We start from the raw sequence: 72089 nt of genomic DNA, 5'->3' as shown, positions 1-72089 counted from the left end.
TCTGGGTGGATAATTTTCCCTTACCCAGAATAGAAGATTTGATCACAAAAATTGGACATTCTAGTTGGTTTACCAAATTAGATCTTAGATCTGCATATCATCAAGTTGTTTTGGATAAGAACGCCAGTCACTTGACAGCCTTTCAATTCTACAGGATGCCATTTGGTATTGCCTCTGCAGCAGCTGTCATTCAAAGACTAATGTCAACAATGTTTCAAGATTTCTTACAAGTGGCTGTTTTCCAAGATGACATTTTAGTAGTTACAAAAACTGAATCAGAGCATGACACAGTACTGTCTAATGTTCTTAATGTTATTGAATCCAGAGGGGTGACGTTACAGAATGATAAATGCATCTTCAAAACCAGAGAAATTGAGTCATGTCTTTTCTGATCAAAGTGTGAAACCAAAACCATGTCTTGTGGAAATGCATAGTAGATGCATCTCCCCTATAAAACAAAGAACAATTGCTCTCATTTCTCGGTTTATGGAAATGTTATGCTAAATTTTTAAAGACCTTCGCTAACTTGACAGAATGTTTAAAAACACTTTTTTTTAAAAAAAATTGATTTAATTTGGTCTGACACTTTTGAACAGTACTTTTACAATCATCAAGAATAAGATTGTAAACGCTCCTGCCTTGAAACGATTTGTTGAGGGCAGAACCACTATTGGGACAGTTGACGCATGTGAATATGGCCTTGGTGCAGTTCTTTCTCAATATGAAAAAGGCCATGATTGTACTGTAGGATTTGCCTCCAGAACTCTAAGACCTTCAGAACATTAATATTCTGTGATCAAAAAAGAACTTTTGGCATGGAGTGTTGAAACATTCAAAGCATATTTCTGGGGTACATCTTTTGTACTAAACACTGATCATTGTACCCTAGTGAATATTCTTTCTGGGAAAAAAAATGTAATGCACCACAGCTAGAATTTCCAGATTAGCTGCAAAACTACTGGAATATGCATTTACAATTGAGTGCATACCAGGTAGGAAGAATTCCCGAGCTGACTGCATGTCCAGACTTCCCATTGAAGAATCTGACAATTTTAAATGGGAATCTGAAATTGAAGAATGTTTTATTACCTATATAGGTGATTTCAGTGTTTGTGATAATAATGAGGGCTGGATTAGTGCAACTGAAAAAGATCCCATTTTCAGTCAAGGTTTTTGCATTAGTGAAGTCAGGCTGGCCCAAAGAAAAACAATTGTCTTATGATCTACAAATGTTTTGGAAAATTTCAGAAGAATTGTCTATCAAAAATAACACTTTAGTACGTGGTGACAAACTCGTTACACCCTTGTGTTTTGATCAGCGCATAATGAAATCAGCACACTGTGGTCACCCATGTTCCAGGTTTACCAAAAGAAAGGTAAGAGAAAGATTATGGTGGCCACAAATGGGCAGTAAATTGAGGAATTTGTATCTATGCATAAAATGTAGATCTAGAGATAAAGAATTGGTTACAGAACAGCAAATTAAACTGACGATTTGGTGTTCACAAAAAGCTTGTCAATGTGTTGGAGTAGATTTTTTGGGTCCGTACCAAATTTTACCTTATAGCATGAGATACTTTATAGTGATGGTAGATCATCTCTCTAGATGGGATAAGGTGGAACCAGTGTCTGAACCAACCACCAAAAAAGTAATTGAGTGCTTTCAAAAAGTGTTTGCTAGAGAAGGACTACCAAGAGAAATCTGAAAAAGATAATGGAGTCCAGTTTGTATCAACAGAAATGAACTCATTTAAAACAAATGGCATTTAAGAACACCACTCTACCTTCCATAGAGTAAGGGAAAAGTGCAGTGTTTATCAAAGTTTTAGTAGAGTGCATACAGGCTTCCTTAAGAAGCAATATGAATGTAACCAAATCTATACAAGAGTTGATCTGGTCTTTTTGCACCACACCCCACTCAGTACCAGGAAAGTCTCCTTTTGAATTGATGAGAGGAAGGGTAGCAGCTACAGAATTGTGTCGGTACTGGGTCACCCAATTGGTTCCTAAGCAAGGGGACATTATAGAGTGGTGGAAATCGGCTGAGAATAATTCCAGGTTCGCTAACTTAAAAAGGGTGAACAAAATGAGCTCTAGTCCAAAGAAAGAGCGCAGATTAAAAGTAGGAGACTGGGTGCATATCAAGAATCCTGTTCTAGTTGGTAAAGGATTATCCAAATTTAAAGATCCCGTTCAAGTGTGTGAGTTGAGGTGTCAGCTACGGCGTTTTAGATCTCTCTTTCTGTAATCCTGACTTTGAAGCCTCTACAGGGGCAAGATGGCCGCTGCAACGTTGTGCTGAGAGGTCGCATTTTCTCCCTCTCCCGCAACGAATGAATGAATTGCTGAGGAAAATGCTGTGCTACCCTTGAAATTACCCCTGATGGAGATCGGACGATGGTGGCATAAAGGGATACCTAAAGCTCAGCATATCAAGAAGCAAGCGCTTCGGATCGGACAGGCTTGAATCCGAGTTAAGAAAGCAATTTCGAGATTCCTAGAGGGACATCCCATGGCTCCTAAAATACCCGCCCGCGCTGTAAATCAAGAGCAGGCGAGCGAGAGGGGAAAAAAGATATCGGACCCTCCAGCAGCAGTGAAGACAGGAACAGCTGCTATTTTAAAAATAGACACTCCCGCAGGGAAGAACACCGGCGCGATCAGGAAAGTATTTCCTCCCCCTCCGCCGGAAAAAGTGAAGAAAGGAGACACGCGGAAACCGCCATGGTTTCTAAAAATAACAGTGGAAGTACAGTGGAGGTCCGCAACGCGAACAAGGTCAACCCCGGGAAAGGAGACGAATACAGGAATCGGGATACGGGAATGCGGCAACCTACTATGACGGAGATCCTGTAAGCGAAGATCCCCGAGACATCAGAGATTCCGGGTCCCCTCCGTGAAACAGACGACGCTGTCATTCTGGCCTCGGGAAACGTCCTCGAGGACGTAATTGACGGCGAAGGCTCAGAGAGTCTGGCTGCTAGGCAACGAGCTGAGCCGGCGCTGAAAGTGAAACAGAACACTGCAGAAGCGCAGACACATGCGGCAGGCGGATTAAACGCTGGAGGTGTGCAACAAACTGAGAATAAAAGTGGAGGTAAAGGGGAATCCGGAGGGGGTCTGGCTACTGGTATGGGGAATAAGGGAGGCACGACTGATGACATGCTTGGAGCTCTTATGCTTGTGGAAGAAGAGATGAATGCCTCCAAGAAAATGATTGGCACCTGGGGCAGCAGGGACAGCTTAGCAAACCAGAACCTCTTAGGGGAATCAAACACTGGCAAGCACCCCCAGGGGGGAGGGGACTGTACCTCTCTGGAAGGGGAAGGAGAATTCTATTCGGTAAATGAAGACTCGGGGTCAGCACTCTCATCAGAGTCCAACACAGAGGAGAATGACCAGGATGATCAGGAAGGTACTGAGTCAGGCATCAGTACATCGGGGAAAGAATCCACAATGAAGAAAAGACATGCAAAATTAAGGAGACAGAACCCTGACTCACCAAGACACTTAGAGAAACGGCTCCTATGGGATTATTCTGCGACCTCGCAAGTATACCAGGAGGATGATAATCCCGGCAATATTGCTGAGGGAGCGGCAGCTGGCTCTACCCCTCCCCAACGGGATCCCTTTCACACTCTGTTTACCACCCTTAAGCAGATGCAAAGTGAAGCAAGGGCAGAAAGCCGCAGAGCGAGACAGGCACAAAAGAAAATTCAGAGTAGCTTAAGGAAGGTTAATAAACTATATGATGAACTTGTGGATCGTGTAACAGAGGTTGAGGAGCGCACAGGCAAACTTGAAGACGATGTTGGGAGCTGGCAATCATTTAAGACAGAGCAGGAAAAAATGGCTGAGGATATGCGCTGGAAGATGGAGGATTTTGAAAATAGACAGAGGAGGAACAACGTCAGATTGCTGGGTGTGGCGGAAGGGTCAGAAGGGCAGTACGTTAGGCAATTTGTGATAAATCTCTTGAAGGGGGCCTTTCCAGAATCCCAGTGGCAGTGGGAAACAGAAATACAGAGGGCGCACAGGTTCCCATTCACAATGAAGAAAGCTCGGGCTACAGGAGGAGCAGGGAGGGACGGCCAGCAAAACCACCCGAGGGCAATATTAGTGTACGTTGGGAACTTCTTGCTCAGGGAGGAGATTATGAGCAAGGCAAGGCCAGACAGCAGGAGGACTTTTGAAGGCAACACTTTTTTTGCCAGGCCTGACTTCTGTCATTTTACCGTAAAGAGGAGATGGAAGTTAAGGCAGATGATCGCTCCCTTTCAAGCCTTAGGCTTGGAAGCATATTTACTGTACCCTGCCAGGCTCAAAGTGGTTGTGAGGGGGAAAATCTGGATGTTCGCTTCTGAGATCAAAGCCGAGCTTTTCTTGGAGGAAATGAGGAAGCAGAAGGGGGGTTAGGAGATATGGGTATCTGCACACATAAAAGTGTCACTTGAATACAGATAAAAGGGATAGGGGTAAAAGGGTAACACAGCACAGTCAATGCACTTAGCGGGAGAGGGATGCGGCTTGCACAACCTAAGGCGGGCACACATAGGTCTGCTGACCTATTTGCCTGTAAAGGGGAGGGGGGTGGGGGGCAGAGCAGGGGAGGAGAGGGAGGGGGTGGCTGCAGGGGGGGGAACAGCAACATTTTGTTAAGATTTGGCACATTGTTACTTATTTAGGAAACACTGGATCTACACAAACTGGTTTGATGATGGTAAATAATGTTCATCTTTGGTCGCATTTACCAATACTAGCGTTATGGCGTGCAGGATAGCATCAATTAATGTATGCGGTCTCAATGAGTTGAGTAAGAGGATGAGAGTTGCAGCGTACCTAAAAACTATGCGATTGGACTTGATATGCCTACAAGAGACTCATATAGAATCGAGTAAGGCATATCTTTTGGAGCAACTAGGGTTTAAGGTGTTGGCAAGTACTAAACAGGGGACTAGGACCAGAGGGGTAGCAGTTTTGGGTAGGCAAAGGGATGTGGTTGTAGGGAAGAAGAAGGAAGATCAATGGGGTAGATGGGTTATTCTGGAAGTATGTTTTAGGGGTCAGAAACTAACTCTTGTTACAATTTATTGATTTACGGAAGACAATCCAGATGTATTTCAGTTCCTTGATACAGAGTTAGCCCAGTGGCCTGAACCCATTGTATGTTGTGGAGATTTTACCATTCATGATTTAGAGAGCTCATTTACACGTCCAGATGCGACATACCGGGGTAGGAAGAGGAAAGTATTTAGGGCATTAGCTGCTATGGTCACACACAATGCCCTGGTGGATCCATGGGTAAAGTTACATCCCCATTTAGATGGAAGTACCTTCTTCTCCGCCCCACATAAAGTAATGGTTAGGCTTGACTACTTTTTGATAACTAATTGTCTACTCCCTGGGTCACAAGTGGAGAAGCTACCTAGGGTGATCTCAGACCACAGTCCGGTGATTCTCACTATTAAAATTAGCCAAACACCAAGAACACCCTCACAGTGGACCTTCGAGAGAGGCCTGTTAAAGGATCCTGTATATAGGGAGCACATGACAGTCTGGATCAAATGTTTCTGGGATATTAATAGGGGGACAGCAGCTCCAGGAGTGGTCTGGGACACTTTCAAGGCAGGAGTACGGGGAGAAACAATTAGTTTCGTTTTGGGAAGACAAAAGAGAGAAAGAGATAAGAGAGAGCAGGTTGGGCAGAGGCTACTAAGAGAGGAAGGAAATCTAAGTAGGGCCATAACAAAAAATTTACCTTTAGAAGAATACCTGCTTAAAATCATAGCTCTAAAAGCTGAAGCGGTGGAAGGGTTGGCTAGACAAGCTGCAGATAATTTCCTGACAAAGAAGGAAAAGACGTATGAACTTAGCGAGAAGGTGGGGCGAGTTTTGGCAATTAGAACTAGGCAGAGAGCGGCTGAAGCGGGAATAAAAGAAATTAGGGATGCACAGGGGAACATGGTTATGGATCCTAATCTAATAAGGGAAGTGTTTAGAAAGTTGTATGCAGATTTGTACACCCCAGAGGACCCAGCGAACTTACTAGAGGTTGAAAAATATCTGAGAAATATTTCTCCACCGATAATGTCCGAAGAAGATAGGGAAATATTAGATGGACCCCTACAGTTGGAAGAATTTAATGAGGCCCTCGGTAGTTTACCACCAGGTAAAGCGGCAGGGCCAGACCAAATTCCGCTTGAATTTTACCAAATATTTAAAAATGTGCTTTTGGCAGATATGTTCCTAATAATGCAACAAGCGCAACTAGGGGAATCCAGTCTGGAATCATGGGGAGGGGCTGATATAATTGTAATTTTGAAAAAGGGGAAGCCACCAGAAGTACCAGGGTCATACAGACCAATTACATTAATGAACTCTGATATTAAAATATATTCTAAAATTTTAGCAAAAGAGGCTGGCAGGGATCATCGAGCAGCTGGTAACCCCCATACAGCATGGATTTATTCCTGGAAAAGGGACAACGCAGCACGTCAGGACCATTGTTACTATGTTCGACTCGGCAGATATCCTAGGGGACCCTGTCGCAGCACTTTTCCTAGATGCTGAGAAGGCATTCGACAGGGTCTCCTGGGATTACCTTTGGCAGGTCATGAGGTGGTGTGGGATGGGGGAACCTTTTATAAAAGCTATACGGGTACTCTACAGCATCCCAACAGCGAGAATTAGAGTGAATGGAGGGCTGTCCGATACAGTAAAAATTGCTAGGGGGACCAGGCAGGGATGTCCCTCCTCTCCCCTCCTTTTTGCGCTATATCTCGAACCGCTACTGCAACGACTCGAAGCTAATCAAGAGATACCACCAATAAGGGTAAACAGCTGTACGGTGAAGACCTTAGCCTACGCAGACGATGTAGCAATCTTAACCCCGAACCCCACTCTAGCTATAAAGGAGGTGGAGACAGAGGCCCAGGTGTTTGGACAGATATCGGGGTATAGCCTAAACAGACTAAAAACGCAGATTATAAAAAATAGGTACACTATATGCAATGATGACAGGGTGGTTAATTCAGCAGTATATTTAGGGGTGTCATTAATGGCGGACCTGGATAAGATTGTAGAAATGAATTTGACCCCTCTGATCGATAAGGTTAAGAGAGACCTGGAGAGGATGAACAATTTACACCTTTCTCTTATGGGGTGTACTAACGTGATTAAAATGTTGATTTTGCCCAAATTTTTATATTTATTTCGCTCTATCCCTTTAGTTTTTGAGGTTAAGTGGTTTAATTTGCTAGAGAGAGTACTGAACAGGTTTATCTGGGCGCATGGGAAAACCGGGCGGGCCTACAGGTATATGACTCTCCCAAGAGAAAGAGGGGGATGGGGGGCCCCTGATTTTAGGCTATATAAAATGGCTGCAGCACTACAGTACATGCAGGGGCTAATTGGGGGTGGGGGACTCGACACGGGGGTTACGACCATGTCCACGGAAGTCTACTCTATAGTGTTGGGGGCAGAGGCAGAAAATAACTTCTTAAACAGAGTCGAGTTTGGATACCATAAAAGGACCAGATTCAAGACTGTAGTGGCAGCATATAGCATTTGGAATGCCTTCCTAAAAAAAATGGGACTTGGAAGATATAATAGATATGTCAGGCTTTATAGGAATAAATCCTTCCCTGCAGAAGTATTCGCTGATTCGACAATGGCGAGATGGACTGCCAGGCCCCTCCTTGTCAAACTCCACTGGCTCCCTGTCGTCTCCAGGGCAGCCTTCAAGACCGGCTGCCTTGTCTTTAAGTCACTACTCGGCCCCTGCCCTGCTTTTGTCAAATCCCTCATCAGTCCCTACTGCCCATCCCGTACCCTGAGATCTTCTCACCTTCACCTTCTGACTGTTCCTCCCTTCAAGCTCTGTAGATCTGGAGGCCGGAGATTTGCTCACCTGGCCCCCAAGCTTTGGAACTCTTTCCCTGTCCCCCTCAAAATTTCCAACTCCCTAACCCTCTTTCGCAAGTCTTTAAAAACCTGGCTCTTTCCCCAATCTGTCTAGTCTCTCTGCTTTCTGTACTCTTTACCAGCGCCAGGAAACCCATGGTGTCAGCGCGCTTTATAAGTTCCCCCTACGATACGATACGATACGATACGAAAAAGGGATAGCACAGATTGGAGATTTAATGGACGAGGAGGGGATAGTCCAATTTGTAGACCTCACCCTCAAGTATGGTATTGAGAGAAAGGACTTCTTTAAATACCTACAGGTAAGGAGCTTTCTTTGTCGTAAGCAGGGTGGCAGCGTGGGGTTTAACAGTAATGAAGTATTGGAGAAAATAAAAATAGGAGGGGACTGTACAATCAGATCCTTCTATGCATGTTTAGCAAAAGGGAAGATAGATGATATGGAAAAAGTTAGTAATAAGTGGGTTGAAAAATTGGGTGGGGAGCCTGGAAGCTTTAAAGAATCCTTGGACATGGGCTGTAATATTTTGTGTTCGGGTCCCCTGCAATCGCAGCACTACAAGACTCTATTCTCATTGTATCACACCCCCGCTAGAATAGCTAAGTAGGGAGGCTCCACTGGCACCACCTGCCCCCGATGTAATGCAGGGGACGCAGATATAATTCATATGTTTGCTACCTGCCCCCCAGCTGTATACCTTGATTAAAAAGAAGATTTTCTTGGTAATACACTTGGTATACGAATAAAATTGTCACCTATGAGGATACTGTTCGGGAGAGACAATCAGGACGGACCTGACCACAAGGAATTTATGTTTATGGCCACCGCAGTTCTGAGACTGACCTCCCGCCCTCCCAGGTTATTTAGAGCTGCTCCTCAGCACTCTCGCTGCCTTCTCTGAGCTCTCCCTAGCGAGAGACACTAGGGCTGCGAGCACTTTTAGCTGGACTCTCTTGCTGGCACATTTATGGACAAAAACTGCATTTTTAAAATTGGAAATATAGCGTTTTTTATCTTCTGTACCTGGGGGCTCTAAATAGTATGTTTTAATTGGGGAATTCGTTAGGCACACTGACACCTGTTTACACGCTGTACTGTACCCTCCCTGCCTCGCCCAGTCGTTTTCTTTGAATAGTTGCTAGCGCCGGCGGGCGCCATCTTAGGTAGGGCTGGGGGTGCGCTCTAGTCGCGCCGCCCTCCCATCCTCCTAACACTCTATAAAATGTGTATCCCGGCCAGACGGCGCAGCGGGCTGGCGCAGCGGGCGCGCCGGATGCGCGCCGAAGCCGCGCCTAAGCCAAGCCCGTCTGCGCCCGTCCGCGACCGGACACGGCCCAGGGCCTGAGCCCCTGCCCCGACCAGCAGAATCTCTTGGAGCAGAAATGAACTTGTAAGTTACTCGCTCAATGTGTGCATTCCAGGACTCCACAGTATGAAAGCTGGGTTGAATGAAGGGTGCCGTCACTGCCAATTTCGTTTCCACACAGGGAAAGCAGATAGCAAGAATAGTAATTCTTCCTTGTCCTGCGGCCTCATCAACGTGAGATCGTTGAGTTGTCATAAATATGATGTTCATGAACTCCTTACTGATAAAAATCTTGACCTACTGTTCATGACAGAAACATGGCTTGATCCCAACTGTGACCCTGATATTATACAGGCCTTACCAGAGAACTATCAGATGGTCCGCTTGGACAGACCGAAAGGTAGAGGAGGTGGAATTGCGATCGCCTTTAAACAACATTGGGCCTGTAAACTTGAATCAATCTGTTTGGCAAGTTGCGAGGCGGGCTTTTTCACCATAACGATTGACGGTAATATAACTTTAAAAGGCTTGTTAGTCTACCGCCAACCAGGTCCTTTGTCCAGATTTAAAGGCAATCTGCTAGAGTGTATCACTGAAACAGCGCTAAGAAGTGACAAGTTTTTGCTGTTAGGTGACTTAAATACACATCTAGATGATCCACTAGACAAAGGAGCGATGGAGCTCTGTGAGGAATTGAACACCCTACAGCTAGAACTCAAGGGTCAGCTTCCCACACACAACCGTGGGCATCTGTTAGATCCCATATTTGCTAATTGGGAGGATGTCCGGGCTGCACCCCCAGAGCCCCTGCCCTGGACAGATCATTTCCTTGTCCCGTTTGTCATTCACCTGCCTAAATACAAAGCTCATGCCTCCGCCCCTCTCAATTACCCTCGTCGAAGGTGGGCAACATTCTCCTTGCCAGAGTTTAATAGGGCTCTCATGGCGGAAGGGCCCCCAGGAGGCCAGGATGTGACAACAGCAAACAAATTGCTTAATGACCGCATCACAGCCGCCCTGGACTGTACAGCCCCATTGGGTCGGCCAAAAAAAGGTGCCCACAGACAGACAACTGCTCCCTGGTTTGGGGAGGCACTGCGTCTCGCCAAAAGGGACTGTAAGCGGGCAGAGAGACAATGGAGAGTGGCATATGATGACTCGATGAAAGAGGTCTATCATATCAAGAGACGGATCTATCATAATAGAATCCGTATTGAGAAAGCTACATACTATGCAGACAGAATCCAGAGAGCAGAGAATTCCGCCAAGGAACTGTTTCGTATATATAAGTCTCTAGCCACCCCTAAAACTGCGAGTCTAGATAAAGATCTCTCAGTAGCAGCATGCAACCGCATCGCTACTTATTTTGGAGATAAAGTATCTAAAATCTATGCTGCCTTCCCCGAAATGCCTCATGCAGCGGAAGAACCAATAGACCTAGCAGCAGAGGAAGACGATCGTAACCAGTTACTTAACTTTATCACCCCTTCACCGGAAGAGCTAATTAAAATCTGTAGGTCTGTTAAATCTGGTTCCCCTCGAGATCCCGCACCCCCTAAAAGATTGAGTGACAGCTTGGAGACCTTGGAACCCTACATCAGGCATGTGCTAGATGTTTCCTTCCGATCCAGTTCAATACCTGAGGATTGGAAACAGGCTGTGGTGCTTCCCCTCCGCAAGAAGCCCAACATTAGCTTCGAGAATTTGGACAATTTGCGCCCCATCTCCTTGCTGCCTTATCTCTCCAAGGTAGCGGAGAAGGTGGCAAATAAACAGCTAATGACATATGTGGAGGAAGGCAACCATCTTCATCCTACCCAATTTGGGTTTCGGCCCCATCACTCGACGGAGTCCGCCCTTCTGAGGGCTACTGAAGCCCTCAGGCAGGGTGCTGACGAGGGACAAACAATGGCGCTAATTTTATTAGACCTTAGCGCCGCGTTCGACACTGTGGCACATTCCATCTTGCTACAGTGTCTGGACAAGGTCGGGTGAAAGGGGCGGCGTTGAAATGGATTTATTCATTTCTCACTGGCCGGGGTTTCCAAGTGAGGCAGGGTGAACACTACTCGGAGCGAATTCCTTTGGACCAGGGGGTGCCGCAGGGCTCGTCCCTGAGTCCAACACTCTTTAATCTTTATGTCGCTCCGATTGCCACCTTAGTAGAGAGTCACGGCCTCAGCTTGGTGTCGTATGCCGACGACACGCAGTTGGTCATCTCCCTATCGCGCGCACCCGGTCTTTCGGCGGACATCTTCAGAGCATGCATGCAAGACCTGGCTGCCTGGATGTCCGCCAATTGCCTCAAGCTTAATGGGGGCAAGACCGAGGTGCTGGTCGTGGGGGGCTGCCAGTCTGCGTGGACGTCGGCATGGTGGCCATCTTCCCTGGGCCCAACACCAATTCCTTGCCAAAAAGCGAGGAATCTGGGCATTTGGTTTGATGCCGCCCTCACCTTTGGCCCTCAGATCAATCAGGTGGTAGGACAATGCTTTGGGACCCTCAAAAGCCTCAGGAAGACGCTGAAGTTCTTGCCTGTGAGAGCCCGACAGACCTTGGTACATGCACTAGTCACATCGAGGATGGACTACGGCAACCTTCTCTATTTAGGAACCCTGGAGAAGAATCTCAGCCGCTTACAGGTCCTACAGAACGCTGCTGCACGATTGGTGCTTAGATTACCCAGAAGAGCTGCTTCTGCAGCGGCTCTCCGGTCCTTGCACTGGCTCCCGGTCAGAAGCAGGGTAGAATTTAAAGCACTTTGCACGTGCCATCGGATCATTCATGGGAAATCCCCTCTTCCTCTACAAGGACTCTTGACACCTTATGAGCCTCCCCGCTCTCTAAGATCTTCTGGCTCTGGACTCTTGGCTGTTCCTAAGGTATCCAGAGCTCGGATGGGGGGTAGATCTTTCAGATACCTTGAAGCCGCCAGATGGAACAAGCTGCCCATGGCGCTACGACTAGAGCCATCTGAGTCAATTTTAAGAGCTAAGCTCAAAACTGCTCTATTCGCCTAGTAGGTGTGCCGTTTTGCATGGTCCAGGAATAAAGTAGCTCCTCAGCGCGGGGACACGCCGTTGTTGCGTCACCATGCGCTTTACAAAACCCCCAAATAGAAATAGCAAGAGCATGGTTAGATACGATACCCCCGGGAATGCAAATATGGCTGGCAAATTTATTAGCTAGCTATAACCTTGAGAAAGCAATATATGCACGTAAGGGGAAAAGGGGAAGAAGGCTTGGGTTAAAAATCTGGGAACCAATAGCGAAATGGAAAGAGAGTATGGCACTACAGGATAATGTAATATAATATGAAATATAGGTTCTTAATTTGTGCTTTATGTTATTTTGTATTGTTTAAATCTCAAACCAGATAATGTAAAATTATGGATGTTAAAAATTGATTGGAAAATGTACAAATGTACAAATGTATGATATGTAATACAATGTGTATATTGAGAAAAAGGGGGGGGGAAATAAAATATATTTAAAAAAAAAAATCAAGTGTGTGAGTTGAGGAAAAATGCTGTGAAACTTTCTGATGGAAACTGGTGGAACATTTCTCATGTAGCTTTGACTTCACTCAATGATTTTTATACAGAATTTGAAGAGAAATGTGAATTTTTGCAAAACTGTTGAAGTTGTAAGAAAACGTATTCGAGAAAAAATGGTGCCAAAGAAATTGAATGATTATGTTACTCACTAGTTGTTGTTTCTTCCTTTTTCTTTTCCTCTTTCTTTCTTATATCTTTTTCTCTTTCTATTCTTCTTATTTGTTTGGAGGGGTATAGGGGTATTGTTACTGTTATTTTTTGCTACTGGGTAGAATTACTGTTATTTATCGTTACTGTTATTTCCACATTCCTGTATTATTTGAACTCCTTTAAAAAAGAGAAGTGTGGTGATGTAAGCATTAGAAGGTTAGCCTGAGAATCTTGGGGCATATTATCAAGGGGGTTTATCTCCGCTTTTTTGGCTTTAAAAGCCAAGAAAGCGGAGATAAAATTATCTCCCTATTACCTAGCTGCCGCTAACACCAGTTAGCGACAGCTAGTAGGAGATAACGACCATTTTGGGCCCCACTTTGCATGTCAGTGATATTTATCACTAATGAGATGCAAAGTGGGCGTGCCAAGATGTTAGCGACTGAAAACAGTCGCTAACATCGCTATCTCCTATTACCAACTTTTGGAGATATTCGCGCTAAGCGGGAATATCTCCAAAAGCTAACACCTGCCCTGAGCAGTTCTTAGCCATGTTATCCAATGGGAGGTGGATAACATGGCTAAGAGCATTAGCTCGCTAATGCATGAATATCGCTGACTTTTCAGCGATATTCATGCTTTGCGGCGATTTTTACCGCATTTGCGTTAAACCTTGGTGATACCAAGGTTTATTTGCGGTAAAAATCGCCGCAGCGCTGCGGTAAATTTTTGTCTCTAACCAAGCAATAGCGATAATTATCGCTATTGCTTGGTAATATGCCCCCTTGAGAGGTCACTGGAGGACTCGAGTTCTACGAGTCAGTTTCTCCGGGGCCCCTTTTGTACTGGACGTGGGAAGCTGGATTAAAGGCTGCAGTTTTTACTACAACCTGTGTGGACTTCTTTACTACACCTGTCCTATAGGCTTTTAAGGCCTACATTAGGGGTGATTTATAAGTAATTAAAGGGAAGGTTTAAGCCTGGTAAAAGATGTATTTAGCCAGATCAAAATGGCAGTTTAAAACTGTACAGCCAGGCTGCAGTCACAGGGTTTAAGACATCTATTACAGTGCTACTGTGGCACAATACGTGCTGCAACCCACTGGTAGCATATAATGTGCAGGCCCTGAGTACAGATAGTCTCATATACTAGGGACTTTCAAGTGAATTAAATGTGGCAATTAGGTGCATATCAATGTTGACATGTTTAATAAGGAGAGCACAAACACTTTCCCACTGGTTTGCAGAGAGAAAGTGCCCAGAGTTCTACAGGCAACAAAAACAGGGTGAAATAAAAAGGCAAAAAATATCTGGTGACCTTGCAAAAAGGGAAAATTTGCAACACTCAACATACTGCTGAGTGGGGTTTCACAACACTACCTCATAAATGTCATTTGAATTGACATGCAATGTACACTATGACTATCAATGAGTAGCCTACAAGTTTCATCATGTCACCTACCACTGACATACATGTGCAAGAAGATACATGACAGACACAAGTACAAAGGACAACACCGGGCAGGAAAGGCTTGATATTGCTATCTTTATAAAAAGGGATGCGTATTCCAAATCAATAAATTAGATATTCATGTTGAATAATTGCACACCAAATTATATTTCAAGAAAACGAGTTCCTAAAATAGTTTGAGCATACTTTCATTGCATATGTATGATCATCTGTTTCTTCGATTTCCAAACACCTTCGGTGATATATAAAACAAATGACTTAAACATACCTCTTTTGAAAGCTGACAATAACAGCAGTCAGTAGCGGAATGTTCACAAAGAATTCTGATTAGGAATTCGTAAGATGTTAACTTTTTCATTTCCTTGGTGTACTACACCGTGCCCTGCCATGTTCACAAGACTTCCCATTGGTCGTAAGTTTAGCAAGAGGTCTGAAGCATGCAAAGTACAGTTACAAGCCCTGTAATTTGAATACATCACGTTTTTATCGGTCTGCAAGTGCTTCTATGCATAATTTATTGTGCTAATTTGGCTGCTAAAAATCATTACCCAGCAGTGGCAGCAGGTGAACTTTTACAACGATTTAGTTTAAATATTAGCATCAAATATGGCTATGCAAGTCTGACTTTTATAGGAAAGGCCTGGGGGAAAAGGGGTCTTCGGGTCAATTGTGGGGCTGCCAATAAAGGAAAAAAAAGTCAAATGAGAAGTTCGACATCCCAAATGCTTACATACATTCCAAAGCAAAGGACCAAAAAGAGTAGCAGTGAGATTTTCTAATAATTTGGTGGTGTGCCAGGTAAGCCGTGGGAGTTAATTGTGGTTTATGAGACCCAAGAAATCATTGATATAACAGGGGTAAAATAGTGGATTTTTCAACAAAATGTCCCTATCAGTTGCAGAGAGAGCTGTATGTACTGCAGGCAGGTAAGCAAAATTTGATTTTGCAAGGCCTACCATTTAGCAAAATATACAGAACATCTTTGTTCACTTATTGCCCTATTTATCAAGTGACTTGGTGCACTTGATAAATTGGGCCAGTGCCTATGTGCATTGCACTTGCACTACGCAACGGGGTGCATGCATGATGCAATGTAATTAATCAAGCCAAGCAAGGCCACCACGCATGGCTCTGAGTGGCTTGATAAATCTGGACTAATGCAATCCAGTGCAAATCGCTGCATTGGTTTTGGAAGTGCTCATGGCATCATATATTTGGTTATAGCAATTTATACAATACAGTTATATTAGCACTGTGGGAATAAATTGCGAAGGCAACCCAAAAGCAATAGGTGCACATTGTGCTTGTGACATAAAAAGTGACGGCGCAAGTGACACGTAGGTGAAGAACAGCAACAAACGCAGAGTGACAAATGTGAAGAAGGATATATACAAAGTCATGGTTCAGCTTTAAAAGTTTTCAGGTGTTTGAATGGTATTATTCAAAATCTTTTGGTGAACCATAGAGACAAATGCGCTGTGAGTTGCGCTGAAAATTGACGATGGCGTTTTGATCCTATCGAGCAAGGATCATCATCAGAACCGGGTTGCAGATTAACAGGTGTTAACTGTGGGTCGGAGTGGGTCAGCGATGGCAAGGCGGATTCCAGGGCCGCAGGGCAACCCAGAATGGTTGTGGGGTTGCCAGGAAAGGAAGGGCTGCGTGGAGTGCAGTCAGCCGAGGTGTAGGTGACGATCAGTGCCACGCGTGGTGCCAGGCAATGCTGGAATCATGAGGGGGATGGAAGTCAATGTCCAAAGTCCAAGGGAAGTCCAGGCATCTGTCCCGGGCTGCCACGAGCGCGTGGGGTGTAGTTGAAGCACTTCCAAAACCAAATAACCTGAGTCTCCCTTCTTCCTTTGTGTAATGCTTTGTACATACATATAGAATTGCCTTTTCATTCAATAGTACCAGTTGAGACGTTGTTGCTAATTTTCACATATGTCCCCAGATCTCAACGTGGTTTATGGGTTTCAGCTCCTGTTGCTTTCCACTAGCACAGGGGAAAGGCAGGAATGTGCTGTATTCTGATAAATACAGCACATTCCAGACCTTTCCCTTTAACGCAGCACAGCAAGGTGACTTGCTGTGCTGCGTTACTATTTGATAGATATGGCCCTTAGTTTTGAAACCTGTCCCTTTCAAGTGGAGGCTGAGTCATCCCTTATGACTGAGAATGCCCTTGGAATTGCAAGGGTAGAAACACTGAATGTTATACATATCTCAGAATCACATCCCAAGAACCAAAATTGCTAGACAAATCCTAAAGGGTCATGCAGCTTGCAGTATCGGAAAACGTAAATGTTACACCATTCTTACATACTCAGGCTACTGACAACAGTGCTGATATTACAGAATATTTCAAAATAGATGATGAAATGCATAAACACAAGTCATGAAACAGGCATAGGAAGTGCCTTTTGCACCAAGCAGACAACATCAGCAATAATCCTCCTGAACAGTTCATGAATAACCCCTCAAATGTCAGCTTTAATTTGGTTATTGAAACATTTAATATTTATGTCAGTTTCTAAAATACAGGTACGTTGTAAATAAAACAGCGATAATTTTAAGCATTAGTTGAAGACATGGTATCGTGATCTATTTATCTGTTTTCCCGCTCCTATTCCAACTTCGGCCAGACTCCATTTTGTTTTCTGACCTCCATCTTGTCTGTTACATATTGCCATGTGCCCGGCATGTGGCGAGTCCTACCTCTCCGCTAGTCACCCTTGAAGTTTGCCCAGCAACACGCTATAAATAGTCCGTTTAGCGCATGCCCAGCAGGAGTCACATCTCTCTTTGATTAGCGTAGATAGGATTGTGCATTTCCGCGGGTCTCAAGAACCGTTAACCCCACCCATGTATTGATCATGTTCAAGAAATGTCCATATATGGTTGTAAATCATGTCTTCAGTTGTATCCGCCTACTTATGAGCCCCTTCATTGTGTATAAAAGGGGACTGTGTGCTCGAGTTATTTGTGCTACCTTGTACAATACTGTAGAGTGTTGTGTGGGTTGTAGTACCACCTTTAAAGGTTTATTAAACTATATCTTTGTATTTTCAGTTTCCGTGCCAAATTCTTTGTGTAGTCTGAGGACTCCGTGCACAGAAGGGCGAACCCTTTGCACTCGCAGGCCTTGTTGAGGCCTGTACTCATCAGGTATTTCATCATGAAACACAGTTGTGTTATGGATAAAGGAGCTCAAATCCCCATTCCTTAATACAGCATTGCTGTCCTGAAATGGTAGATTTTCCTTTTCTTAAAAACATATATTTGGCCCCCGATCTGTTGCTTATCGTTGTTAAGAAGTATTCACACCAACTACTGTCACAGATGGGTAGATTCTGCATTACCATATATCACTCTTATCAAATACCAGGAAGTCTTTCTCACTAAACCTTACAAAAGGAATTTTCCCTACTACTGTACTGAAGAATGTCAGATTAAAGCCAGTAAGGTTCATGGTGTCAAAAATGGGCCACACTTATATAATGGGTAGCCTCAATGCTGTGCATGCAAGTTGTGGCTAGTAGCTCCATGCTACATTTGTGGATCCTTTTGAATGGACACCCCATCACTGTGGTGGTGATGTATAATTAGCCTACCCTGGATCCCCCTCAGACCCATGCCCTCACCACATCTTCAACAAAGCAGATTCCATCATCGCACCCCACCTCCGAGATGTCATCAACTGCTCCCTCACCTCCGCCACCTTCCCAGATAGCTGGAAACACGCCGAACTCAGCGCCCTTCTGAAAAAACCCACAGCTGACCCCACCGAACTCAAAAACTACCGCCCCATATCACTCCCATTCCCGGCCAAAGTCATCGAGAAAGCTGTCAACAACCAGCTCGCCGCCTTCCTCGAAACCAACAAATCCCTCGACTCCTCACAGTCCGGCTTCCGAGCCAAACACAGCACTGAGACCGCACTCATCGCAGCAACAGACGACATTCGAACTCTACTGGACAATGGTGACACCGTCGCCCTCATCCTCCTCGACCTCTCCGCAGCCTTCGACACAGTCTGTCATAGCACCCTGTTACAACGCCTCAGTAACATCGGAATTCAAGGAAAAGCACTGGAGTGGATCACCTCGTTCCTTGCCGGAAGAACTCAGAGAGTCCGCCTCCCACCATTCAAATCAGAAGCCACTGAAGTCATTTGCGGCGTGCCACAAGGATCTTCCCTCAGCCCCACCCTCTTCAACGTATACATGAGCCCCCTCGCGGCCATCGCACGTCAACACAACCTCAACATCATCTCCTACGCTGATGACACTCAACTGATCCTCTCACTCACCAAAGACCCTAACACCTCCAAAACCAACCTTCATAAAGGAATGAGAGAAGTAGCCGAATGGATGAAGCACAGCCGTCTGAAAACTGAATTCCGACAAAACAGAAGTCCTTATCTTAGGTACCTCCCCCTCCGCCTGGGACGACTCGTGGTGGCCAGAATCCCTTGGAAAAGCACCCATCCCAACGGACCATGCACGGAACCTGGGCGTCATTCTGGACTCCTCACTCTCGATGACCAGACAAATCAACACAGTTTCATCATCCTGCTTCAACATTCTTCGCATGCTCAAAAAAACATTTCGCTGGATCCCCACTGAAACCAGAAAAACGGTCACCCACGCACTGGTTACAAGCCGCCTGGACTACGGAAACACCCTATACGCCGGTACCACCGCAAAACTTCAGAAAAAACTCCAACGCATCCAGAACGCATCAGCCAGACTCATTCTAGACATTCCGCGTAAAGATCACATTTCTGGTCACCTGAAAAACCTCCACTGGCTCCCCATCAATAAGAGGATAACATTTCGCCTTCTAACCCACGCACACAAAGCACTTTACGAACTTGGACCCGAATGCCTCAACACACGACTTTCCTTCTACACCCCCTCCCGCCAGCTACGCTCCTCCCACCAAGCCCTTGCTGCTGTACCTCGCATCAACAAAACCACCATGGGAGGAAGATCCTTCTCCTACCTGGCGGCTAAAACCTGGAACTCACTTCCCACTCACCTCCGCCTCACTCAGAACCACCTAACATTCAGAAAGCAACTTAAAACCTGGATATTCGACAAGTAACTCCCCACCCTTCTCCAAGCGCCTTGAGACCCTCTGGGTATGTAGCGCGCTATATAAATCACTGAATTGAATTGAATTGAATTTCAGTTTTAAACCTATAATAACTGATAAAAATTCACTGAAACAGCTCTTATCAGTGCAAACATAAATACTAACAAACGTCTGCACAACCACAACTAAAATGGACAAAAAAGAAAGGAAAATTACATAACAACATAACATGTGTATTTGTAAAGTACAGTTCACGAGAAGGGTATATTGGCATTGAATAACAAATGTTTATTGTTTCCCAACTCAATGGAACCCATTTTATCTACCTCAGGAGAATGAAAGGCTGAGTGGACATGCTGGGATTTTAACCTGTGACCATAAAGTGAAACACAGGCCCCTACAATGGAGGAATTAGTCCATTAAGCCACTAGACCCGGCTTATAGGAGAGTCATTTTTATTTCATAATGATAGGGTCAACACAATGAAACTTTGTTATATTAGGTAGTAGCATGAAAGACTGGTCTAAGATTATTTTGCTTGAGTTTTATTGTTTTGTATTTCACAGAAATATTGTTTCTTCTTCCTTTTGTTTCACGCAGTTTTATGTACATTGTTTAAAAACATGATTTAGATGTGATACAATTATTGTATGCTCTGTAGGGAATATGGAAATATTCATCATATTTGAACTTTTGACTGTGTTTAATTCTCTCAATGATTGCTGGAATGGCTAGCTGATAGGAGCCTTGGCCAATATGCACTAATATGTTTATCCACAGGCACGAAATGGGTAAAACCCTTTGACACATCATCCCTCTTTTTTCATTTATTATGCACATGCGCCAGTCGTAAAAACATGACAAGACTTTATACATATCAACAAAACGAAGGTATAGCTGCAAGGTGTCCCATTGTCAGGTCTGATACCTTGATCTAAGCCTGGCTTTTTACCCAACTGCACTTTACTTCTTTGGATTTTGTGTCCATAGTTACAATGTTAACAGCAACATTTCAGACCACAAAATACAAAGTGATGCAATTTAAAAATGGGCAATACTGATTAAAGTAGGAAATTTGCCTTGGGGACACTTGGCATTTATGAATGTCCACACATTTGCAGCACCACCTTAATGTAGTCAGGCAAACAATGCACACAATCAGTGGTGATCATGCTTAAAGGGTCATGTTCCAGGGGCCTTTGAATACAGGGCTACAAATTAAAACTGTGTAATTAAGAATGCTACAAACAGTTAGAATGGGTATTGATGGAATTTTTATCACAATTTTCTCGTAGTGTGCTACTGTGTCAGTAATCAGAACTGTAGATTGACATTCTTTCAAAGTGGTGCTATATGGTACAAATGCATCACACTACCCTTAATGCATAACACACTTTATCCAAAGACCTCTGTGTTAACATGAAGCACAGGTACTATACCACTCATTACAACAATCAACATGAAGTGCTTCCACTTCTCTTAGTCATTTGTAGATTCAACAATTCAAAGACAAGAGCCAAGCATTGATTCTCATTGGAGCTTGTATATTCAGTCAGGAAAAACAGCCAGTCAGGAAAAAACAGCTGACACATGTTTCGTCACACCAGTGACCTTTTCATGGCTAAAATCAGTGGTTCAGTACGGCTGGTCCTGTATGGCGGTCAAGTAGAATTGCCACGATGTAATAAAGGCTAGTATAGAGGAAAGACATATAAGGGGATATGGACGTCCTAAAGAAGCCAGGAGGGAAGGCTAGACATATATCACAAATGTAAGGACCTACATGAAGTCATATATTCCGAAGAGACCCTTGCGCTGCATATGATTTAACCCACTGTTTCTGAGGAATGTCCCAAGTATGTGGAAGTGGCTTAAAGAGTGGCGTTGTGTATGACACATGAATAGTCCCTATATTTGGTGGATGTAATAACGTCCCACTGTTGTAAGTCTTTTAAAAAACTGATATAGAAGAGAAGAGCCATGATAAGCCCCCTATATGTGCTGTCACGTCCCTGCTAAAAGTCCTAAAGTTGGACTGGACTGAACCGCTGATTTTAGCCTTAAAAAAGTCACCGGTGTGACGAAACACGTGTCGTGCCTGACTGGCTGTATTTCCTGACTGAAAATACAAGCTCCAATGAGAAACAATACTTGGCTCATTTGTTTGAATTGTTGACTCTACAAATTACTAAGAGAAGTGGAATGAGTGCTAATTAAGAATGCTAAAGCTTTGACAGCATAGTTGCTGTTTAAAGGGTTATAGGGTTGACCACCTTTTCAGTGTCATAATGTCCAATAAGAAGTAGGTGGATGATCCCCAACTGTGTCCAGGAATTTGGATGTTACAACATTTGTACATAGCACTCTTACTTTTGTAATCCATTAATAGTCTGCTAAATCAGACAGTGTGTGAGTGGTAATGAGATGTGAGAGGGTAAGGAGATTTAAGTGTGAATAAGAGTACATTATAAATAATCTCTTCTTAGAAAAGGCTATCAGAAGTCCCCTACCAATGGAAGGACAAACGAAATCACGCATTACTTCTCCTTTAAATTAAATATTTCCTTTATAGGGGCGTGGACAATATGACAGCAGAGATGGACACACTTTAAGTGCACTCCATGTTGCACCCATACATTATCTTTAGAAATCCTAGCAGACCTATGAGTGCCACTTTTGAAAGAGACCCCAGGGTCACCTAGGAGTGGGAACAGCTGTGCAGTGGAGCGGTGGTCCTAGATTGCAGACTGAATTGGTCTGTGGTCTAGCTGGGAACTCCCTGGCACTGAAGCCTTGGTATGGCAGTCTGACTGGTTGTCCGAGATCCAGAAGGTACCGCCCGAACCAAATCAGCAGAGCAGGCTGAAGGAACTGCATTTGTGGGGTGCTGGCCCCAGTGAAAAACTGCAGGGACTGCAAGCCCAGAATGACCGGCAATAGAGTGCCAGAGGAGGGGTCCTGCTCCTGGGTTGTATGAGGGGAGTCTCCTACAGGCCTGATCTCATTGCTGGGACAATGGCATTCCCTCAGGGAGCAGAGGATACAGCTGCGACTGGCACAGCCCCATTGCATTGGCACCCTTCCTTCTCCCCCTGACCACAAGAAGACTGTGAGTATCACTGAGCCGAAGCTGCGGGCCTTGCAGCACCTCCCCGCTGGTGAGGGTCTGAGCTGAACGTGACTGGGAGGGATGTGTTTTTACTGGCCTTCCTCCTCTCCCTCTCTCCATGCATCACCTGAGCCTGTCACCTGGTAGACCTGGGTAAAACTAGCCAATGAGCCCCATCCGAAACACAGCAGCCCACTGACAGCCTAGCTTTGCTGGCGAAGTTGCGCCGGAGGCCTGTGCCTCCTTACAAGCTCAGACTGCAGCTGCACAAGAATTGGAGAATCCATGTGTTGCTATAATGCGACTGCAGGGTCATAAGTACTGACTCAATTTTACCAGTGTGCCACTGCCAGGGTCCGGCCTCCTACGAACAAGGATGGAATTAGTTGCCTCAGTTGTGGGGGTACAGCGGACAGGGGAACCGTGGGAGCGCCTACCCACTCCCCATCTGAGATGCATCCTCCACTGGTTACCGGGGTGGTCATTGTTCATCTGCCTGGCGGGAGAAATTAGAAGCGGGCCTGGGGTTCTCCCCCCCCCCCACCTGTCTCTCTTCATTGCAAATCTGCATAAACCTCTCAGACGCACTACCACAGTATAGGCCGCAGAGACCTGGGGACCCCATAGGCAAGTAAGTGGTCTCTTCTCCGCCTTTATCCAGTCAAATACCAGAAACTTGCAGTGTGTCACCCTTGTGCCTGTGAGACCTGTCTTGCTCTATTGCCCCTGCAGCGAGTGGGCCAATTACCCTTGGGCCATGTGAAGCATTGCTCCGGGGTCAGTAAAATGGCCCACGATAAAGAGCCATTATGTACCATTATACTAAGGTGGTAAAGCCTCCCCAGATGGATGCCCCCGTACAAAGCCTGACAATGCAGCTCTCCTAGTGACTATCTAGTCTTCCCATGAGGCTCTGGTGGAAGAGTACAAGAGGTGCGCTTGTGGCAAGATCTCTGCAATGTGGCATGAAGGATTAACTCGCCAGAGGCTAGGATCTCTGAGCTTGAAGACACAGTTCAGGGTCTCCGTAAAGACGTTGCAGAAGCTCGGACTACCATTAAGTGGGTGGAGAATGGAAGACACTGAAAAATACGCCTGCTGAAACAACCTTAGAATTGTTGGATTTCCTGAAGGGGTTCAGGACCCCAATGTAGTGCAGCTCCTAAATGGGTGGCTACAAAGTCTCCTGCCTCAGGACAAGTTCTCTTCCTGCTTCATCACTGCATCGAGCACTGGGGGAAGCCAACTCTTGAGACCCCCTCCCAAGACCAGTGATAGCCAGATTCCTGAATTTTCAGCACCGGGTCATGATCCGTTCTGAAGTATGTAAGATGGGTGACAACTCTAAAATAAGGGTTTTACCTGACTACTTCAATAAGGTCCAGCCACAGTGGTGCACATTGGACTCTGTTAATGCCAAACTGCAGAGCCTCCACTTGCAATACATGCTGCTATTCCCCGCTAAACTGAAGGTCTTATTCCAGGGAAAATCGCTTTTTTCCAGACTCCCAAGGACACCTGGGAGTGTGTAGAGGAGCAACCCAGAATGCAAAGTCTTGTGCAGGTATAGAGCCCGGCAGGTGTCCCGGAGGGTTCGGGAGGGCTCAACCTGGGGACTGGTGAAGGAGGAGGGGTCGCCATTCACAGAGGCGGGGTACAGGTACAGCATGGCAAGATAAAGGCAGTGAATGGCAATCGGAGGTCTCCTCACACTCTGAGAGAGACAGGGAGGTCATCACGAAGAGGAGTAAGACTGCGGCTCTGGAGGGAGGATCCACACATGGCTATATGGATGACAACCAGAAATCAGCCTGGAAACCCCCCACCTGCTGGCAGTAGCCATCACACATCTAGTACACAAAACTGAGGTTCCCCCCATAGATGCCACAGCATCCAGGCTGGAGGCGGCACCATAATCGTGGGACTGATGGTTTATTCTGGGTACTAGGAGTATGATTCTCTGCGCCCCATTATGGATGACTCAGTGAGAAGGACCTGTAGGTTGTTGTTTTTGTTTTAAACTTCTAGGTGCTAAGCCACCACTTTTAGGGGTGGCCAAAAGCTTTTTGGGGCTGAGCTAGTTGGAGGGGGTGGTGGGCTGCATGCCCTCACAGGGGTCCTTGTGGGGTAGAGTGGGGAGTGGAATGGGTTTCTAGTTTGGGGGTCATGGCGGGTTATATTAAGGGGAGCAGATGCTGATATCTCGCCCATGCATGCACTGGACAGGTTTGGAATGATGGCACAATTCAGAGAGAAAAAGTTTTCTTTCCCTGTTTCTGAAACAGACCTAAAGGTGTCATGTTCCAGTGGTTAGTCAGGTTCTCTGGATCTGAATTTTTCAGATTTTTTTTGAACAATTCAGAGAGAACAGTCATGGTCAGGTGGGCCGATGCCCTGACACTATTGTGACAACATGCACCACATTACTTAACAGCTGATATTTAGGCACTCATCACTTCTTGTGCGTGTCTGGCATCTATTTCTAGACCCAGCATGAGTACTCCACTATTAGCAGATAAGACCCTGTCAATCTTGTCCTGTATTGTGAAGAGCTTCGGTGACAAGGTCAAGAGAGGACTGGTGAACAAATATATTAGACAACTGCAGCCGGATGTGGTGCTTTTACAGGACACATATCTTAAGGGTACACAGTGCATATTCCTGGGGAGAGGAACCTACACCACAGTGGCACATGCACGGTAAACGTCAGGCTCCAGGAGAGTGGCTATTTTGATCTGGAGGGATCCACATTTCAGAATAACTAAGAGATAACCTGATCCCGCTGGGAGGTATGTGGGAGTGAAAGGGTTCTAGGGACAAATGGATGTTATGCTGATTGGTTTATATGCACCCCTAGGTTACAGGCCCCCACCATGGAGGAACTAGCTGGCATAATCCTGGAAGCAGACTCTTGACTCAACATCATGGGAGGAGGTTTTAATGATATCATGGTGATGGAGCACAACAGGACGAGATTCACTGACTCAGCCACACAACCCACGCCACTCGCAAGAGTTGCGGCTGGCTTGCGTCTCACATTTCTAGATGCATGCCCCTTACTTGAAAATAAATACTCCTATTTCTCATGGGCTCATAGGGTGCTCTCACTTCTAGACTATATCTTCGCCCTGGCTGGGGAAGTGTGCACCACATTGTAAGCAGGCTACTTGGCCTATGGCCTCTCAGATCCCTCTCCCTGCTGGTGAAGGGTGGGTAGGTGTCGTGGTGGGAAGAAGAGTTGGAAACTTAATGCTTGGGATCTGCAGGACCAGGATGTGGTGGTGGAACTGAGGGTGGACTCCGAGCTCTACTTCAAAGAAAATGCAGACTCAGTGTTGTCTAAAGTAGTGCTCTGGGAGGCCTATAAAACGGCCCTTCGAAACAGTGCCCAGAGCCTGATAGCCCGAAAGAGGAGGAGGGAGTTTGGAACACTGGTGAAACTTGGGGTCAACTGCTTGAGATTGAGGATATCCTGGGTCTGGAACCAAACCCTTTGGAGGGCAGGGTAGGGAAATGAGCCCTCCTAAAAGATGAATATCGATCTTTGGCGCAAGAAGGTGCCATAACTCAAATGCTGGCCATGATACACCAGCTATATGACACCGGTGATAAGGCCAGAAAGCTCCTAGCATGGCTTGAGAAGAGGGAGGAGGAGGCTAGATGGGTGAACAGAATAGTTGAACCAGAGAGCTATAACGCGGACACAGACAAAGCAATAGTTGGAGCCTTTGCATGCCATTATGCGGAATTCTATAGGGCCAGGCAATTGCGAACATTACCCCAAATTGAACACTACCTGGAGTTGGTGAACACCCCTCTGCTAGATTCAGATGCCCAATGGCGCTAGATGTTGAAATCACGCTGGCAGAAGTTCAAGTTCAAGCCGCAATAGCGAAACTGAACACTAAAATGACCCCGGGCCAGAAGGGATTCCTGCAGAATTTTATAAGCGGTACATAGTGGGACCTTATCTCTTGAACATGAACTGATAGACAGGGCTCTCTACCCAGCGACCTTCAAAGGGTGATAATAGTAGTTATTCATAAAGAATGCAAGTCAATCGTGTGTTGTGCCTAATATCGCCCAATCTTGCTACTCAAGCAGGAGGTTAAAATGTTGGACACTATACTAGCCACTAGATTCCTAAAAGTCATCACATCTCAAATGGGCTTTATGCTTAGTAGATCAATAAGACACAATCTATGTTGCACGCATAATTGGCTGCACAAAATTAAAGACCGATCAGACCCACACATTTTCTAGCACTCAACGCATAAAAGGCCTGTGATGCAGTGCACTGGCCCTTTCTTCAAAATACACTAGTCAAGTTCAGGTTCGGTCCCTGCTATAGGAAATGGGTTAAATTATTATACCAGGCCCCTACTGCCACTTTCCAAGTGAACGGGGTATTGTCGAGGGAGTTCTCCATAGGTAGAGGCATGAAACAGGTTTGCCCTCTGTCCCCTCTACTATTTGACCTCATCATAGAATCCCTAGCCTGTGCGGTCTGTGACCATCCCAAGATTCATGGCTTCCAAATTGCAGGCAAGAAAGTAGGGGAAGAGAAGATTTTGTGAGTGATATCCTTCTCTACCTTACAGAACTGTTCTTATCCCTTCCCTCGACCTTTCAACTATTTGAGGTTTATGAAAGACACTCAGGTTTCAGCATTAACTGGAGCAAATCAGTGCTTTCTTTTCTGCAAATTGGGATAGATGTGCCCTCACCGCTGCGTCATCTGATGCACACTGCCCATGGATTCAAACACTTAGGTATATATATGACACTGGATAAGGAAGTTTGTTATGAAAGCAAGCTTGGGAGGGCGCTGTAAACCTGTCGAGAAGACATGGCGACATGGCAGTGACTACTGCTTACGCTGATGGGGAGGGCATTAATGTTCAAACTTATTTCCTTACCCATTTGTTATGAGAGCAATCTTGGGAGGGGGCTGTAAACCTGTCAAGAAGACATGGCGACATGGAGGGGACTACCGCTTATGCTGATGGAGAGGGCATTAATGTTCAAACTTATTTCCTTACCCATTTGTTATGAGAGCAATCTTGGGAGGGGACTGTAAACCTGTCAAGAAGACATGGCGACATGGAGGGGACTACCGCTTATGTTCAAACTTATTTCCTTACCCAAACGGCACTACGCATTTCAACATACATACTACTGGATCCCCCCGAAACCTTTGGGGCAATTGAAGGGGACATGCGGGCCCTTCAATGTGATAGCAAACATCCCAGAATTGCCCTTTAGACTCTACAACGACATCAATATGATGGTGGTTTGGCATTGTTAGACACACGTGCCTAGTACTAGGCCCCCATCTTATAAATGTAAATGTAAATGTAAATGTAAATGATAGGTTATTTGCTCCCCTGGACCATCCAACTTTCAGCCACTCGGGTCTCGGTAGCAGCCTGGGACATGGCTTTGACAACCATAGGGTGACCTCGTAAACCTCTGGGGGAAACAGCCTTATGAGAGGTGAATTGTTTTCCCAAGATAAGAAACCTGAAGTGATTTCAGGCCTGGGGCTTGATTGGGATATCCAGGGTAGGAGACCTGATTGAAGACGGTGATATCATGCCATTTTCCTTAAAAACTGTTCGGAATGAATGTAAATCAATTCTTAAAATATGCTCAACTCATGCATGCGTGCAAGGCAGAGGTGATCCTCGGAAGAGGCCCCTTTACAAGAATAATTTGGTTGAGGGGAGATTTCCTTCACATACATAGCCTTAATAATAATATACCTAATACCCTACCTAAGCTGTGAGGAAAAATGGTGGACATAGATTTCAAAATGGCCCTAATGCACCCAAGGGAAGTAGCAATCAAATCACGGCTACATCTCATGCAATTTAAAATATCGCACCGAGTGTACTATGTTAGAAGTCGGTTGCACACAATGGGTAGGGTGCAGACCCCACATGACTTGTGATGCCAGGGAGAGGAAAGTTCCTTTTTCCATACTCTCTGAAGCTGCCTCTGGATAAAGAACTATGGGGCTGCAATTACTGGGGAACTTAGTGGAGTATTCCCTGTACAGATCACCATGGAGCCTAAGTTCATCATATTGGGTATCCCCACTGATATGTGATATCGACCTATGGTGGGTTCAGATCTTGCTTTGTAGTCTCCGCCTTATATTAGCCATAACAGATATAGCTCGACACTGGGGGGTACGAGAATGCCTCTCGGGACAATCCATAGGTCACAGCCTGCAAGACAAAAATCATGCTGAGAAGGTGTGTGCTGCACACATCAAGGGAAAGAGAGAGAGTGAAGGAGAGAGAGAGAACGAGAGGGAGAGAGAGAGAAAGAGAGGGAGGGAGAGAGAGATAGACTAATAAAAAGGGGGAGAGAGAGATAGACGGACAGAGAGGGGGAGATAGAGATAGAGATAGATGGACAGAGAGGGGGAGAGAGAGATAGAGGGAAAGAGAGGGGGAGAGAGAGATAGACAGACAAAGAGGGGAGAGATAGATAGACAGACAGAGAGGGGGAGAGAGAGATAGACTGACAGAGAGAGTGGGAGAGAGAGATGGACAGACAGAATGGGGGAGAGAGATAGAGAAAAGAAGAGAGGGATAGGGAGAGAGAGTGCTGACACTGCACACCCAGGCCACACTGCTCACCTGATGCCACCGGTGTGTCTCCAACCTTGTGCCATTATGTAGTGCAGTTCACCAGGTCCCACATCTGAGACAGACCCATCATCTGAAACAGAGTCCAGATACATGAGTGGCAAAGTACATACAATTACCCGCGACATCATCGCCTGTCCGCCCCTGCTCACCCAGGCAGCTGCACCCTAGCCCCTCCCACCGCCTAGCGGTCCATGCCCGCCCCTGCACACCCAAGCCTCACTGCTCACCTTCCGCCACTGGCGTGTAGAAAATAGGGCCCACCACATGCCCCTGCAAGCCAAAAGCCCAGGGCCCGCGGACATGGCACCCTCCATATCATGCAGCCCCGCTCCACAGGCCACCAGGTCTCACAATTGGTGATTGGTCTTAATTTCGCCATGGCAGAGGACATACCAGTTCACCTGGCATCATCGCTGGCTGCACACCCGCTTAGCCTTATAGGTGCCACTAACTCTGTGATCCAGGAGGCAATTCCACATGGCGGTAGGCCCACTCTGCCCGCTGGCTCAGGCCTACATTGGGGTCCAGCATGGTACACAAAACCTGAGCCTTCCGGACCTCCATGACAGGGCATCATCGCAGGATGCATACCCGCTCAGCACTTAAGGTGCCAATACCTCAGTGCACCAAAAGGCACCATCCCGTGGCGGTGTGACTGTGCCGGCTGCAGTGTATCTAGTGCCACCAAGTTTGCGACCTGCTAGTCATGGACCCTCTATGATTGGGTATCGTGGTGCAGACACCATCATGTTACCTCCGGGTCTGCGGAATGTGATGTTGCAGGCCCCTGGGACCACATGCCTACATGCACATCACACGGATACACCTCAAGAAAGGTTGGAAATGGCGTTGAACATGTGCGCCCAGCCCTTTTTATTGGCAGGGTCACATGTGCTATGACGCTTGTGCTGGATGGGAGGGAGTGGCCGTGGCATGCTGACAACTAGACCTGTGAGGAGCAGATCACTGCAGGGAAGTCCTGGCACATGTAGCGTGGTTGTCCCCCCCTGGAGCGTAAGTGTAGTGGGCTGACCTGGCGTATGCCAGCCCAGCATAAGGATTTGAACAATGACCCCTGGCTTTGGGCATGGTTCCATATGGGGATGGACAAGGACGTAACAAATGAGTGTGTCGCTGTTGTTGCATCAGCGCCACCCGGACAACATTCGGCAATGTGTCACCCTGTGATCCAAGTCCAACTACATGAGCCACAGGGACGTAGGAGGAATTCACTGACCCTAAATTAATCTATACTACCACACATGAAAGACTAGACACATCTGTGTGATTCAGAATGTTTAATGCACATTCAGTGGAGTGTTGCATCTAGGGCAGTACAGGGCCATGCAAACCCCACTTCACAATGTTGGCCCATGGAGGGCCAGCCAGAGTCCTTCAGGGAATGACAAGTCCAAAGGAAGAGGAAGAGTTCAGTCCGCAGTCTGTTTGCTATGTCATTGGCGATCAAACAGAATATGTCAGTCCATGCGAGGTCCAAGGTGAGTGTCGCAGAGTGTATCGGGGTCAGTGGAAGGTGATGATGCAGAGAGCGCAACCAAGCTGAAACCGGACAGATTTCTGAGATGAAGGCTACTGCGTCCTTGTTACCACGATGGGGCTTTTCTCCACATCTTCGTCCTCTGCTGTTCCATGTGCCTCACGTGTGGGTGGTGCTGGCCTTTCTCCAGCACTGTGTGGCAGTGACACCTCAGGGGCAGATATATGGATGTAGTGGTAGCAGCAGCATGCATCAGCGCCAGGCCTTGTGGCAGCAATGCCATGAGGATGGTTTTGAGGTCATTGAGAAACCCAGCTACCACTCGCTGGTGTGCAGCCGTGGCAGCTGCTCTTTCCGCATTGGCCCGCCCCATTGTCTCCATGAGCCTCTGCATGTTTCCCACCTCCCGGGCAAGCTTCCTGGAGCCACTCTGACTGGTCAGTCGTTCTTGTGTCTGAGTCAGTACTCTGGCGATGTCAGCCATGGTTTGTTGGAGAGCATGGAGCATACTGTGGGTGTCCTTTAGGGACTGTGAGAGGTCCCTGATGAGACTAAGACACCCAGGTATGGCATCTAGTTTGCCTGCCATGCGGTTGAACCCCACCCGCACCTATTCAGCCAGCTGCTCCTGGGATCCCAACACACGGCGTTGGAAGGCCATGTGTTCTTCGTGCGGGGTCCTGGTAGGCAGCCATGGTGGTGGGTTCTGCCTGCTGTGTGGTCTGTGCAGGGGGTGGGGTCTCCTCGTTGCAGCTGGGCTGCCCTACTCCTGGAGTAGGCTGCAGAGGCTGTCAATGAACTCTTGGAGGGCATCAGAGTTGAAGCTGTTGTGGTTCTTTTCGTCATCAGAGAAGAGAGGGTCGGGATGCTCTGCAGGAGGTGTTGATTGTCCCTCTGCAATGTGAAGGGGAGATGCAGTTTAACAATGTGTTCACATGTGTGTTGTTCCATTGTACATGTTTACATACAGACTGCATGACTGTGTACATTGTGGCTGTTTGGGAGGAGCTGCCTATTTGATGGGGGACAGTGGACATTTCGACAACAGATGTGTGTTTGTTTGTACTTGTACATTGTCATCTCACATTTCACTGCAGTGCCACTTGTGATTGGCCAGTGTCTACACCCAGTCGGCACCAGTTGTGTCCTGTGTTCTGTTGTGGACATGTTGATGTTTGTGCCACATTGTTGTCAGTGTTGCTGTGCGCTGCAGGTTATGTGTCTGTGCTGCATTTCGGGGGGTAGCCCTTGATGTTCTATTTTGCTGCCCCTTATCCCTTTTTTACGATGTGCCTTTGCTTTCTGTGCTTGTACAGTGCTAAGATGCTGCATACTTGTGTACATTGTGGGAGTTGGGGTTTGGGGCATGGTTTGTCCGTAGATGTGCTCAGCTCAATTGTGCATGTGTGCCATTGTGGCCATCTCCCCCTGTCCCCCCAGTCCCTGGTCGATACTCACCATGTTGCTGTTGTGTACGGTCAGGTTGAGCAGTGTCCTGTCCCCAAACTCCAGTCACCTTCTCCCCTTTGATGACTATGAACACCATTTCCTTCATGTCGTCCAGCTCCTCCTGTGGCGTGGGACTCCCACCTCCAGTCTGCATTGCTGCCTTCCGGTTGTTGGCGAGTTTCAGCTTGGTTTTGCGCTTGATGTCATTCCAGCGCCTCTTGACCTCTTCCATTGTCCTCTTCAGCACTCCCAATGCATTCACCTTGTCCACGATGGATTGCCAAAGTCCATTTTTGTTGCCAGAGACACAGTGGAGGAGACGAACTGAACCGCTTCTTCCTTCTCTTCTCCTTGGCCTTCCTGACCCAGAGGTCCCAGGCAGGTCCTTCGGAGGGCTTGTGGGGTTCTGGTTCTCCTCTGTACTTGCTCCGGCAACAACCATTGTGCTTCGCTGTTGTTTGGCATTTGTTTGTCAGTTTTTTTCTACCTTTATGGTGATTTTTCCCTCATGACGCGTGTGAGTTGCAGTCCTGTAGCTGGTTTTAGCTGATTTTAGTATCGCGATTGGCCTCATCACAGTTTTTTTTGCGTTTGCTTTTTGCATTTTTGCGACATGGCGTTGATTTTAACGTGGTCAGTTGACGCGTTATCTGGAGACTATCGCATGGTACCGCCATGTTGAGAATGCTTGGTTAACACAGCCTAATTTTACCGCCTTAAGTTACTTTTGCGATGGTTATCACACATTCTTGAGAATATGCCCCCATGATTCATCTAAAACGCCATTAGATATCTTAATCAAAAACAGAGATTAATATAATTATGAAAAGTAGAATGATGATAGCATTGTGATTCATAAGATTGATAAAGTATTGTGAACAGTGCACACTGCATTTAGGCCGAAGTGCTTGATATATCATTACTGATTATGATTGATGGATGCTGACTGCATACATAGAGGTGTCGCACCATTGGTTAACAGTGAAAAGGAAGGTATTTCAATGTGAAAAAAACAGAAGTGCACCTGAAACTTTAACTATCCTTGATGCACTAAAGCACTCCTGGCTGTAACACAGGCACCCTTGCACCATGACGCAAGAGTGCCTGCGTTGCTACTAGGCTGCACTCGGTGTGCCAGTGCAGGGAAGGGATAGGAATGCGCCATATCTTAGTAGATATGGTTCATTCTTGCCTTCTCCTTGTGATACAACGCAGCGCAGCAAGTTGTCTTGCTGCATTTCATGGCTTGTTAGTAAATCTGGCCCTTAGTATTTTGTGCATGTGGGTATTCAGGTTGTAGAGTTAATGATTAGGAAAATGAGTCAAACCATAGCTGAATGGTTGGATGAGTGCATAGATCGATGATAGATTAGTAATTGTGTACATGGACGAAGGAATGGATAACATAATTCATATTTAAATAGGTGAGTGCATGAGTGGGTAAATAGATAAGTGAATCTATGGACAGTTGTGTTTATGGATGGATGAATGGGTGAGTGCTTGAATAAATTAATGGATGGGGCAATTGATGGATGGTCAGTCATGTCAGTGGCAAGAAGGTATTCTCCACCTCTGATAGTGCTGCTTTCATGGAAATCGATCTACAATCACTCACATCCACCCATTCATATAACCCTATAAAAGCATACACATAAACATACCCATCAATTACCAGGTAGTGTCACTAACAAACCACATCTACTGGATTTGCCTATGAACATTTATTATTATATTTATTATCTCAGTTGATTATTTTTTGTTGTAGCGTTTACTGGGCCAACGTAACAACTATGGTTTTCCTGTTGTCAAATGATTATACCACTCTCTTGGTCCTCCGATGGACCTTGTTTTGTGCCCAGAGGGGTTGGAGATAAGGGATCCAGCAGTCATCCAATGAGGACCAGGAATCGGATAAATGCACTACAAACTAGAAATTAAGCTCATGTAACTTACTCTCAGTACAATGCTAGAAAGGTAAAGAATTATCACGGCAAGCTGAGATCTCTGAAGAAACGCAAGCCAAAATCATACACACTAAATGCTCAGTTAAAGCAATACAGAATGATAACATTAGTATTTGATGCTCAGTGATCTCTGTAATATGATCATTCCTGATCATTGATAAACCAGTATTAAGAATGCACATTCATATTGATATAAATAATCATGATAGCTGAGATGATATGGAAATATTTAATATAGTTTATAAAATAAATGCATCAATAAATTACACCAGTTCAAAAGTAAGGGTGGGCGTAGTACCACCATGCGGAATTCTGCAGAATTGATAAAAAACTCTGTGAACACCGCTGCGTGAATCCATTCCATCTACCCCAATTAATAAAACAAAAACCTCACATACCCTTGATAATACAACAAGTAACTCTATCATTACATGCAAAAATACATATGGTTATCTCACAAAAGTGAAAATGAAAATTCAGCAAGCAGTGAGAGAGGTGATGATTTTGGTGTCCTCGCTAACCTAAGGAGAGAATCAAGCAGATGCCTTGAACACAAAGAGCACATCATGCTGAACGATTGGCCGTGGTCACATCCTCCTAGGACCACCCCAAGCACAGTTATGGACAAAAATACAATCCCAAACAAAGGCCCTGCAAAGCATTATGGGACGACATTCTAGAATGCAGTGAATATTATAGTATCCAATATCAAAACATTCCTCAAGGGGCAGGCTATCCAGGCTCAGCTGAGAGCTAATACTATAATATTCACTGCACTCAAGAATGTCACCCAATAATGCTTTGCTGGGACTTTGGTTGGCATTGTATTTTTGCCCATAACTTTGCTTGGGGTGGTCCTGTGCTCTCTGGGGCAGATTTACAATAAGTGGCGCATCCCTGCACATTAGCAGGGATGCTCCACTTATTGTGCGCCATGCCTCCGCCACCATTGATGCGCCCCATTTACAATGCGGTGCACCAATGGGCAAAAATGGCACAGATGCGTGACGCATCTGTGCCGTAAAGGAGGCGCATTGCTGGAGTTGCGTCACAAGCGTGACGCAGCTCCAGCAAGGCTCTGGGGGGCCCTCTCTTGTTAATGCTGCATCAATCCTTAAGCCTGCTGCAAGCAGGCGCAGGGTTTTGACGCAGCATGGGCCCCAAAGTGACTGAGTGAAATCTTGTAGATTTCACTCAGCCACTTTTAGAAGGCGTTCCGGTGCCGGAACTCCCCCCCCCCCCCCCCCTGTGCAGTAATGCCTCCTTCTGGCACAGGCCTTTACAACGTGACGCATCTTCCAGATACGTCACGTTGTAAGTACCCCGCACCATGCCACATCTTTTGCGCTGCCGCTGTGTCACAAAAGTGATGAAACGGTGGCGTAAAAGGGGCGCAAGGGCTTGTAAATCTGCCCCTTTGTGTGTTCAAGGCACCTGCTTGGTCTTCCCCCTCTTATCACCTCTCTCATTGCCTGATAATTTTTCAAAGCTCACTTTTGTGAATTTGTTAAAAGCTTTTTAACATGTAAAGGTAAAGTTGTTTTATCAAAGGATTGTGGGTGCAGTAGCTTGTTCCAGAGTTTGTGCATGAACTCCGTGTGCGCGTAGTAATAAATCAGAAATCTCACATACTTTTAGTAAAACAACAAATAATTATCTTTACATGCTAAAATATATATAGTCATCTCACAAAAATGAAAATATATCAAACAATCCCTTTATATTAACAATAAATAATGATATCTATACATGCTAAAATACATATTGTCATATCACAAAAGTGAAAATGAAAAAATAGCAAGCAGTGTGAGAGGTGATGATTTTGGTGTCCTCACTAACCTAGGGAGAGAACCAAGCAAATGCCTTGAACACAAAGAGCACATCATGCTGAAATGATTCAGTGAGGGTCCCATCCACCTAGGACCAGCCCAAGCACACTTATGGGCAAAAATACAATCCCAACCAAAGGCCCTGCAAAGCATTATGGGACGATATGCTAGAGTGCACTGAATATTATAGTATCCAATATCAAAACATTCTTCAAGGGGTATGCCCTGGGGCTAAGCTGAGAGCTCATACTATAATATTCACTAAACCATAGAATCTCGCCCCATAATGCTTTGCTGGGCCTTTAGTTGGCATTGCATTTATGCCCATAACTTTCCTTGGGGTGGTCCTAGGACAGAGGTCTTCAATCTGTGGGGCGTGACCCTCAGGGGGGCCGTGGAGGCATAGAAAGGGGGTCGCGCACTACATTTGTAAAAAGAAAACAACCCAGACAATTAGTTAAAATGCTTTCCTGTGCTGGGAAATCGTGGCCAGACAGATTGCTAATCATGCATTTCTACCAGCGTGCTGCTGGCCTGAAAGGAATGCAAATGTACACAATGAGTTCATCTGCAAATGTAAAGAATTTGCAGATTAACTCGTTGTGCACATTTGTATTTCTTTCAGGCCAGCAGCACACTGGCAGAAAGGTGTGTTTAGCTGTCTGCCTGGCTTGATGTCTCAGGACAGGAGAGTGCTATTGCAGTAAATTGATCAAATCACTTGAAACTTTTTGAGTCGTTGAACTGCAAAGTGCTTGTGTTTAATTGTCTTTGGATTTACATAGTGCTTTCTGTCCCTGAGAATGTGTTGAAGGGACATTTATGTAAAAAAAATTGCATTACATATGGTGTGGATGTTACTAAAATCTATGGGCGTTATTTACAATGAAATGGTGTAAGGCAGCTTAGCAAATATTTTTGCTTCGTTGCCCCACGCCAATTCAAAAGAGCAGGAATGGACTATATTTATAAGATAAGGTACACTCCTGTCCTTTCTGCCGACGCACAATTTGGTGCCTAGCGCCAACGCAGGCACCTTTGCACCATGGTACAAGGGCATCTGCATTGTTGACAGGATTGTTTTTGTGAAAGAAGGTATGCCTTCCTGTGCAAAAACAACCCATGAAGGCCTTTTCCTCTTTCTATGTGTGCTACACATAGAAAGACAAAACAATTGAGGTGAAATAAAGATATTTTTCCTCGTTATGCATACCCAGGGGCAGCTTACAGTCTTGACGCATCCTTAGGTTTACAGATCCTTGTAATCTGGGAATGTGTCAAAATCCAAGGGAAAACCCACTACAATGCACTAATGCAGTGTAAGGCAACGCATCGACTTGCGGTGCGTTGCCTTACACCATATCTAGGAGGCCCTGAAAAGCCAGGCAAACTGACTTTGCAAGGCCTCATAGATATGGGTCTGCATTCTGTGCAACCAGAGCGTCATAAAAAATGATGCACCTGCAGCGCAAGGGGCTTATAAATAAGCCCCTATATTCTGGAAGCACCCCAATAATTTTGAAAGCACCATTTTATAGTAAAATATTTTGCACATTTTGTAGTGGTCTATCTCGTACTGTGTGTAATGGAAGTATAAAATAAAGTTTTACATATTCACAAGTCTTTCTGTCACGGGTTGTGACCTCATTGCATAAAAATACACAGGTCACAATTCTCCACTGCACCAACCACGATTGAATTATGTGGCTCTCTGGTTTCACACAGACTTTTGCAGTGTTTAGCTGTCTGCCTGGCTTGATGTCTCAGGACAGGAGAGTGCTATTGCAGTAAATTGATCAAATCACTTGAAACTTTTTGAGTCGTTGAACTGCAAAGTGCTTGTGTTTAATTGTCTTTGGATTTACATAGTGCTTTCTGTCCCTGAGAATGTGTTGAAGGGACATTTATGTAAAAAAAATTGCATTACATATGGTGTGGATGTTACTAAAATCTATGGGCGTTATTTACAATGAAATGGTGTAAGGCAGCTTAGCAAATATTTTTGCTTCGTTGCCCCACGCCAATTCAAAAGAGCAGGAATGGACTATATTTATAAGATAAGGTACACTCCTGTCCTTTCTGCCGACGCACAATTTGGTGCCTAGCGCCAACGCAGGCACCTTTGCACCATGGTACAAGGGCATCTGCATTGTTGACAGGATTGTTTTTGTGAAAGAAGGTATGCCTTCCTGTGCAAAAACAACCCATGAAGGCCTTTTCCTCTTTCTATGTGTGCTACACATAGAAAGACAAAACAATTGAGGTGAAATAAAGATATTTTTCCTCGTTATGCATACCCAGGGGCAGCTTACAGTCTTGACGCATCCTTAGGTTTACAGATCCTTGTAATCTGGGAATGTGTCAAAATCCAAGGGAAAACCCACTACAATGCACTAATGCAGTGTAAGGCAACGCATCGACTTGCGGTGCGTTGCCTTACACCATATCTAGGAGGCCCTGAAAAGCCAGGCAAACTGACTTTGCAAGGCCTCATAGATATGGGTCTGCATTCTGTGCAACCAGAGCGTCATAAAAAATGATGCACCTGCAGCGCAAGGGGCTTATAAATAAGCCCCTATATTCTGGAAGCACCCCAATAATTTTGAAAGCACCATTTTATAGTAAAATATTTTGCACAATTTGTAGTGGTCTATCTCGTACTGTGTGTAATGGAAGTATAAAATAAAGTTTTACATATTCACAAGTCTTTCTGTCACGGGTTGTGACCTCATTGCATAAAAATACACAGGTCACAATTCTCCACTGCACCAACCACGATTGAATTATGTGGCTCTCTGGTTTCACACAGACTTTTGCAGTGCATTAACTGATAGAGGTTTCATAATTTATTATAGTGCATTTCCCACTGAGTAACAACTTCTTAAAATGTATTTATTATTCATTGTAGCTGCCCGTCATTTTATATGTTGCTACCTCATGGTGAAAGAACTAAAAAATATACATATGTTTTAATTATGATAAATGGTGTTTAGCTACCTCCCGTTACATGCAGCTGTAAATGCCAAGCTGTCAGCATCCCATTAAATATAGTATAGTTTTCCTCTCATGTCATGCAATATAGTATCAGCCCATGCATTACAGCTGTTATACCAAGGGCCACTGGAATTATGTGATGGTGCGGCCGCAGCAATTTTAGCATTATTGTAGATTTGCCGCATTAGCCATATAATCCATCATCTGCTGCATAATCTGCTAATTTAAAAAATATATATATATTTACTCAAAAGTTACTAAAAGGAGCAAAAGGTGTTGCCGCTCTGTAGGCCTTTTGTGAAGCTGCACTTATCAACTTTTTGTTGCTTATTTCAATATTTGGGTGTTAAACTGGTACTTATGAGGTGCAACCAGGTTCTAGAATTTTTTGTTGGGAGGGGGTCCTTACACCTAAAACATTTTGATTGGGGGGTCTGCACATCACAAAGTTTGAAGACCACTGTCCGAGGAGGATGGGACCACCACCGAATTGTTCAGCATGATATGCTCTTTGTGTTCAAGGCATCTGCTTGCCCCCTCCCCCTAGTTAGGGATGACCCCAAAATCATCACCTCCCTCATTGCCTGATATTTTTCAAAGTTCACTTTTGTGAATTGGTTATATGCTTTTTTACCATGTAAAGGTAAGTTATTTTATCAAAGGTTGTGGATGCAGTGGCTTACTCCACTATGTAGCTGAATCAGAATTATTGCATGAATTCTGTCTTTACAATTAAATGCATAGTTACCAAACCTCTGCAATTTTTCGTAGCGGAACAAAGTTCATTTCCCACAGTTATTCATAAGGCAATTCGGGTAAATGCTTAGTTGATATACCAAAGCTCAAGAGTTCAGGAAGAGACATGAAATATGCTAGTTCAAGCATGCACCCAGAAAGGAAGAGACCGCTTTGCACATATGGCATATGCATCAGTTTGAAAGGGAAGCCAGGTGAGTCTGCATCAGGCAAGTCAAGGATGCAAAGGAAGTTCCGTAAATCCCTGTAATGGACAATCAGCAACCCATCCATCACCAGCCAGCACGCCAAAGCGTTGGTTCAATCAGGCAATTTTATATTCTTACGGTTTCGGGGGTGATACCACCAAGAGTCTCCTCATTTGGTCAGACTACTCAGTTCATTGGTCAATTCATATAGTATGAATGTCAGGAGACATAAAGAAGACACAAGATGTAGAGAAATATGTGGTTCAATTACGTGTTCAATCAGTGAAACATTGAAACAATGCTTCTTTAGCAAAAGCACATGAGCAAGTTCAAGAGGCCAGTTTCCCAAGTAGCTGTTTAGACAGTAACAACATAATTTACCAAAGTGTCTTGTACAGTACATGAGAACTGAGGAAAGAAAACAAGTTTCACAGTATTTGTTATATTGAGGAATTCTCTCACAAGCAATAGATTCACCAAATCAAGGGACTTCACAATTTCCGTCAAGTCCATATTAAATAAAGCTAATTTAACATACAATGTATATAATTATTAAGCATACATTGATAGCAAATATAAAGATGTCATGATTCTAGTATAATTCTGATGCATTTTGAAATCATTTAGTGTAGTTACAAATAATATCAGTATGATGTATTACTAGATTGACAGTACTAGCGTGTAAAAATATTTTAAATCAAAATATCAAAAACTTTTTTTAGGCATATAACATCAGTAGATATGTAAAATACATTCTCCTAAAGTTTAACAGATATATAATTACACTAAACATATCATGCAGCTAGTGCTTGGACATGTCTAACTTCTCTATTTGGATTCATGGTAATAAGTTTAGTATTTTTGGGTAAAAAAATAAAATTATATATTACATATATATCAAAGCAGCTGTCATGTCTGTCTGTCGAAATTGACTTGGCTAACGTCTTTGCTGCAGCAAGCCACATGAACTTGATTTGACCAATTCTCAAATATTTACAGGTAGAAAATGATAGTGTTCATTAAATAAGCATAATCAGCATATACAAAATGTACGATTGCACTCATTCCGCCAAAGCCATTCTGCCTAATATATTCCATTTACAACTGTTTGCAAACACCTAAGACAGTTAACACAAAGTGAAATAAATGGCAATAGATACATAGGGCTGAATGCAAGTTTGTTGGTGCTGGAGCGGGACCACCTCGCCACAGCACTACAAACTTGTTTGCGTATAGCCTCCCAGATTATGACTTTTTCAGTCACTGGCCGACGGTTCTTTGGCGTTCACATGGCGGTGCCTATGAATAAGGGCACCAAAATGGGAACATCAAAGGCAGTGTTCGCATAGCATGGACTGGTACAGTCCATGCCGTGCAGGTACTGGGGTGCATGCACAAAGGGGTACAGAACATGTGCCTCCATGCATGCACCCCATGGCCAAGAGGCCACAGGGGGCCCTGTAGGGCCTTCTTTGTTTCCTCTCTGCCACGGTTCTCATGGAGGAGGAACCACCATGAAAGCCATGGTGGAGCGGTGGAGTGGTGGAGAGGAAACTCATAATATGCTTGGTGGGACCTCAGCAGTCGTGCCAAGCATATTTCGGCATCAAGACCACCACACCACCACCAGGGTTCTGCAATGGTGGTCCGACTGCCCTAGTTGTAATAGGGCAGCTGGAAGACCACCACTGCCACTGCTGCACCCCCGTGAGTCTGGTGGTCCACGAACCGCCAGACTCGTAATCAGGCCCCCAGTGTCTTCTGTAACCTTCATAGTAAGGACACAGTGTCTGTTTTGTAAGTGCATTTACTGGGGCTATGGAGGTAGGCCTTTGTGAAGTGCTGGTCATTTTATTCACCTAAAATGAGGATATTTGTATCCCTGAATGGTCTAGATGATCCTACTGAGGGGTCCAGAGCCCGGTGATACCAATATCCATGACAAGGGGGTCTGAGCCCAATCTTACCCACAGAAATGTTAAAAGTCCACAGACACAAAAAGCTTGATTTAGATTTTATGCGTTTCTCTTGATCCATGTTAAATTTCAAGCTAATTAAAGCATGTCTTATCATAACAACAGCAGGGTAAATTTTTTTTTTTTTTTACAAAAGGTGGTTCCTTCCACTAGTAGGCACAGTCACTACTTCCCAAATCTAAATTTGTAGCAGTAGTTTTTGTGGGAAGACCTGCTCCTCTGAGGTGTCATTAATCTTACTCTTTGTGCTGGCTGGGGCCATCCATGCAGCAAAGGCAGCAAAATGAGCAGCGCAGCAGACCCGTGACGTTTCAGAAAGGGGTTTCAGGGATTTTCCTTGCCAGAAGCAAATGGTTAGCACTGAACTTCATGTTCTGGAAGCATCAACTGCAACACGAGGTGCACTTCAGCTCCAAAAGGTGTTCGACAAGCTTAATAGAAGCTCCAGTTCGTATTTATTTATTTGTTGATTGATTTATTTGGAAGGATGTAAATTGCTACAGACCATCCGCTATTTACATCAGAGTTCACTGGTTATGGGTACATAGAAAGAAATGTGGATAGTTATAAAAGGAGATACAGAACACTAGATAGTTTCTTCACTAATGATAAGGTGCACTGGCATGACCACCATTATTTACAGCCCAAAAGAAAATAAAGGCTTAAGCACAAAGAGTCCGGAAAGTCAGCTCTGAAAAAACATGATATCTTTAAGCTTCTGACCAGCCAAACTGCAAAGTATCAAGTGTGGAGAATTGACTTTAAAAAGGATTGGATGAATAAAGTACCAAGGAGAATAGATGACTCTATAAGAATTTTCTGAACTTGACAATGTTGCCCTTAAGTCTTAGATGTAGTGGTAGAGTTCTACCATAATGATCCGAGGATAAGAAGAGTAAGACCAACAAAACTCTTATATCTAGGACACTGAGTAACCAAGAGCTATATTTTGGAAAACATAAGGCTTCTGGTTGGAAGATAGGGATAAACATGTTTGTGTTGTAGTTCACTTATAAAATATGTAAGTAATTGTATTAATAGCTGAAGTAGGTGAGAACCCACTTCATATAATAATCACAATCCTTGTCAAGGTGAACCACTGAAGTCACTGAACAAACCTGTGCTTAAATGTTTAAAGGTCTCATGGAAACATGCAGGTATAAATGAGAAATTTACAAAAAACACATATTTGCATTTTATTGGTATCTGTAATGAAGCTAGGGCTATGCAAGTAAGAATTCATTCTTGTGTCCCTAGCGTTGTCATAACATTTAACACAGGTAAAACAGTTATGGTTTTTAGGATTTATTCTGCTCCTGAAGAAGAAGTCCACAAGGGCCCTCATGCACACCATTCTGCAGGGTCTAGAGTCGTTGGCACTCTATGAAGGTGCAGGCAGTGTGGGATTGGTAAGCCAGGCATTCGGGCAGTGTGCCAGTGCCTGTTGTCCAGCAGTGGGCACATTTTTTGTGGTTTCAGGGTGAACTTTGTTGTACGGCATAGCCACTGACTTTGTCGGGCCAAAACACCCTCTCTGAAAGCCCACAGAGGAGGCAGACGCACTCTTGCCTCTTCCTCATGCCAAGTGTAATGACGAGGCGTCAGGTGGAGGTGAAGGAAGTGACCTGTTTTATTGATGACATGACATGGAATGCTGTTAGAGTAACAGCTTCCACTAGCACAATCTAAACATTCTAAACGCGTGTCGGGAGTCACGCACACAGACACAGCAGGTAGGACGGGAACGGGGAAGGAACAAGACAGGATGAGAGGTGATTTTACATCTTCTCCCGTTTCTTAAAAACAACTCTAGAATATATAGTTTTCAAATAAGCAAAGGAAAAAAAGTTTGCTTTCCCTAAAATGAGCTAATACATTGCATAATCCTTAAATCTTATGGGCGGGACAATTGTTCTTCTATTCCAAATGGTATCAACGGGACCAGTAGCCACACCAGGAAGAGATACTCTGGGAATATCGTCAATAGACACAGGATTAGTGTTATTCCCACATGCTTCACCCATGCGTGACTCCGCAGAGGACACTAGACCATCCTTCTGCAATCCACTAAACCTGCTCACAGGCTCAGAGATCCTGCTTCTGGCAACTATCGAACCATTCCACTATTGACCATTGTCAAGGAGAATGGCAGTACCGTTTGGTTTGACCATACGCCTAGGTTCACTGCACTTGCTCATGTTGGCACCCTTCCTGGGATACTTCACTCAAACTACATCAGCCTCCTTCACAGACATCTTTTGTACAGCATTCCTGGTGTCATAATTTGTGCGTAATTTGTGCGCATGCGCTTCTGGCGCTCATCCATCAGACTTCTCATCTTGCTCTCACTCTCTTTGTGGTTCTCATTTTCCCATTTTTTCCAAGCCAATGACCAATGTGGATACAAATGTGTGATCGCTGCCCTACCCCTGATGAGTTTAAATGGGGTTCCACTAGTGGTACTGTGGGGGGTGGTAAGGTACGACCACAACCTAGTTCGTAGTGCTGCCTCAACAAGAATATGTGACTTCAAGGCCATTTGGATGGTTTCTTTAATCAGGCGATTGGCCCGTTCCATTTGTGTGTTGCCTTGTGGGTAATATAAAGAGGATTTCACATGCTCTATACCATTTTTTTAAAAGAATGATACTAGCTCCGAGTACACAAACTGTACTCCTTTGTCGGAGACAAGCTGATGGGGAAAACCTATCCTGCAAAACAACTCCTTTAAGAAGTCAATTACCTCACGTGTAGTGGGTTGAGACACAAATTTGACTTCACCCACTTGCTGAAATAATCAATCAACACTATTCCCTAGCGCAATTCTAGACTCAAAGCATTCATGGGACCTATGAAGTTGATGCCGTCTTTGATCCATGGACTTCTGGTAGTTCAACGGAGGTCATGGGGCAATGGCGTGTCATCAAAGTTTTGTCAGCTTCATTGCAAACTGAGCAGTGAGTAACAACACATCAATGTCACAATCCATGGAGGGCCACCAGTACCTTTCCCTCAACCTCTGTTAGGTGCCTGTCATTCCTACATGCCCTTTGTGGGCTAAAGCCACCAACCTGATTCTCATGGACATTGGTGCTATTAAATTTCCACCCCGAAAAAAGGCATCTTCGACAACACCATTATCATCCTTAATTTTCCATTACGGTCTGAGTGCTTCATCTAGTGCCCTTTCACATATTTTTTTATTCCTTCCAACACTGTCATCTTTATAGCTTCTAACCATTCAGATTTAATAATGGTACCATTGGATTCATGACCTTCAAATAAGCATGCAACAAGTATATCATCTTCTTCATCCATTTCGCATTCAGAATCATCCTCACATGGGGCACGTGACAAATAATCTGCGGATACATTCACTCGGCCTGGAATGTATTCCATCCTAACTTGATACCCCTGCAATTTGCATGCCAACTTCGCAATTCTTGTCGAAGGCTGGTTGGAACCCTTTCCCTTAAGTATACTGACCATCGGTTTGTGGTCAGTATAGATGGTGAATTCCTTGCCCCACAGGAAACTTTTAAACTTTGTGACAGCCCAAACACAAGCCAACAATTCACGTTCAATTACTTAGTACTTTGTCTCTGGGCCCCTTAACTTCCTGGATGTGAATGTGATGATTTTCTCCCAATCCTCAGTCATTTTGCTAAGCACAGACCCCAACCTGATTTGGCTGGCATCTGTTGTTACAGTGCTTTGCAACTTCTCGTTGAATGACTGGAGAGACGGTACTTGCTCAAGTTCCTTCTTAATGGTCTTCATGCTTTGTTCACATTCTTCATCGAAAATGCATTCCGCATCCTTCTTCATCATTTTCCACAGCAGTTCAACCTTGGCTGCGTAATGTTGTATGAATTTGGAATGGAATTCACACATACCCAAGAAAGATGCAAGTTCTTCCTTATTTTTTAGATTAGGTGAACAGGAAATTGCAGAAATCAAGGATGGTTTGGATCCTACACCATTTCCATCGATGAGATTTCCCAAGTACTCAACAGTTCCTTTTATGAATTTGCACTTGTCTTTTTGCAATGTAAGACCACTGTCCTGATTCCTCTGAAGAACTTTCCTCAGGATGATCAGGTGTTCCTCTTCTGTCTTGCTGTAAATCAGAACATTGTCCTGGAATGATCTGACTCCTTCCATGCCATTGAACAACTGGTTCATTGTGCGTTGAAATACAGCTGACGCCGAACACAACCTGAAGGGTAACCTGCAGAATTGATACGCTCCTGCCGGTGTGATGAGCGCTGTGTATTTCTGTGATAACATAGCATAACATAACATGTGTATTTGTAAAGCGCGCGTTCACTCCAGCAACGGGGCATCGTGGCGCTGAAATAACAGATGTATGCTTTTACCCAACTCAATCGTACTCATTTTACCTCAAATGGATGAAAGGCTGAGTGGACCCAACGGGATTTGAACCTGTGACCATGATGTCGAACACAGGCCCCTGCAGTGGTTGCATTAGTCCACTGAGCCACCAGACCCGGCTCAGCCACCAGACCCGAATTCATCTTGCGACTGTATTTGATGGTAGGCGGCGCTGAAGTCTAGTGTGTGCAGATCTTCCCTTGACCTAATGTCATTACCATTTCGTTAATCAAAGGCAGGGGTTGGCAATCAGCTACCATGAGTGGGTTTAATTCGCGAAGGTCAATGCACAAACAGATCTTTCCGTTCATTTTCCTTTTGATAACCATGGATGACAACCACTCAGATGCATTGATTGGCTCAATAATACCATCCTTGCACCAATTCTCCAGGATTGTCTTGACTTCAGCGCTGGCAGATAAGGGTATATTTCTGACCTTCCGTTTCACTGGGTATGCTTTACTTTTCAGGATAATCTGATGTTCAAAGTTCTTTTAGGCATCCCAATCGTTTGTTGAACACCTCCTCAAATTCCTTGAGAATGGTCTCCAAGCCATCCTCTTGAATGCTGCAATATATACGGTTGTTGACAAGGGTTAATCATCATCTTAAGTTTTTGTCGTTCCAGCCCCCCCAGAATGTTCACATTGTAATCCACTACACTACTGGAATAATTCTGCTGGATCCCAGCGGTGTCTTGCACTTGAGACCGCGGTAAGTGTCCTTTGACAGAATTGTAATTCTTGACCCAGTATCCACCAACATCTCGAGGTCTTCACCATTAACACCAACATCACACCTGGGTTGGTTTTGTGCATCCTCACCATTGATAAAGGCGACCAGCAGCACCATGTTCTCTAGTAGTTCACTTTAATCTGAGTCTACTTCAGACTTTGACTCATTTACCATGTAAATCTTACATGAATGCGAAGTTCTGCAAACTTAAGGATATGTCCCATTTTTTTCTGCATCCTTGACAGATCCATCCCCATGTAGGGCACTCTTTACTAGTTGCCACATGCGCGTTGGATCCACAACGATAACAATTCGCCTTTCCAACATAAGTACTGGGCCTTTTAGGTCATGTGAAATTATTGCGTGGTCTGCTGGACGCGGACTCCTCCTCCTTCCGCACAAGATTAACACTCACTTGTTGGTTGTCTGGTTTGTGCAGCAATTTAATACCTTTGGCTGATCTTTCCATACTTTGATGGTAGAAACCACTTTTTTGAGGTTTTGATTCTTGTGGCATAATAACTTTTCTTGCTCCTTCACGAACATTGAATGCACATGTTGTAGCCAACATTCTTAATGTTGCGACATAAGACTCAATCGCCCAACCTTGTGCTTGGCACCTGTAGTAGAAGTTGTATCTCTCCATTATCACACTTCTAGTGGTATCAAAATAGTATTTCATTCTCAATTTGGCTTCCTTAAACACATCCCATTCTTCATCCCCTTCCTCCTTTTCAATGGGAGTTATGTGGTCGAATAACCTCCTTCCTTCTGCCCCCAAACAATTGTACATCATTGCTTGCTTTCTAGTAGGATTGTATTCAGTTCCATCAATTGCCTCCAAATGTTTCTCAAAACATTTTACCCACTGTGTCCAATTTTTCGCAGGTGGTCCAGGGACTTCTAGGAAGGTGCTGGGCATTGCCAACACATTCATTATTCCAGTCATTTTGACACAGTATAAGTATTTATTTGAAAAATGTCTTAAGTCTTCACAAGGCAAAGTTTAAGAAAGTGTCTGGCTCCCTACGGTGGCAGTTTATGATAAAACCAAGTGGGTAGACTGAAATGTTATTTCAGTCATGTATCGTTGCAGCTCATTCCCGGGGCTGACAGTAATGAGGAAAGACATTTTTTTTAAATTTATTTAGTGCATGGTGCGAGCCTGAGTGGTTGATGGGCGTCACACGGAGGCGGAGGGAAGAGAAGGAAGTCCCTCTCACATAACACTCGTGGAACAGTGTGTGGAAGGTCTGGAGCCTCTTGAGATCTTGAAATCAAGGAGAGGTGTCTCTTTAGTCCAAAGGGATAGAGCACCCATTAACTAACAAGTTGAAATAAATGTTCCCTTTGGATGGGATCTGAATTCAATAAGTCACCCTCCAATCAAACTTATATTCCACACATATTACATTAATCAATGATTAAGGCACTTATAACTCGACAGCTTATTTAGTCAAAATAGTAATATATTTTATTCAATAAAAAGGATTTTCTGTACATATTCATATGATAGGACTACCTTTTTCAGGACATTTACTTTTATCTCCTCTTATTAAATAAAAATCACAATCAGTGTGGTTCGTAGTGTGTGCTTATCTTGGTGTAATCGGGTCTTATAATTGATCTGTTCTGCCTGGATGGTTGACACACTTATAAACCGAGAGGTATAGGTTGAAGCAATTTGGATTAAATGAAATGAGATCGTATTGTAAAGGAATAGTATTGATCTTGTTGGTTTAAAATTGTTGTATACCTAAAAAGCTGATTAATGTCCATGTAATGACACAAATGCTTATTTTGTTTTTATTTGTACCATAGGTTTGACACAAAGTTGATATCTGTTTATTTTAAAATAAGAGGTGAAAAAAGTAAATGTACTGAAGAAGGTGGTCCTATTGCGAATGTGCCACCGAAACGCGTTGACGCCCACAATAGAAGTTTGTTTTAAATTTGGCAAGAGTCAGCATCATCCAAAGAGAACATTTTTTTTAGCCTCTTGCAATCTGCCGTGATAAAGTGTCCGTTTCAGATCCCGTAATTGTCGCCTAAAATGATTTGTGTAATGACGAGGCAAAAGGCAGAGGTGAAGGAAGCGATCAGTTTTATTGATGGCATGACATGGAATGCCGTTAAAGTAACAGCTTCCACTAGCACAATCTAAACGTTCTAAACGCGCGCTGGGAGTCACATGCACAGACACAGCAGGTAGGACAGGGAAGGGACAAGACAGGATGAGAGGTGACAGCATGTGACACAAGCAGGAACTGGCAGTGTTCTTACCAGTCCCATGCAGGGCCAGGCTTTTAGTGTATGAGGCTTGTTTCTGGCTGGGTACGGACACAATATAACTGCAGGTTCAACCGGATGGGTTAGGGGAAAGGGGGCTGAGGAAAAGCTGCTGTGCTGAAGCCCCGGTGTGAAGAGCAAATTTCACCCTCTCATCTTCTTGTAGGAGGCCGGCAGAGTCCTTCATCTGACGCCTTCCCTGCCAGGCCTGCAAAGGATGGGCACTGGTGGGCCAGTTGTTCTGAGCAGTCTCACTGGAGCCGAGATGAGATGGGCCATTTAACACCCTTGTCTCCCCAAGGGAGACCAGCTTTGATCTCCCCTGATAATGCCCTGCCAGGTTCTTTGCACTTGCACAGGGCCACGCAGAGCTGTCCCTGTGAGCACATGGACCATGGAACTACCTGTAGAGGAGAACATGATGGTGAACCTGGATAGTGAAGTTAACGAGGTATGGGGCCAAAAAAGGGTAGAGACAGAGACCCTGGTATGGCTATGGAAAGAGTAAGAAGGACACAGAGAAGCACTATAAGGAGGATTAGAAAGAGAATGTGTAGAATGGACAGTGATAGTGTACAATTGTGGTGAAGGCAGTGGTTTAAATGTGCGGATACTGTACGGTCCTGAGTACCTGCACTTCTTCAGTTTGAAAAGGAGAGACAGCAATTCTCAGCACTTCTGCAATACATTTAATGCAAGATTATCTGCATTTTAGGAGCAAACAATTACTCTAGATAGTGCCAACATTTCCATATTTCCATTTAAAGCACTGGGTGAAAGGGGGGAGAGAAATGTACCGAGGAGAGAGCAACAGAAGTGAGTGGAAGAGAGCTCGAGAGATCAGAGACTTTGGAAAGGGGAACAAGAAAGATAAGAAGTAGAGTGTTACTGGTTGTGTAAAAAGTAGAGAATTATGTGTGTGCACATGAGCGAAAGAAGGAGAACGAGAGATAAGAAAACGAGCAGAGGAGCTAGGTGCCTCACTGGCTGTGCTTCCACTAGGTAAGTGAGTGGTGTGCATTAACTTTCTGTGATGGAAGTGCTGCATCTGAGTCTAGACAGGATATGCATACTGTGTATCTGTAGTGTGTATTTGTAGAGGCTGTCCGAATGCATCCATATAGTGCTTCACTTTCATTTTTCTAAGCACTGTCTATACAAATGCCACTTTTACCCATTTAAAAGTAGTCAATATTTCTGTCTCGAAGGATGATTCAGTTTTGCCGTTATCAGAAAACTTGGCTTACCGATCACGGCTGATGTCAGCAGAAGTCACAACTCATTGAGTCCTCTTGCTGGAGACCATTACTAGTAAGACAGCCAACGTACCCCAAAGTCTTACTGTAGCTATTTACAAGGCCTCTGCACTCGCAGCTTATGTCCTAGAGCTCAGCAGCGAACCAAGATAAGCATGCCCCTTCCACAGCTTTTGGAACACATTGGATCATTTATAATACACTGCGTATGTACAATGAGTTATGTCACTTCTAAGCACGTGCCACTTTAAAGGAGCTTATAACAGGACATCAATGGCACTTCTAAACACATTGCTAAGACTTTAATGAGTTGAATTTCTAATAATGTTCAATAATGCTGAGTGATATTTGTGGTTCTCATTCCATCCCCAGCCGTAAGGGACATTCAATCTTCCCTCCTCTCCTCCTTCAAGCTGTGCCACCTTCCTCTCACTGCAGTCTGTCAGATCAGCAAAACAGCCAGAGACATTTTAAAGAATGGGCAAGGTGAACAATGACAAAGGCCCCACTTTCCAGGGCCCATCCTGATAAAATTATCTCTCGCTCTCTTTTGTTCAAACTCCTTACTCAATAGAACAACCTCTCTCTCTCCCCCTCTCTCTAGCTCTGACTCTACTCCTCTTCTTATGTTTGTCTCACCACTTTCTGTCTACCTCTTTTTCTCTCTTCGCCCTCACTTGCTCAAGTATCTTTCACTATGTGCAATACCCTTCTTTACAGATCTCTCAAATGTTTTGGTCTACCTCCATCTCAAATACTCTTCACCTCATCTCCTACTGTTTATCTTGCATCTCTCTACCCCTTCCTTCTCATTGTACCTCACCTTCTGCTCTTTCCTCTCTTTTGGCCTATCTTTTTGTGCCTCATTTCTCTCTACTTCAACAGTCATTAAATTCCTAACCATGTCTATCTACCCTCTTTATGACTACCTGTGCCACCTCTTGTTTACCGTCTACCTCTCATTCACTGCTTCACCTATCTTTCTGCCTCAGATATTTCACTTTACCCCAGCTCTTGTACCTCATCTATTTCCTTTTCCTTTTCTCCACCGATCTCTACATCTCCAAATACTTGCTCCGTAATCTCTATTTAAGCCCTTTGTACCACATTTCTATCTACCTCACCTCTCTAGTTCAACTACACCTCTCGGTATCTCACCTGTCTCTACCTTTCTAGCTCCCACTATCTGGGCCTACCTCCACTTCTTTTCTTCTCTACCCTATGTCTGCCTCACCCCGTTCTCAGCACCTCTTTGTCCTTTCAGTCTTACTGCCATGTCTATTTAATTTGTTGTCTTTTCCTCTCTCTCAAGCACATCTATTTCTTTATCTCATAACTCTGTCTATGCCTTACCTCTCTGCCTTTGTCATCCCCTCTACCACACCACTCGTTTTGTAGTGTAGTTCCTATATTCCCAATAGGCTCCGCGCACTGGAATAATATATTCAGCAGTGTAGACGTAGGACTGAGGTCCACTAGGTCTCTACTGACTATATTAGACTGAAGGTTTGCCAGCTAGCTCAGAGGTCACTAGAAACTTTCTCGAATAAACGAGGAGGAGTTTAACCTCCCTGGATAGACAAGAAAGGATTAGCTTCTGACAACCATATAACATGACAACTTTGCTCCCTCAGAATAAGAGTTTATCTCTAGAGTCGTGTGAAAACAATAGACAGCTATTTCACTCAGTCAATCATGCGTACTTAGTTTCACCAGAGTGCAGAGAAAAGAGAGACAGGCGTTTTCAATAAAAGGTGTAATTTATTGAGCAGTCTTCTTTCTCATGCAAAAGAAATTAATTGCCATAATTGCAATACTTAATATAAAGTAAAGTGCGTACAGTAAAAGGAGTATTATGAAATAATACTGTAAAAGCATTGATATGGTTTCTTAGCCATAAGATACTTTAAAATGGATAAAATATATACATACATATATACACATTGACTAACGTACTCGACTGGTGCTTCTAAAATACGCCTACCCCGGTGTACTTGACCTAAGCCTAATACGTGGGAAGGAGTAAGTAAGTAGCAGTTTAAGTTAAGTTGGTTTTGCCAAGAATCTGACTCAAGAATTCTCTTTAAGGGTTTAGTCAGCTCCGTACCTGGGTAATAGAATGCAGGAGGTCTGGTATCTCTCTTTCAGGACTCGATATCCCAGCAGCCCGCGAAGGCGGCTGAGAACACCGGAGCTGGATTTCTCGGCAGGAGAAAAGACTGCGTCTCTCTCAGTGCATCAAAAGGGAGGGGCAGCGTCCGTGGGCTCTCGCATCAGCTGGGCTCTCGGGCAAGTAGATAGCTGCTCGGCTCCAAAACGACCACTGTGTGTTTGCTTAAGGCAACGTTGGTATATTTATACCTGAAAGGTGCCGGGTTTGAGGTAAGGTTGGACATAAGACGTCAATAAAGATGTCACTAAGAACTGGCCGTTCTTACAGTGCTCACAGGAGTTCTATGACAAATCAAAACAAAAGCCATGGGGATTTCCCAGGTTGCTGGAGGTTTGGATTGTTTAGAGAACTCGTTGTGCTTTCTAGGAGTCCGGGTAAGTAGCCTTGCTTAATGTGGACAGCATGGGCTACAGCTAATATGGATATGATTCCTATGCCTTTATGAGGATATTATTTATTATAACCACACAAGGGCATAAAATATGAATATCGAATTAGGATCCTAGATAAAAACACAATAGTTTCAGTACTTTTCTCTCTACTTCACATCTCATACATTACCTCATATTTCTCCCCTAAATTTCACTCTCTCACTGCACAACCTTTCAATTTCTCTCATATTTGATCACTTTCTCACCTCTTGGCTACTTTCTACCTCTGTTCTTCTATTTATGTCACCTCTCTCATGACCTTCCTTCTTTATCTTTAACTCTTTCTCTACTTCTAGTCCTCTTTTAAAACTACCATTGCCTTTTCTTACTCTTCGTTTCCCTCTCTGGACCACCTTTCATCACACCTTCCTTGCCACTTTCTTTTTACACTCCCCTTTTCCTGTCTTAATCTCCCCTCTAGTCTCAACTTTGCCTCTCTTTCTATCTCAATGCTCTTTCTAGCATTTCTCTATACTTCTTCTTTGTCTTTTGATCTATGTGTAGACGTCCACAGCTCTCTGTCTCCAACTCTCTCTTGCAAACTCCTCTTCCTACATTACTTTTCCCTCGAATTCACCCTTATGTAACCCCCTTCTCTTTACATTTCATAATCTCAATCTCTATCTTTCTACATATCTACCTCTATACCTCATTCCGAAATCTATCTGTCACTCTCACTTTTCCTATCAACCTTTTCCTCTTTCTTTTATGACATTTTCATCACCCCATTGTCCTTTCTATTTTGCTTACTCAGTAGAACTGGAGATCACTATCTAGCCAGCTAAAGAGCGGAAGGACTAGACAGGGAAACAGAATTAAGCAGAAACGTATTATATTTCACCTGATAAAACAGTGCTTTGATTTTCACCTTTGCAGCAAGAGGGCCAGTGGTCAAGAGGGATTTATTTGTGATTACAAATATTAAGCCAAGAAAGCTACAATATCAAGCACTCTGTTCTTATGTTTTAATGTTATGCACTGGTCCACTAAGCATCCAACAAGTCACACTTAGGCCCCCATTAGGAAGGCAGGTGGTTCACCCCCGCCAGGCCGGCGGTAGCCACCGCCGGCCTGGCGGGGCGATCCTCCCGCCATCCATGCCAGAATTACCCCCGCCATATTAGCATGGCTGGGGGGTCCGCGGAGGACGGAAAGACCGTCTGCTGCTTTTCCGCCCCGGTCGCCTTGCGACCGCGGCGGAAAAGGGTTTATATGGTGGCGGTGTCTATCAGACAACGCCAGCCATATTTGGATGGGCATTTACTAATGCTGCCGCGGAAAAGGCATGCGGAGTATACTTTGGGGGCCCCTCCGTGGGGGTGGTGAGTGCACATGGGGGGTACCTATGGCAGGCAGCGTGCAGGGCCTGTCACGTTGTGCTTTGAAATGCACAACATGTATTTCTTTAAACCAACATCAGGCCTTGGTGCTCCTTGATCTCTCCGCCGCTTTCGACACGGTGGACCATTCCATCTTGTTGTCACGTGTCGGAGCGGCGGGTGGCGGGGGCTCGGCCCTGGTCTGGCTTTCCTCTTTCCTGAGGGACCGCACCCAGGCGGTTCGATTGGGGGATTTCTCGGCCGCCCCATTGAGGGTCACGTGTGGTGTTCCCCAAGGTTCTTCCCTTTCCCCTCTTCTGTTTAACCTCTATATCTATCCTTTGATTTTTGCTCTTCAGCAGCAGGAGGTCACCATTTATAACTACGCGGATGACCTCCAGCTCATCTTTAACCTATCTTCTTCGTCTCATTCTATTGCTAATTTCCAGTCTGTTATGATTTTTATCAGGGACTGGATGAATTTCAACCACCTGAAGCTGAACCCTGACAAGACCGAGTTGGATCTCACGGGTGGTTGTTCCAGTCCCTAGAACTCTTTGTTTTGGCCTTCTTCTTTTGGGCCCCCCCCCCACTCCTTCTTCCACAGTTAAGACTTTAGGTGTCAAGCTTAATAATCACCTCACTCTTCATTCACAGGTTAGTTCTGTTGTTTCTTCCTGCTTTCTCACCCTTCGTACTATCCACACTGTTTCCCGGTTCTTTTCTCCCCTGGCAGTTAAACTGATCATGTCCGCCTTGGTGTTACACCGGCTGGACTACGCGAATGCCCTCTACAACGGCATTCCGGCGTACAGTCTGCGGAAAGTCCAGCTGGTCCAAAACCAGGCGGCTCGATTAGTCTATGGCCTATCACGTTCCCACCACTCAACCCCTTTACTGAAGGCGCTTCATTGGCTGCCTGTCAGGAAGCGAGCCCTATTTAAAATAGGTTGTATGGTTTTCCAGGCACGATGGGGCTCGGCTCCCGCCTTCATCTCTTCCCTGATCAGGGAGTGCACCCCCACCAGAGAGCTACGCTCCTCCTCACAGTCTCTCCTGCTGGTCCCTCGCTTTAAGCGCAAAAAGTGGGTAGGGGCCAACTTTTCTACCTTGGCACCCACTTTTTGGAACTCCCTCCCCGACCATCTAAGATCAGCCACGCATTATCTTCCTTTCCGGAAAGACCTCAAGACTTTTCTTTTTAAACAGGCTTTCTCTCTGTAAATTGCTTCCACTCTCTTGAATTTATGGCTGTCATCTTTCTCCTCTGGTACCCTCCCTTCACAGCGCCAAGAAACCGCTAGGTGAATGTTGCGCTCTATAAATATTTTAAAATTAAAAAAAAAATAATAATAAATTAACATTGCGGTGGGCCGTGCATTCAGCACCGCCCACCGCAATGTTAAAAATACAGGATGCGCCCGCCACTGTAGCGGGCGCATCCTAATTTATCCCCACCGGACCCCCGCCCTTATGGCGGGCGGTCCCTTTCCACAATGGGATAGCGGGCCGGCAAAGTCTGCCCGCCATCCTCATGGGGGCCTTAGTGTGCCTTTTCTAGAATTATAGGAACCGGAATTCAAGCTTTTATTTTGGGACTATTTGGCTGGCAGATGTCATATATAAGCATGGGCGAATTTTGCGAATTTGCGATCCGCGTATTTGCGGATTTGCGAATTCGCAATCCGCAAAATTTGCGAATTTGTGCGAATTTGCGGATTTTTGGTTTTTTGCGTGTTCGCGGGGTTTTTTGCGTGTTCGCGGGTTTTTTTGCGTGTTCGCGGGGATTTTTGCATCTTCGCGAGCCGCTTGCATAGCGAAGTTACCCATGCAGTCGTTTATGGGAGAGGGAGAGAGAGATAGATAGATAGATAGATAGATAGATAGATAGATAGATAGATAGATAGATAGATAGATAGATAGATAGATAGATAGATAGAAAGAGAGAGAAAGAGAGGGAAAGAGAGAGGGAGAGAGAGAACGAGAGAAAGAAAGAGAGGCCGCATCTCTGAAGGGCCAGATTCCTGAGTTGCCCCTACAGAACATACAGCTTTTTATTTTTAGCAAAATGCATATGAAAATTGTGCTGTAAAGGTCTCTTTTAGTTTAACCCCTCCTGACAACTCAAAATGGGTGTATTTGCCATCCTCTCCCTTCTTCCTGTTTTTTATATCTGTAAGTGCTTCCTGATGAGGTTTAATTCCTTGAACAGGTGCCTCGTTGCCTACTTGTAACTATTCTCTGACCCTGTTTCAAGGGTCAGAGCAGGGTCAGAGAATAGTTGCAAGTAGGCAACGAGGCGCCAGGAAGCAATTAGCAGCAGGTGTCCAAGTTGAATTTAATTTGTTTGTAACCCTTTTGTAAAAGGTTACAAAGAAATTAGGTTCAACTTTTGCACCTGCTGCTGTAACCCTTGCTTGGCTGAAAATTCGTCCCCGCCGATTCGCGGATTTTACCGCGATTTCGCGAGATTCGCGGATTGCGAAATCGTGGAAAATCCGCAAATTCGCCAGCGAAACGGATTTTACGCCCACCCTTAGTCATATAGTTTCATCTTTCACGGTTTTTGCATGCTCCCATTTCTGCAAGGCTAACATATAATTCAGTGTTCTTTGAGATCATGAAGGCTTCCTTTAGCTGCAAATGCACAGAAAATTCACAGCTTTACCATGGCACCTAAAATAGGTCTTGTCTGGGTCCCAAAAAATCCTTAAGGTGGCACTGAAAACAAACAGCAGGCCTCATCGTTTTAGCCTCAAGGCTCTGACCGTACTCTCTACTCATCCATCCGAGTGGAGAGTTCTAGTGGGAAGAGTAGTGATAATGAAAGATTTCCTTCCTGTCTTCTGATTTCCATGCCTACTTTTGCCAGGTGAGAATGATACATGCAGCTGATTTTTACAGCCCCCACTATCAGCAGGGTCTAATCAAAAGGTTGGAGCAGGAGGACAAAGCAAAGAGCTAACCAACCCACAGTTGGACAAGAGACTCTGCTTCAACCGACTGCTGCACACGCCTCTAGTCAATCTACGTGTGCCCCGGCCATCTCCTGTCCTGCCTTGGAGGAAGGAATCATGGCCTGTACCAAGACCTTCAGTGGCCCAGTCCAACTCCTGAGGCCCAGGCAGAAGGCAGATTATAACCCTCCCACCCAAACCCACCCAGAGTCACCCAGCCCTTTGTTTTCTGTAACTTCGCCAAACCAGGAGGATCACAGAGCCAGAGCACCAACTCCAGAGGTTCATCTGATTTACCATTCAACCATACTCGCCTCCGAGTACTGACCAATGCAGCCTAACTTACTCCTCCATCTTGGTCTGGGTTTCTGCGGTTCTCCGAGTCCAGGACATAGTTGGTTTGGAAAGGGTATCTCACTTCATTGTGCAAGGCATTGACACTGCAAAGGAAGTAGTGTCCAAAGCTGCAGTGTTCCTAGCCTTGATCAATGTTACTGTCCCTTAGAAGCTTAAAATGGTTACATTACTACACATACTTGCAAACATTAGTCCCTTTACGTTATTCTAGCAGTGTTTCATGAAAGGCTGCGATCCGTGAATGTGGGCTACTATTTCTGTGGTGCCTGCACCTATGTATGATCCCAATCCAACCATGGGTGTAGGTAGCAAGAGACACACGGGAAGTTTTTCACTTGCTCCTTCTCCATTCGCAAAAATTGTTTACTGCGCGAGCTTGTTGCCAATACCCTCTGGTCAGAAGACACAATGTTATGACATCCCACAGAGCCGGCTGTAGCAGTTAATAATCTTGTATGCTTTTTCGAGCTTTCTCACAGCATTTCCTGCTGCTACCATGCTGAAAAGTCTGTTTGTTGCAAGCGAGCATTTGCTTTCATCTTGTAACATCCCCCGAAGAGGGTGATTTTGTTACATTTGGTGTGAGTTTTCAAATATTTGTGCCCCATCTGCGGTGTCCGCTTGCACTGTGTGGTATCTAGGCAGGTGCCCAGAATGTAGTTTTCTTTCCAGCCAGTCTAACTCCACATGAGGTCCTTAGAATGTGGATAAAAATCCTCTGTAACCATTTTAATTTACTAATTCTGCGTCTCGTTAGTTTAAAAATCATTTGGGGCCTCATTTACGTTTTTTTTGCCACAGTACACCGCAGCAGGCCTTGCTGATCCGCTGCCCTATGGCAAAAGAAAAGGGCCGGAATGCACTATCTATCAGATACGGCGCATTCCTGTCATTTTCCCCTGCGACGGCGCACAATGGGCTGCCGTATGCCAACACAGCCACCTTTGCACCATGGTGCAATGCTCCCTGCACTGTGGGGATGATTATTTTTGTGCAGGAAGGGAAACTTTCCTACACAAAAACAATCACAAGAGGCGTTTTCCTCTTTCTATGTGTGCTGAAAACGAGGAGAAATAAAGATATTTCTCCTCGTTGTGCCTCCCTAACGCCGTTTTTGGCGCTGCCTCAGACTTAGATTACTCGTAAATCTGAGGTAATGTCAAAAAGCCTTGGATGTTGCTGGGAATGCCCGAAGCAACACACGTGGAATGCCCCTTTAACTCAGTTTTCTGTGTGAAAGGGGCACATATGTATAAGGCCATGATAACTTGAAAAGCCACTTAACGTGGCTTTACATGGCCTTATAATTATGCCAGTCGCACATTGCGCCACCGGGACGTCGAAAAAGTGGCGGTCAATGTGGCCTTGTATAAGGTAACTAGTGGTCATAAAAGCGCTCCAATACCCTCGGGGTGAGTTCGCGCGAAATGAAACTGAAAAAAAGTGCTTGAATGGAAGAAAGTTCTGTCCAGCCTAGATCGGAGATTTCCTGGTTTCCTCGGATAAAAGCCACCCTGCAAATTCAGAATACACTATATGAAATTCGTGTTGTTTTTCTATATTTTGTTTTGTTGTTATTATAATACCCACCATTCATTAGGTATCGCGGAACGTGCGCGTGTCCGGAAATGGCCACTAAGTATTATTGTATGAGACCGAGCGGTTATTACATAATAACCAAGGTGTGTGGATATGTGGTTTTGCATCATTTTACAGACGCGGCTGCCATTTTAAGAAATTAATGGAAAAAACAACAGCTCAAGCAAAAAAGTCTGATTGCATATACTCCAAAGCTTTGCAACGGTTACAGCACTTTTGGGACACATCTGCCTGTCAAAGTGTGGTCGCCAAGCTGATTAATTCATGTCTGATCACTAGTTCGTTCCAGAGGGTCGTTAACATTACTCTTAAATATTCCACCCTTTCCCCACTTAACCGCAGCTCCTCGTGCTTGAGGATAAGTAACTGGCTCCATTCACAAATCAGTCTGTCTCGTGATGATTTCTGTCATATTCGAGTACGCATTTTACCTGTCTGCCTCCTGGCACTGAATTCAACTCCTAAGCGTGAAACGGTACAAGACATTTCAAGAAACAAATAGACACTGCCATCTAGTGTTCCTATGAACGCACGGCGGCCTATAAAATGTGTGCAAAGGGTTCTGTCTAGACAACGTTCTCGGACTCTGAGACGTGGTATCATCAATATACTTGTGCGTAAACATTGTGAGCTGATGCAAGGGAACATGATGGTTCAGTACAACGTTAGTGCACTAATATGTGAAACTGCGGAAATAAATAATGCACATGCTCAATGAGTTTGTAACTGAAGATGAAAATATATAATTAACGTGAAAAACAACTCCACAATCTTATCAATAAGAAAAGCAGAGGAAATAAAAGAAAAAAGGATCATAAACCTCTGTGCCAGTAGAATAATCTGGGAGACCAGTGCCTCCCTTGTTGCAAGCAGCTCAACAGCAAGGCAACATAATTTCAGGTTTGGAGGACTGCTTTCGGTTTAGTCAGTGATGAAGAACTTGAAACAAAATTTCATAAATAAGGTTTTTTAATAGTTATTGTTTTGTACAACTGAAGCCAACACGTTTCGCAACTTTTTAATTTCAATATCACTTAATCAGGGCAAAGTAACAAGGTTCAGCTGCTTTAATGCAATTTAATTCCAGATAAACTCTTTGCAGTAAGTCTCTCGTATTTTGCTTTAAGAGTCAGACGCAGTAGCGGCTCCTGGAGGGAACGAATTTTGTTGCCCGCGCTGCATCGCATTTGGCAATGCAACTTGTGCAAAGAAGAATTTTGTTTTATTTATTTGTTTACTTATCTCTGTTCGGCCGTATGCCATAGTTCAATACCACCCACCCTGCCCCGCCCTACTTCCCGGAGCACTCCCTCCAGGAGCTGCTACTGGTCAGTTGGACTAGTAACATTACATAATATCACACTTGAGAAAGCACTTTTAAGATAAAGCAGGGTTGCTTTGAGATCATGGGTGCCTTGCATGATAACCGGCAGTGGTTCAGTAATACATCAGCTTTTGCTCCTTGGAACATGGTATAGAAGAGTCTGCACAAGCAGGTGTGGGGCCTTCTATAATGCAAAATGGTCCGTGGGTCACAAAAAGTGGGAGTACTCTTCTATTGGGCCTGCGGGTCCCCTAAAAAAATCTGCCCCACGCGACCAGCGTGTACACTAACACACTCAACTGCACACATGAGACACAATCAATACAGTTGCTCTATTACCATGATATCAGCCACAGATTTACAAACTTGTGTTGGGCTTGCATTACTTTTTTAATGCAGACCTGATACAAAATCCAGGTTGGTATATGCTAACCAATGGAAATGGTGATTTGTATCAGTTTGTAATCAAACGTAACTCAACGCAATGCAATGCGCTGCCTTGCATTACTTTGCACAAGGGGGAATGCTATGGATGGTGCTGGGCATTCCTGTGCATCCACCCATGGATTTTGCCACAAAACCATGGGCCTTATTTATGAAGGCCTTGCGCTACCGGTGCGTCACTTTTTCCCATTTTAAAAGTGACGCACCGGCGGCGCAAGGCCTTCATAAATAAGGCCCCATGTATACAAAGAACTGTGGATATGAACTTGCGCCATAATATTGCACCTCCATCAGGCTGGCGTAATAAGGAGAAATATTCTGCAGCACACATACAAAGAAGAAATTGCCCCAGGTTATATGTTTTTGCACTGGAAGGGACATCTTCTTACAAAAAACAATGCTGATCATAACACAGAGCAACTATGGTGCAAGGGTACACCAGCACAGGGAGAGAGCAGAACTGCACTAATTTTTTGTAGATATGGCACAATTCTGCTATCTCTCCACTTGATGCAACTCAGCTCAGCAACTTTGCTTGTTGCCCTGTGTTGAGTCAAAGCTTTTTAAGTTTGGGTCTCATGTAGGAAAAGATGGAGTGACTACAAAAGGCATGTCTGTGCACTCCTCGCCAGCACCAAAAGAAATACTCTGAAACTGCGACTATGGGAGGAGAAGGCGCAGCCTTTGGTGCACATTGCACCACTGATATGAATGCACAGGAATGAGACAGAAGCAGAAAACCGAGGAGAACAAGCTAATGTAAGCTCAGAATCACACTTCCTATAATAGACATCAACATAACACACATATCACATTGCTAACCACTAAACTAACGTTCAATGGTTGTTACAGTTAACGCCCTCGAAGGAGGAGAAGATGAGAAGGAACATGAGGGGGATGCAATGTAAGGCCTGCACCAACTGAGAAAGCAGGAAGATTGCCTGCAGTTGGGGCAAATACACACACATCCCAAACACTTCCAAGGAGGAACCAGACCATGACAAAAAAACATGAGGAAAAACCTGGGTGCTGCTTGGGATGATTATTTTTGTGGAGGAAGGGAAACTTTCCTACACAAAAACAATCACAAGAGGCTTTTTCCTCTTTCTATGTGTGCTGAAAACGAGGCGAAATAAAGATATTTCTCCTCGTCAGCAAACAAGATGCCACCTGCAGCTAGGCCACTGCCTGATACGCAACTCAGAGCATGGCCTCTAGATGGCAAGCAATCATTTATAATGCAAAGTATAGCCACGCAGCCTAGAATAAGATGAAAAGTGAGAAGTCAGGCTCGTGTCAAATCATTTCTTAAGTGGAGTTAGGGTGAGCACCTGTTCGGAAATTTCACAGATCTTCGTTATTTGGGCCCCACGTCCATTTTCCATGATGATCCCTTTCACTGACACCTTTTGTATGTAATTCTGGACTTTGCCACGAGAAGCTTTGCGTCCCTGTGAGAATACTCAGAGTTCTGTAACACTCACTATAGGAGCCATCTCGCACTCCTGCTGTGAACCCAATGACCTACAGCAGCCCCTCCTTGACCTGGCCCATTGTCACTCTGTTTTTCGGCCGAATGTCACGTACAGAATGATAATGGCCACTCAGTGTATTTACAGCGTGTGCTGGGCCTCCTCCTGCTTGGGCCTAGGGCATGGCCTTCTGCTTTTGATCAGAGGCTGGTGTCACCGCTGCAGGGACCAAGCCATGGGGCAGTGCTGCATTTTCACACTTCTTGCAGGGTTAAAGGCACAGACGTCAGAGTCCCTTGTGTGCCAGCAGTTAACAATAAAAATACCAATTTAACTCTAGTGATTAATGCATCTAGAGAGAACAGTTGTTGCCTAGTCCGAGTTTCGACTCCTCTAAAAGTAGCCCAGAGGGATAGTGTGCCTCCAGAAAAGCACAATATGTAGCATGCAGATAAAAAAACGTTTTTTGTGTAAATAATTCAGTTGGTTACTGTTTTTGTCACAGAGATCCGTTTTGTTATTTTCAGTTCATAAAATACAATCCTAATACAGCACAGTGAACTCTGAACCAAAATCAAATAGCAGTATAGAAACTGCCAGGTATGGGTTTACAACCTTATTGTTTTTTCCCTAATCTTTCATTCTTCTAAAGTTGCTAAATAGAGCTCTTTGGATAATAATAAATACTTATTAGTAAAAACAACCCCAATCATTATGTTATGTTTTAAATCACGAGTTTGTATTTCTCCATGCTTAGCACTCTTAACATATAATGCCTGCCACTATGGATGACACGTCAATCCTACACGTTGTAGTCCTCATGGTCTTAAGCAAGGCCACTGGAATTATGCAGCAGGTGAGGACCAGATTAATACGACAGGGTTGAGCAAATTATATAACAAGAAAAGCCAAACTTGTGGCATAATGTGCCACATTTTGTGATAGTAGCCTTTATTATTTTGTCATTTTTAAACTTGTTAACACTGTCTGGGCATTGATTCCACATTGTTAGTACCAGTTTAACACCCAAATATAGCTATAAGCAACCGAAAGGTGACCAGTCTACCTTTACAAAGTGCTGACCATTGTGCAGAAACATGTGTCACTACGTTTTTAGTAACTTTTGAACCGTTTGAGATAAATTATGCACATTATGCTGCAAATGATGGATTATGTGGCAAATGCAGCAAATCTATAATTAGGCAAAAATCACCATAGCCGCACGTACAATTGCAAAATTCCAGTGGCTCTGGTCTTAAGTCACATTTCCTTTAGCTTGGTTTACACACGTATCTGTGCCATTGTCTCTGTATAATAGGTGTGTGCTATAAAGTGCGCTGGCACCCTACTCTACCCTACATACTTGGGAAGAGTAGCACTGTAAAGGAAATTAAACACACATGAAAGCAGGTCTATGTAGTAATGAGGGGCAGCATTTGGTGGTGGTACTAATGGAATCATTGGAGAAAGAGGTTGTGGGGGGTACAACACATATTCTCACACTATCTAGAACCAGCATTAAAGCCAGCCCTGTCAGGGGCATAGCTATCACCCCTGCAGCCTGTGCTGTGCCCCAGGCTCTGAGATAAAATGACTTCAGCCCACTGTGGGACAGGCTGGTAGGAAAACCTAGCCAGTGAACAGAAGGATTTAATTTTATTGTAATTCATGTTTCTGGAAACAATGGGCCCGATTCACAGAACTAACTTAAGACAAAATCATAAACTTACTACTTTTGGTATTCACAGAAGTTAGGATTTTGTCTTAAGACAGACGTAAGGCAGATTTAAGTTAGGATTCTGTCTTAAGTCTATCTTAAGTCTGTCTTAAAACAAACTTAAGACAAAATCGTAACTTCTATCAGTACCAAAAGTAGTAAGTTTAGGATTTTGTCTTAAGTTAGTTCTGTGAATCGGGCCCATAGTATTTCAACATTTCCAGTTAATGGAGAAAGAGGAGCACAAGTAGAAAGGTCGACATAGCATGGTCTAAGTGCTTCAATCACAGAATCTTCTAGTACCAAACTGTAATCTGCCAGATAAATGCTCTGGGCTGTTACCATGAATGTATATCTCCATTATTCTTTGAAAAAGAGAGTTTTCCTAACAAACAGTGATTTTCTGTCTGTATGTATGTGTATGTGGTTTCTGTATTGGCACCCTAGTCAAAAGGCAGCGTAGCATTGTACAAGGTCCAAGACAAAGTCTGGACACCTGTGCCAAATCTTTGTGGGATATATTTACTAAGATTTCATGCAACATAGCAAGTGAAGTTGCTGTGCTACATTGCGTGAAAGGGAAAAAGCAGAGTAGCACCATATTTTCAAAGATATGATCACTGGAATCGGATTGCGAGGTCTGACATGCAAGTTACAAAGTTAACCCTCATATCATCTCTCTGTTCATTCCATATTCAACTTCTTCATCTCTCAGTTCCCTTTTTTCTCTCCGCTCCCTCCTCTTTCCTACCTTGTCATTCGTCTCTGCCGCTCTAACTCCCTCACATGCCGCCTCTCAGTTCCATCCACTGCACTTTTTATAAGCCCTATCTACCTTTTGTTCTCTTTTCAACCTTCTCTCTGTCACCCCCAGCATCTCTCTGTAACTGTTTTTTCTCCTTCTGCCCCATCTTCAGCTGTATTCTTTTAGCTATCCGCTCATTCTCTTAGCTTGCAGATCCTCGCTTGCTTTACTTTTCTCCCACGGTTCACTCTCACTGTTCCAACCTTCTGTCTCTCCCTCTCAGTACACAGCCCTCCTCTCCTTTGTCAGCATAATGTCCTTCTCATGTTCACACTCTCTAGTAGCGATGCTTCTGGAATTATGATTCATGGTACCGGGGTAGAATTGTGAAACTGCCACTTATGTCGGCTGTCAAATTGTGCTTGGAGTGTGTGTGCTTGCTAGTTTTCTCATCGTTAAATCTGTCCAGCTATGTGTGAATGTTTGCTCAACACTCCAATGTTTAAAACAAACGAAAGAACATAAAGCTATTTTCGCGTGCACCTCAGTCAGCTGTCTATTTTATAATCATGCAACATCCTTAGATTTGTCAGTAAAAATGGCCCTTTGTCCTGAATTTCGGTCCTGAATTCTGATACTTTGCCCTGAATGTTTACTGTCATTGTCCTGAATTTTATATATGACCACACACAGGGTCTCTAAAGGATCGTTTTACCCTACCAAAAATACAATGCTCCCAAAAGGACAGTTTAACACACTATTCTATTGTACGTTTGGCAGGGTCCGACTGGGAACCAAAACTGGCTCTGGCAAAGTGCTTGGCAGGCCTCCGGGGGGTTGGAGGTGCGGCTGAGCTGCTTGCCAGGGCTGGTTTAAGCTGATTTTGTTACAGGGGCCATAATTGCAGCTATGCTGCAAAAATGACCCTGTAACAAAAACTGCCTCTAGGGGCCCAAAATCGGTCCCCACCCTGGCGGCCAACCGGGGAAATGACCAGTGCCCGCTACGGCCAGTCCGGCCCTGATGTTTGGTAATGTGAGAGAGGTGCACTGTTAGGACGTGAAGCCTCACTCCCCCGAAGGTGACATCTTTCATCATAGGGTTCCCTCCTCACACAAGGACCACAAGGTACCTTGTGTGGGCTACAACTACCAAACATGAACCGGGAGGAGAGGAGGTGTTTTGATGAGCGAAATGGTAATAATAATGAGTGAGGGGCAGAGTGCAAAAAGAAACCTACAGTGTCAACAAAACTATCTGCAGGTGGGCGAAAAACAACTTTATTCTGGTGCCTCCATCAGATAGGGTTAAAAAGGTGCAAGGACAGGGGATAACAACTACCCTATCTCATTGTGGACCTCCGCTCCTCTCGGTATAGATTCAGGAGTTATAGCCCACACAAGGTACCTTGTGGTACGTGTGTGAGGAGGGAACCCTATCATGAAGCATGTCACCTTCAGGGGAGTGAGGGTTCTCGTCCTAATAGAAAAGTGCTCCTCTCTCCCATTACCAAATGTACAATAGTGTGTAAAACTGTCCTGAATTTGCCTAAGTAAAGTATGGAAGACATACCTTCACCAGAGACAGAAAGACACCGTGAAGGCATAAGGATGACTCAGAGCCAGCCTTTGGCCTTCCAGAAGAGGGCCTGACCAGTGACAGTCACCTAATATTCACTAACCATAGCATTCCACCACAGTGATTTAGCAATGGTGCCATGCACCCCACTGCAAGCAAGAAAAATGTCTCAACTAACAAAAGCATGAGCAAAAAATTATAAAAATAAAAAGAGTTCAGTGGGGCCCTCGGGCCACTGGGCCCTGGTTCCCCATGGTCTACCTGGTGCACTGTGTCTTCTGCAACCTGCAGACATAATCTAATAAGTGTACACAAAGAAGAGAGCCCAAAACCTTGGACAATCTCTGTCTATTTTAGTCCCGACCACCCAAAAGTGACTATGTCTGCAATCACCAGAATTACCAGCTTTTGCTGAAAGTCATGCCATACTGGCAGCCTAATTACAAAGACAAGAAATACTGGCCAATGAACATCAACAGCCCCAGTTAATGCAGGCAGTAGTTGTGGTCCCTAACTCCTTGACAATTAGTGGATGAAGTAGCAGTCTCCTGGACAACAGGCCCAGGAACAGGCAAACAGGCACCAAACCGGCACATTCCCTAAGGAATGCCATCACACGTTTTCCCGAGTCCAGCTTGCTCATCAGTCACCAGCCAGCTGCTAAACCCTTTGTCAAACTAGAACTAGTATTCCAAGCCCTCAGAACTCTGTTGGAGTGACAGTAGCAAACTTTTGGATATGTGGCCTTATACTCTGGGAAAGAGTGCAGGAGAACAAAGACCGCGTCATTCTCCACCTCAAAACATCCAGCCTCACAGCAATCGTCTGCTAAGGTGGTTTACCAGTCATTATCATGTCTTGTCTGCTTATAGTGCAATTTAAAGTTGCACAGCCAAAATTAAAAAATATCAATTAGATGTTGTTAGACCTGACATCATTGGCGTGAGTCTCCCTTCCATTTTGACGTATTGCCTCCTCTATTTTGATATGATTTAGCTGGATTTATGCTTTGGGCACTGTGCCACTGCTAATCCGTGCCACAGTGCATGTGCACCCTATGTTAAATTGACATACTAATTGGATTCCATGATTGGGTTATTTGATTTATCTGTCAGCCACAGAAGCAGCTTGTAAAGTGTGTCTCAAGCCTGCCCTTGCAAGGCCTATGTGCAGTCTAGCACTGCCATGTCGACTTGGCCAAGTGCACCCACTTGCCAGTCCCTAAACCTTCCCTTTTGCTTCATATTAGACACCCCTATGGTAGGCCCAAGGGCAGGGTGCATTGTAAGTATAAGGTAGGACATGCCCTGATGTGTGTAGCATGTTCTAATAGTGAATTACAGCCATTTTCGGTTTTCACTATTGAAGGCTACCTGTTCTCATAGGCCAGAATGGGCAGTTAAGATTATTACATCCTTATAATCCTATCTGACTCAGGGAACATGGTAGAAATTCGAATTTAGTATGCCTGAACTCAGAATAATAAAGTACATCTTTTAGTAAAGTTTATTTTGATATTCTGTGTTTGCAAATACCACTTTTAGAAAGCAGGTATTTGCTTGCCTAACCATTTGAGCCTGCCTCTACTGGGTTGAGCATTCCTTGTCTGGGTTTGTGTGTGACAGGGCTGGGGGATTCCAGGAGACAGGCTGGGGCAGCCCGGTGGTGAATAGAGAGATCTGCATCTAGATGGGAGGGAGGAGTTGCACCTGGGACCTGAATAGGGCTGGGCCTTCCCTCTACAATGCTGGCTCCACCCCATGTGGCTTGTCTGATGTCTCTGCCCTGCACTGTGAAAGGAGAGGAGGAATCATGTCAACAGAGTGCTCCAGAACTGTATCGTCCCTTCCCTGTGCTGGCTCCACCTCCTGTGGGGCGGCTGATGTCTCTGCCCTGCATAGTGAAAGGAAGAAGAGAGTCATGTCAACAAAGTGCTCAGGAACTGGTTTGAACTAGGCAGAGGCCTCTCTGCCTTCAGAGAACAAAGGATTTTGGGGTATAAATATTGGGACCCTGATCCCAAGAAATAAGATCACTTCTGGAACACGAAACCATTCTGCCAAGGAGAAGAACCAAGGAAGCTGCAGGAGTTTGGACTGCCCCTCTGCCAGTGTGCTGTTTGCTGGGTTGGCCTGCAGTGGTTGCTTCATTGCCAAGGGAAAGGAGAAGGAATTTTGTAAGGACTTTCATCTACAGAATATTCTCCAAGGGCTTGAACTGTGCTTGACTCCTGCTGAAGTCTCAGGGACAAAAGACTTCACCTCCAGCTCCCTCCTGAATTTCCTTGCTGGGAATTCTGACTGCAGTCACTTGTGTGCCGCTGGGAGCTGGAAGCACGACGCATCGAGAAGAAGCGTGTTGCCACCGCAGCTGAAATCATCGCAATGCCGGAGAAGCAAAACTTCGCCGCATCTCCCTGGAAGCGTGTGTTCATCGAAACTGCCTGCCGTCGCATCACCAGATAAGCATGACGCCATCGAGAGAGTCGCCATCACATCACCAGAGAAGCGCGTCGCAGGGCCTGTCGCGGCTCCAAAGTACAGAGTCGTCCCAAGGCTGCCAGGGCGTCATCGCATCGTCATCGCATCGTCATCGCATCGCCGCATCAAGGGTGCCATCTTCTCGCATCACAACCGGATCGTCGCATCGCATCAAGGCGCCATCTTGCGCACCGCAACGGGCCCCAGGCTGAGAATCACCCTCACACTAGTAAGGCTCACGATGATTCCCCTACTCTGCGCAAGCATTGAGGAAGGATGCAACTGTTCCCCTGGGTCACGGAACCGACGCATCTCCCCTTTTGCAAGCCTTTTGTTCACTTTGCGTTACGCATCCAGGTACTTTGTTGAGAACTTTGTCGCATTTACCAACAACTTGAACTAAGAGACTTTAATCATCTTTTAAGTAACCTGAAGTGTAGTATTGTGGATTTTTGTCGTTTGTTGTCTTGTGTTTAAGTCTATATAAAGAATAATTATTTTTATAAAACCTGTGTTGTGTCCATCTGTAGTGTTATCACTGTATTACTGTGTATATTCACAAATGCTTAACACACTGCCTCTGAGATAAGCCTGTCTGCTTTTGCCAAGCTACCAAGGAGGTGAGCAGGGGTGATTAAGGAGCGTAATCCCCTTATCCTGACTTAGAAGAAGGGGTCCTTATTTGAACAAAGGTGAATACCATTGCCAACTAGAGACCCCCAGATCGAACAGATGTGCCTGGCACCTGGAGTTACGGAGGAATCAAGGGCAAGGTGTGTGTTCATTGAGTCACTTGGGATATGTAGAGATGCTTCTGTGTCCTTGCGCCAGCCTGCGATACCCTTGCTCCACCATGGATGCGCCGTATTTACAACACGACACACCATGGTGCAGGGATTAACAGATGCGTCAGAAATTCTGCTGCCTCTGTTGGCCCAAAATTCACGCATTGCTGGAGTCGTGTCGCAAGCATGAAGCAACTCCAGCAATTCATGTTGAGGTCTATACAATTGGGCTTGACAACTTAATGCATCTCCCTAGGTGCATCACATTGATAATTGGCCGCATTGTTTACGCCACTGTTGCGTCACAGAAGTGACACAACGGCGGCGCAAAAGTGTCGCAAGGGGATTGTAAATCTGCCCCTTAGTTCCTCCTTTCTTTGCCCTGCCTCCATATTCCCATAACTCATACTACATTAGGACAACTGAGAAGCCTGGAGCCTTATGTGGTCATAAAAGCATAAGTGTTGCAGAGTCACAGTAAGCCTGCTGGCCTGTCTATTGCTTCCTGCTTGCCACCTAAGCTTTGTAAACATTACGAGCAAGCCAGGCCTTTCAAGCTATCAATGTGTTAAGGTCTGGCCTGTACCTGATACAATAAACCTGCCAAAAACCAGGTAGCTTTGAATATCATGCAATTCTTGGGATCTCTCTTTTCATGCTTCTCCTGCAGCATGCATTCACTTGCTCTCCTACCGACTAAAATTACTAAAGCAGGACGCTTGATGGCAATCAAACTAAGAAAAAAACCTCTGTAGCTGATGCATAGCACCCAAAATAACAAATCAAACACAAAATAAGAGAGGAGAACAGTAAATAATAGAGACAGAACATAACAGAGGCTGAAACTGCAAACGGAGCGTAAGTGCTAAGACGTAATCTAAGCTCCCTCCTCATTCTGTCCTCCATGGAGGCTCCCAAGTAATCTGGCCAGTGCCCTGAATCTCAGCAGAGTTGCGAGCAGTGCAGCACGGGCCAAATAGGTTAAGGAAGGTCCTGAGAATACCTTAATGTATTGAGAATGGTACGGTTGCTGTCAGAAATGTAGTGCTTGTCAGACTTAGGGCCTAATAACAACTACAGCAGTCCATGGGACCCCTGTAGTCGCAGTGGCGGTCCAAAAACCACCGCACTGCAGGATTGCCACAGCATTACAAATGCAGTGGTCCTGTGGTGGTCTGGGGGCCACAATATGCTTGGTGGTGCCCTGAGACAGCGCCAAGCATATTACGACTTTCCTCACTGCCAGCAGTGTCATGGAGGTTCTTCCTCCATGTTACTGCTGGCAGTGAGGAAAGAAAGGGAGCCTTCCAAGGCCCCCGTGCGGGGGTGCATGCCGTAGGGTGAACTTTACAGCCCATGTCGTACTGGAATGCTCTGTAGCTGGCCCATGGTGCTCCCTTTTTAAGGCTCTCCTATAAACCTTTGAAAGGCAGCGCCGTGGGCCGGCCGCCGAAGGACCACCCACTGGATTGCAACTCAACGGGCAGTGGGTGGACGACTATGGTGGTCCTGGAGAGGACGGTGGTGTGACATCCTGCTCCAGGACCGCCAAAGTCATAATCAGACTCAATGTATCTTCCCACTCACATTCCTATTACCAGCAGTTTTCTCCGCTGACATCCCCTGTGTATCCCTTCTGCTAGGGAACTGCAGTCCAATAATGGTGGCAAAAGAGAAGGGCGAGTGAAGGCCCAGTATGAGAGCAATCTCTCTACTCCATCAGAAAGGGAATGTTGGGGAAGTAAGGAGCCCAAAATGCTCTCACTAGGAAAACACAGAAGATTGGAGGCGGCCACAACTAAGAAGAATACATGCCTGACACTTACTGTCACATCAGCTAACCCAGTCACAGCCAGGACAAGGGATCAGAGGGGGTTAGAAATCTAGTAGATCCTCGGGCTTCACAAATAGCTGAAATGGAAATGGCTCCAAGCACTACATTTTTGATTGGTCAAGCAATGCATAACATTGGACACCACATAACAATCCAGGGGCAGCAGAAAAGGGCACCACAGAACCATCAGAATGTATCACCATCAGGCAAAGTCAGGGCAATTACAGAGCTCGATCCACTGCAGATGCAATCACCCAGTACAAAGACCC

This window comes from Lissotriton vulgaris, chromosome 8, assembly GCF_964263255.1.
Source record: "Lissotriton vulgaris chromosome 8, aLisVul1.2, whole genome shotgun sequence".
Lineage (NCBI taxonomy): Eukaryota > Metazoa > Chordata > Amphibia > Caudata > Salamandridae > Lissotriton > Lissotriton vulgaris.
This window is presented reverse-complemented; position numbering follows the sequence as displayed.